The sequence below is a fragment of the Podarcis melisellensis genome, assembly GCF_964234715.1.
Source record: "Podarcis melisellensis genome assembly, chromosome: 14".
Classification (NCBI taxonomy): domain Eukaryota; kingdom Metazoa; phylum Chordata; class Lepidosauria; order Squamata; family Lacertidae; genus Podarcis; species Podarcis melisellensis.
This window is the reverse complement of record NC_138546.1, coordinates 10,791,245-10,863,333: the sequence shown is the minus strand read 5'-3', so window position 1 is coordinate 10,863,333 and position 72,089 is coordinate 10,791,245. Positions and strand designations below refer to the sequence as shown.

At 44.6% G+C, this 72,089-nt stretch overlaps 1 protein-coding gene and 1 long non-coding RNA gene across 2 annotated transcripts; one reads left to right on the top strand and one right to left on the bottom strand.

Moving 5' to 3' along the window:
* Positions 1-32,671: 32,671 nt before the first annotated feature.
* NPTX2 (neuronal pentraxin 2) lies at positions 32,672-55,742 on the bottom strand. The gene is made up of 5 exons (XM_081889268.1): positions 55,026-55,742; positions 50,411-50,627; positions 42,024-42,268; positions 37,780-37,959; positions 32,672-34,492 (listed from the first exon to the last, which is right to left on the bottom strand). Exons 1-5 carry the CDS (start codon positions 55,458-55,460, stop codon positions 34,265-34,267), a joined length of 1,305 nt encoding a protein of 434 aa, XP_081745394.1. The 5' UTR covers positions 55,461-55,742; the 3' UTR covers positions 32,672-34,264.
* A 205-nt stretch (positions 55,743-55,947) lies between these two features.
* On the top strand, positions 55,948-64,367 carry LOC309357297. The gene is made up of 3 exons (XR_014163061.1): positions 55,948-56,214; positions 60,986-61,092; positions 63,345-64,367. It is a non-coding gene; the product is annotated as an uncharacterized lncRNA (long non-coding RNA).
* The last annotated feature ends 7,722 nt before the right edge of the window (positions 64,368-72,089 follow it).

Genomic DNA, 72,089 nt, shown 5'->3' with positions numbered 1-72,089 from the left:
TCCACTGGGAAGCTGCCTCCTGCAGTTCACTTCTATCCAAAGCCCTAACTAGATATTACTCTGATCTAGCAATGATAATTCTTACAATTCTTTTCTATTCTTAGTGAATCTAATAATCAATGTTACATGTGTACATAAATTAATTAAGTGGTGGCTAACTGTCTACAGCACCTGCTGAGAATTAGATGTTAAATTTGGTAGAAAATCACACACTATTATGTTGAAATGTTGAGCGCTACTCATAAAATTGAGCATTTAATGGAAGTGACAGGCTGAATTCCCAGTGATGTCTGATTTTTGTAGATCAGCTGCTTTTGACGAACACATACAAAAGATGTGATAGAATGACTAAGGCAAAGGAGGCCTGCTTTTATGAGGGAAGCAGAACAATCTTATTTCAGTCATTCATCACAAATCCTGTCTGAATCATTAGAGGAAAGAGGAATGTTAAAAATGTGTACATAGGATTTGGGCAGAAGCCAATGAGAATTCTCTCACCAGTCTTCTAAAAGCTCTGTAGATCCAGCTAAGCTCAAAGTCTGTGAACAAGGAATGCCTTCATCAGTATGCTATTAAAATCCAATAACATACTGTGCTGGCCCATTAAACAAGTCATGATCCCAATAAACTGAGCTGAATTACTTGCCTTGCTTTGTGATGTAAACACTTCAGGCTACCAGAATATGGAAACTCCACTGTAATGCTTTTCTGAATCACTGAAGATGGGACTTACCGTATTTTTCGCCCTATAGGACGCACTTTCCCCCTCCAAAAATGAAGGGGAAATGTGTGTGCGTCCTATGGGGCGAATGCAGGCTTTCGCTGAAGCCTGGGGAGCGAGAGGGGTCGGTGCGCACCAACCCCTCTCGCTCTCCAGGATTCAGGAAGCTATCCCCCCAGCCCGGCAAGCTCCGGGAGCGATGGCGAGGTTGCGTGCAACCTCGCCATCGCTCTCGGACCCGTTCTGGGGGCTGGGGTCATGGGAAGCTCGGGCTTCAAATAGTAAGCAGTGCTTATTTGGAAATAGCAGCACCTCACACCTACAATGCTCAGGAATTCTAAGGAACCTCAGAACCAGCAGAGTTTGGAAAAGTTTGGTCTGCTGAGTTTTTTTCAAAATGGCATCCAGTTGTATCCCAACACAGACAAATATAATAATCTGCTTCTTCATCTCAGGAACCATCATAAGTTTGGTTGAAATGAATGGAGTTTTGAAAGGTTCAGCCCATCATCTTGATTCAAAATAGTGCCAATTTCCCCCCAAACACAGATGAAACTGACTCCTTCATCTCAGGAATTATCACGCAAAATGTGATTGCAAATCCCTTAAGCAGTCTCCAAATGCCTAGTGAAAAAGCAACTTTTGAAAACATAGTCGATAGGCCAGCCATTGTGGAGTATTCAAAAATATGGTCTTCCATGGGAGCAGCTGGTGTGGCAGGGCAGAGCTGTGTAGCCACCTTCCTTGCATCACTGATATTTACCTGGTTCTGGGAGTGGCAGGACAGGAAGCATCATAGTCAAGGCTGTGCAGATGTGCCAGCAGAGTCATTCCAATGCTCCTGACAGTGTGCTTTTGCAGCCCCAACCTCTCTGCTCCCCTGCTCCCCATTATTCTTCAGAGTGAAGTTCTCTTCCTTACACTGAAGTAAGAACCATTTTCATTGTGCTTTAGGACACTGTGCTAGTTGTCTATATATTTGAAACACTGTTTAAGTAGTTCAAGATATCTTCTCCCACGTCCCGAAGGTCGGTCTTCTAGACCAGAGGTAGGGAACTTTTTTCAGTCCAAAGGCCATTTCCCCTTCTGCTAGCAAGAGGCATTATTGGCGCTCAAGGACAAATTCTAGTCAGGCAAACACACTCAAGAAAATGCAAAGCAGGGCTGGTGAAGAGTGCAGGCTGAGAAGAGGTGTGGTTGGGGAGAGTTCTGAGGGCCTGATGGAGATGCCCGAGAGGCCAATTTTGGCCCCTGAGCTTATGTTATTTACCCCTATTCTTGACTCTGTTCCAAGTGACTTTTGTAGAAATGGAATTAGGCATGATAAGATATATTTTGTTATTATCTTTCCTTGCTCACGTGAAATCAGCTGAGTACTATCCTTTGTGGCTCAAACTTGTAAGCAAAGACAAAGTTGATTTAACCTTTTAGAAACAATAATCCAGGGTGCTTTAAGGCAGGCTGTATTTTCCCTGGTATTTCACCTCCTCCCCCCACCCTAAAAATACAATCACATAAACATTGTTTTGTGAAGAAGTAAAAGTAGTGTTTACTTACATAATTAGGACTTGAAGCAGCAGTTACAGTAGCAAAATGAAGGCAGGTTTATAACTACTATCTAAGTTCAGTATGGTGTCTGAGCTGCAGAGTTCAGACATGCATGTGTGGTAAGCTTGGAGGAATGATGAAGAAAGAGAAAGATCCCTGGGCAGGAAGGAAGTATGTAATGTTACAGCTTCCTGCTGAGGTAGATAAAGGAATCTCAACAGAGTTCTTGCTAGCAAATTTTACAGGAAAGCTCTGTGAGCCTCAGCCTCTTCACGTGCCTATCTGGCAAAACATGAATTGTTGGTTTGACTGCAGTAATGTCCCCCAACTTTGTCTCAGCATAATTAAGGCAGACAGGAGTCCCTTTCTCAAATTCATCTAAGGCAACTTCAGACAGAACAAGACATTCATGGGAGTCTAAGCACAGCACACATACTTCTAATTTATAACTGGTGTGCTTATCATTCTAGAGGCACCACCAGGATGTAAGGAACAACAAGCAAAAGTGTGTGTGCTCACCGCTCTCTTATCTACTGAACGGGCCATACGCATCTGAAGGAAACTTAGAATTCTGTATGGAATAAGACTTCCAGAGTAAATAATACATAGCCTTCCAAATGCATCATAAAATTTAATTCAGTCTTCTTCCAGTGAGTCTTTTGATCTCGGCAAGGTTCTAAATAAATTGGGCCAGATCCACTCCAGACACAAGTAAGTGAAGCCTCAATCTGATGTAGGATTGCATACATGACATTTGGTTTCTGTGTGTATGCAGGGAAAGGGTGTTACACCACATTATGGTTTACACACCTCGGTGCACTTCAGTGGGCTTTCCACATGTGCACCCTGCTGTGAAAGGCCACCAACATTATGGCTTCTTGTTCCATGTACATGCATTGGAACAGAAACCATCCATGTGGATAGTAGACACATTGGATTCACAATTGATAGCTAGGATCAATGTTGTGTACTTAGGAACATAGGAAGCTGCTGTATACCGAGTCAAACCATTGGTCTACCTACCTCAGTATTGTCCATGCTGATTGGGAATGGCTCTCCCAGGCCCACAACTCCCATTATGCATGACCATTGACCATGTTGGCTGAACTGATGGAAGCTGGAGTCCAAACAACATCTAGAAGGCACCATGTGGACTTTCTCTGCTCTACACAAACATCTTTTAAGATGTAACTGCCTTCTCACATTCATACTTCTACCATGCATGGAAAAAAATCTGCTTTTCAACCTCTACACAGACCCAACAGCTTCTGTCATCCGGTCTACTTATTCTACTTATTTTCCTGGCAGATGGATTCCATTGTGTGGCCTTCTCAAAACAATCATCTTTATAATTCATTGCAAAAGAGAAACATAAGGTTGTGTCCAATGTCAGTCCTACGCAGAGCAGAACCATTCAATTGAATGGACAGGACTAATTTAGGCCCATTAATTTTGATGTGCCTTCTCTAAGCAAAACCTACTTGGAATCAAACCATGATCCTTTAGTAAATTTTGAAAAATCTCACGCTTCTTGAAGAATTCTTTGGGATTTGAACACCTCTGTGCCATGTCATTATGCAAGTCTTTTTCTCCAGTGTCCAAGTGTAAGGCGAATAACATAAGAAGAGGCTTGCTGGATCAGACCCAAGTTTCATCTAGTCCAACATCCTGTTCCCATAGTGGCCAACTGTGCAGCCAGGCACACAGAAGAACCAGGCACATTATTATTATTATTATTATTATTATTATTATTATTATTATTAATTATTTTCTTTCCTTCCTCCCAAAGGAGTCCAGGGCAGTAAACACATCAGTTAAGAAAAGGCATTCTAGAAAAATTTAAAACGCAGTCTCTCAAGCAGTGATCTCAGGAACAGTGCCTTCCAGCCATCAAATGCCTGGACAAACCTTTTTAAATTCCATTGAAAGTCAATAAAGAGGGACTCTATCACCAGGGAGAGCATTCCACAAATGGGGAGGTGCCTCTGAGAAGGCCATATCATGAGTCAGTGCCAAAAGGGCAGATTTCAGAGGGGACACCACCAAGAAGGCCTCACCTGCCAATCGTAGGATCCTCAACGGTTGAAACTGGAGAAGGCACCCTTTTAGGTCCCAGGGTCCCAAGCAATTTAGTGCTAACTCCTTGAATTGGGCTTGTGCAATGCTTTTGAGACATGCCAAAACCCAGCCCTGCTGGACTGCTCCACTTACCAGCCTAGCAGTCATGTTGTTCTCTAGCTGCGGCCACTGAACCATTCTGCAATAAGTTCTCATGTTTCTCCAGCATTCTTCCTTCTCTTCTCTTGCCTTTTCCTAAAGGACTACCGTTTTCTTCAAAAGCAGGAGCATCCCTTCTAGCCAAAATGATCAAAAGGTGGGTCATTGGCTCATTACATTAGATACTCCCTGCCGCCGCCGCCCTCAATTAGCTTGCATGGGTCTCTCCTTGGCTCGCCTTCGTAAGTTAAATTTGTTAATTTGATTCTCCCAGAGTTGTCAGAACACACGATAATTAATCACCCCCTCGCAGTTCCAGTGCCATTGCTCTCAACAGATGTATTTCTCTAATAAATTCTTCATTAATTCCCCAGAAAAGCTCCTTCATCTTTCCATCAAAAGAATCCCAGTTTCTCCTGAACAGATGATGTCTCTTTGGTCTGGCAGAGGCCTGGGGCTGCTACACAACAATCTCATCCCACATACTTGAATAGGAAGAGAAGGGCGAAGAAACACGATCAAATCAAACATTCTCCTCTGCCAACACTCACGTTAACACTTATGCTCTCGTTGCCCTCTGTTGACAAGAAAGCACCCTTAATTTATGGGAAATGTCTCTGTTAAATCGCTGGAGAAATCCGAAGGGTGCCGAAGAAACAAGGTTTAATTGGCCTGACGTTTTTCAAATGAAGATTCTTCCTCAAAAGAATGGCAACTCAGAACAATGAACATTACATTAGTGCTGTTGAAACAATTACACAGTGAAGTGAGGAAACAATACAAGACAGTACGGTGTAGTGGTTAGTGCTAGGTTTTCTTAATATTAATGTGGTCAATGGTGCTACTCAGAGAGGTGTGTGTGTTTGTAATCTTAGCCTGCATGGCAGCACGCCTGTGAGCTATCGACATTTCAGCACACCTGTGGTATGTTAGCAATTTGCCTAAGTAGCAGGGGGAGTTTACCTGAATGCAGCGATGTGATAGGATAATTGATTATTTTGAATACTGTATTTAAGTTGACCAATTGCTCTGTATCATATCTTGCTATCTTACTCTCTTGTTTTGTACTCTCTGTTTGACTTACTAATTGACTAATGTAGTGTTAAAGAATTTGGTTAATGACTGGGGGAGTGTGTAGTGGTGAGAAGGGATGTTTTGCAGCTGTTTGATTATTACTTAAAATAAAGCTAAGCAAAGATATTGCGGGCAAGTTTTTATTCCATCGTCCCAGCCATTGCACAAACTTGGTTGGCAAAGAAAAGTCCAACAGTTAGGGTGTCGGACTAGGACCTGGGGACAAGCGTTCAAATCCCCGCGCAGCCTACTGGGTGACCTTGAGCCAGTCACTGTCTCCCAGACTAACCTACCTCACAGGGTGGTTGAGCGGATCAAATGAGGAGGGAGAGAACCGCAGGTGCCACCTTGAGGCCCTCAGAGAGAAAGCTGGGGCCCAAATGCAACAATTAATTAACAGTAAGAAATAGGACTTTAAATATCTTACAACCCCTTTGTTCACATTTATCTGGATCAGATCAATGTCCCATCTGAGGTCCAGTGCCGAGGGCCTTCTGGCGGTTCCCTCACTGCGAGAAGCCAAGTTACAGGGAACCAGGCAGAGGGCCTTCTCAGTAGTGGCACCCGCCCTGTGGAACGCCCTCCCACCAGATGACAAAGAAATAAACAACTATTGGATTTTTGGAAGACATCTGAAGGCAGCCCTGTTTAGGGAAGCTTTTAATGTTTAATAGGTTATTTTATTCTAATATTCTGTTGGAAGCCGCCCAGAGTGGCCGGGGAAACCCAGCCAGATGGGTGGGGAATAAATAATAAATTATTATTATTATTATTATTAATTATGTCCAGCTTCCTGTTCTCACAGCAGCCAACCAGATGATTGTGGGGGGGCCACAAGCAGGACCTGAACACAAGAGCACTCTCTGGAAGTTCCCCACAATATCTGCTTTATATACATTATTTACACAATGGGCCCCACGTGATTGGCTAATTCTGGGATTCTCCTGTAGGCCAATCAGGTTGCGGGTTCACTTCCACTTGGAGTTGGATTGGGTGGCTCCTGCGGACCAATCAGACTGCTGCATTCTGGATCCTATTGTTCTAGGACCAATCAGACAGCTGCATTTTGGATCCTATTCAACTCAGTACATAACAAGAAGTATAGTGTCCAGATCTAGGGAAGTAATAGTACCTCTCTATTCTGCCTCGGTCAGACCACACCTGGAGTACTGTGTCCAGTTCTGGGCACCACAGTTTAAGAAGGATGTTGACAAACTGGAACATGTGCATAGGAGGGCAGCCAAGATGATCAAGAGTCTATGATTCTAAAGCCAATTGTCCTTTTCCCATACTCTACCTTAAGAATGATATCAATGCAAATTTTATTGCTTTAATACCAATACATCTTTTTTTCCCCTCCCGCAGCCTGTGCTTAAATTGCAGCCTGATGAAGTGTGCTGGAGAATTCGAATGCATCCTATAGCATAACATTTTGGCTGGCCTTCTAAAGGCCTTGTCCCACTAGAGATTCAGACCCAGCAGGTTGTATCCAAAGTAGCACTAAGTGAAAGTCATTTAGCGGCATACTTGTTCCGCTGGCAAAACACTTCATGCAAGGCAATGCATAAACAGCTATGGCAATTGGCTCTATATGAGAAGTTAACACACAGCTGCCAGAAAACAAAGGGAGAAATATGCAAAGACCAGGTCTCTGAGACGCAGTTTCAATTTAGTATGTATGTTAATAACAAAGATGAGACACACTGACATCCCTTTCGGTTTGACTCAATAGTTTCATCCAGACTGGCAATTTCATAATGCTAACATTTTATTTTATTTTTTGGTACGATATCCATCATTAGCTGTATTCACATAGCAATTTGTTCCTTTTCCGTGCTGTTTTCCTATAACCCTCTAGTTATAAATGTCCACATTGTATTTGAGTTTTCACACTATACAGTGGTACCTCGGGTTAAGAACTTCGTTCCGGAAGTCCGTTCTTAACCTGAAACTGTTCTTAACCTGAAGCACCACTTTAGCTAATGGGGCCTCCTGCTGCCGCTGCGCCACCGGAGCATGATTTCTGTTCTTATCCTGAAGCAAAGTTCTTAACCTGAAGCACTATTTCTGGGTTAGTGGAGTCTGTAACCTGAAGCGTATGTAACCCGAGGTACCACTGTATTCCAGAACTATACTGAAATATAGTTTATCTTTAGCATTCACTTCCATAATATTTGCAAACAATTTTTTCCTGGAGCCAAATAACAAGGAAACAAGCGCTGAGCTTGCATTATATGCCACCATCATCCCAGAAGTGGCTTTTAATGTGTGTGAACGCTAAAATATCATGCAGAAGAGTAAGGGGAAAATCATGAAAACAGAATAAACTGGCATGGGAATGCAGGCATTGCCTTCCCCATATTTCTCATGCTTTGTCTCTCTATGATTATTTTCTACTCCTTAGTGTACTTGTGAAAAAAAGTTCAATTAAAAAATGGAATGCTGGTTGCTCTACAGATCGTGAAATCTGCTGCACAATGAGTTTCCGCAAGCCCTTGCTTTTACCCAATAACTACAGGGATAGTGGAAGATCATTTACAGGATCACAGAGAATGAGGCAACATTGGTAACCTGCTGCCAACGCCTCGCCTCCCCGCCTCCCCCATTCTGCCTTTCATTATTTCTGAAAATAGAAAGTAGGAACAGATGTTTAGGAGCAGCAACAACAGACATCTGTTCACATTAGGAAGTTCAAATCCCCCATTTTCTGGCCTGGTCTCAATCCACGTTTTTGCTCCAGTGTCACAGGAAGGAAATCTTAAAATGACGTGAAAGAGCACACGGTTTAGAATTTGATATCCAAGGGGGATCTGCTGGGGGTGGGTGGGTGGAAGGCTTTCCCCAAGCAAGTGCTTACAGAAAAAGAGGTTTATGTGGGGCAGAGATTTACTCAGGGAGAGATGTGAATGCCTGATTATAGCATACTACATATATAAATAGTTGGTACACTTTTTCTAGAAAAAGAGGTGCCAGAATTCACCATGAACACCTCCCTCATTCTCTTAGAATGGCAATGGCCCACCCGAGAGGTGTCTGAACTGACTTCCAGCAAGTTCCAGCTGGGGGAAAAACCCTGTAAATAATTCTGGGGATTTGAAGTTATAAGTGTGCAGAAAATAAGTCGATGGCTGCAATCCGAAGTCTGGCCAGGGAACAATGGGGCTTAACAGAGCAGGGACATCATTTCCCCATCCACAGCTCTGCCACTCACTTCCTCAGCGGTTCTGCCCAAATAAGACGAGTCAAAGAAACTGGTGGGTTTAACAGGGAGCAAGGATGAGAGTGTAGGGCCATAAGAAACACCCCCTCAAAGGCCTTTCTAAGAAAGGAGAGGTCTGTCAGGAGAACAAGGCTGGCATTGATGGAACAGGCTCAAATGTTTAGTATTCAAGGTTGTAAAGAGATAAGCAAACTCAGGAATGCACATGGCCGTGGTGATGTGGGAGATGGCAGGGAGGATGGAGATTGTAGGAAGGAGGGAAACCAAGGCCTTACATGGTAATAGGAACTTACTATAACTTTCGATTTCCCAGAAATCAGGTGGTTTACAAGAAACCAGGTGGTATTGTATTCTGCAAATGCATAAAAAGCTGGCTCACTCAGAATTCGGGGGGCAGACATCGGGCAGACGCTCGTCTGTACCATTTTTGTCATGACAAAATAAACGATTCTGTTACTGCTGTCATTTTGAATCTTTGAAGCAACTCCCTGATCGCTCCGAGGATCCCAGGAAAAACAAAGCAAAACAAAACAAAACAAAACAAAGGAAGGGTCCTTCAAGAGAAACAGGCCTGGTCAATTTTTAAAATGTTATTTTAAACCTTCTCAAAAGAGAGTCCATTGCACAAAAATATTGCCCAGGAAAGTTTTCACCAGTTGCTGAAAAACAGTATGAGGCCTGGAGGGTAAGGGATCTTAGAGGATAAAACAGAGATGAAGAATTTCAAGCCAGGATCAGTATGTGCCCCCCCCCCCAAGGCTCTCTATCTGGCCCACAGAATTTTCCCTAGACCATGCCCATCGCCAGCCCTGCTCTCCACTCTCCCTGAGTGTTTCAGCCTGGCTAGATTGTGCCGCTGAATTCAGAGATTACCTCTTGCTAATCTGAATGGAGGTTGGAGAGAGGTGTGCATGTATGTGCAGAAATTAGCCTACTGTGCAAAAGTAAAATTTACAGGAACTGTTGCTCTCTCTTTTGCCTCTGGCCCCACCCACTATTGAGGTGTGGCCCTCAGAACCTTGCCCAGAAGGCAATATGGCCCTCAGGTTCCTTGCACAGAGGATAAACTATTCTACAGTCTATCCAGCTCCACATTAAAAGTCTCTCTCTCTCTCTCTCTCTCTCTCTCTCTCTCTCTCTCTCTCTCTCTCCTCATCCACAGATCACAGGGAACTGGCCTGCTTGGACAGGAGATACATCCTTCACTGAGCTCACATTAGACCAGAACACATAGGTGCCCACAAAACTATGCAGAATGCAGCACGCAAAGCGTCAGAGAATGAATGGATCATGAGACCGCCAGGAGGAAAACCCTGGTGCTTCTGCCTTAATTGAAAGCCGGCTTGCGATCTGTGTTCTCCACTGACAGCTCTGCCATCTTGAATAAAACATGAATGGTAATTTATTTAGCGGGGAAGTCTCGGGGGGAGGGGGGAAACACTTTTTCACAGCTTTCATTAACGTATGTTACACACAATTAACCTTGCTTTCTGTTTGGCATGTCATGCGCTGGTGTTTTGAAGTGAAGTGCCAAGTGAGGAGCCGTGTGTGTGTGTGCGCGCACGCATATACAGTATACATATACATACACTTACACATAAAAAGTCTCTCTTTTAATTAGATATTAGATATTATATTATTTATTAGATATTAGACACATATATATTAGAGATAGTTATAGATGGATATAGATGATGATGATAGATGATAGATAGATTAGATGGATAGATAGATAGATAGATAGATAGATAGATAGATAGATAGATGATACAGATACATACACACACACACACACACACTGCAGTACATTTCTGCTCCTGTGTTCCCTGCTTCTGGTAAGCTCTAAAGAGTTTCTCGGATGTATGTTCTAATCAATGATTTATTCTGCAATCCATTTATATCTTGTCTCTCATCTTCCATCCTGTTTGCGCTTGTCGTTTCGTAGGTAGCAAAGTGCTTGATACTATGTTAGGCAATGGAGGGGGCAGTCAAAATATGAAGGAGCTTATCCTTCCTTGACATCAGGGGTGGGGAACAGCAGCCAGCCCAGGGTCCCTTTCTGCTTGGCCCTGTGGACTCTCTCTAAGCCACACGACTCGCTGGACCTGCTCCACACTGTCCTGGGTGCACTCCATTGTCTCTCGAGACAAGTGGATGCCAACAACAACAAGGAGTGTGGGATGTGTTACCATACAATACAAATACCTTTATTGGCATTACAAGTTAAGACATTTTGAATCACTGGGATAAATTTAAAAGGGACAGGAGTGAGGCTGTTGAGGGTCACAAGGGACTTGATTGTTCTGCTTCACCCTGTCTATTCCCTAGAGAGATGATTCATTAAGAACCCTTTCGGGTAAGATGGAGATAAAAAGGAAGCCACTGTGGCAGTAACGCCCTTGTCCCTGTCCACTAGGAAGAACCTCATTTGGCTTTCTCTTGGAGCAGTGGGTCGCAGGTACAACATCTTCCTCTGCATCTGTTTGCGGAGTCTGCTGTGCAAAGGGCTGTCCAAAAGAATGTGGTCCAGTGAGTCTGGTACTCCCTGATTGCAGCTGCCATAAAACTTAGGGAACAAGCTGTACTACCAAAATGATTAAAGTTTTAAATAATTTTAGGCTATATTTTAGCGATCAAGATTTAATATATTTTTTTAACTGCCGCTATATCTGAATTGCCTCTGTTATAGCCAATTGCTATTCAATGTATTCCTGTTGTGTTTTATGATTTTCCTGATATTGTAAGTGAGGCAGAACTGGTCTGTGACTGTAATAATAAAATTCTGTTCCCTGATTGCAGGCACACAGGCGGGCTTGATAAGGAATTTCCAAGTATCTACCTGTGGTCACTGCGGAGGGGAAAGCATTTAGACTTGCCAGCATAAAAGCTCTTCATTGGGAAAGAAGCAGTAGGTCTTTTAGGTAATTAGCACAAAATGTTACATGTGTATGGGGTGCCCCCCACCAAGGCATGGAGCCCATGGATGGTTAGCCATGAGGAAATGCAGTCCTTGGGTTACCGTATTTTTTGCTCTATAAGACTCACTTTTTCCCTCCTAAAAAGTAAGGGGAAATGTGTGTGCGTCTTATGGAGCGAATGCAGGCTGCGCAGCTATCCCAGAAGCCGGAACAGCAAGAGGGATTGCTGCTTTCACTGTGCAGTGATCCCTCTTGCTCTTCTGGCTTCTGAGATTCAGAATATTTTTTTTCTTGTTTTCCTCCTCCAAAAACTAGGTGCGTCTTGTGGTCTGGTGCGTCTTATAGAGCAAAAAATACTGTAATTTCCTCCTCCCCCCTGCCCCAACACTGGGGTACTCTCTCTTACCACCGCCATTACTGTAACAACTTTGAGGACTTTCAAATGATTTAACAGCACTCTGCCTGCAGCCCTAATCCTGCAATATTTGTGCCCACATGTGAACTTGATAAATCAATTGTGAGGAGGGGGGATACAACTCTCTCCCTGCCAAGTTAGCCAGATCACAGCTGATTGTCTGTCAACCCCTGGAGTGCAATCACACTTCCAAATCGGTCGTTCATCTCCCCTGACGCAAAGCATGCATGAACAGAGCTTATCCTCTCACAGTTCAATTGGGGTTACAGCATCGTTTTGCCACAGTTTCTACTGCACTGTATTTACAAGTCACGCAGCCAAATCTCCTCTCACCCGCGCAGTAAAAACATGACCTCGTTCCAAATAACTGTGATCCACTCTTCTCCAAATAACAACCTCTGCATTTCTAGCTTTGTCCAAATGTTACAACTCAAACGCGAACAACACCTGACATTGTATTCTTCCCTGTGTTGACTATTCTTTCCTCCTTTTATATACAGTGGTACCTAGGGATAAGTACTTAATTTGTTCCAGAGATCCGTTCTTAATCTGAAACTGTTCTCAACCTGAAGCACCACTTTAGCTAATGGGGCCTCCTGCCGCCGCCACGCCGCCGGAGCACGATTTCTGTTCTCATCCTGAAGAAAAATTCTTAACCTGAGGTAATATTTCTGGGTTAGCAGATTCTGTAACCTGAAGCGTATGTAACCTGAAGTGTATGTAACCCAAGGTACCACTGTATCTTTAAACAAACAAGTCCCCATTTTATTTGATAATCCCTGAGGGCTAAGAGTGGGTGGCAACACTCATATAGGAATTGGTTGCAAAGTGAGGGGTGATTCAGACACAGGAATTATTACATTCGATTTCCTGGTTATAATGATAGCATTTCTATCCTGGATTCTAACACTCTAACCATGACATTGCTGTGTTATGGAACTGAAGCTTTTGAATCGATATACCATCTAATCGAATTAAAGAAAATATTTAAAAATACTTTTGTTAAAAAACCAGAAGCCTTTTTATTGGGTATTGTGGGTGAAGAGATACCAAGGGAAGATAAAAGACTGTTTATGTATGCAACAAGTGCGGCAAGAATTCTTTTAGCCCAAAAATGGAAACAACAAGAAGCACCAATGAAAGAAGAGTGGCAGATGAAGATGATGGACTTTGCAGAATTGGCGAAGCTGACAGGAAAAATCTGAAACCAGCATGATCAAGTATTCCAAAAAGACTGGAGTAAATTTATACGATATCTGAAAGAATATTGTAAGAAATTAACACCACTGGCAGGGTTATCTGAAGACTTGTAATGAGAAGTTTTCTACCTTTCTATATTTATCTAATTTTTGAGTTATTTTGTAATGAGCGTAATTGGAATTGGGAAATGTACAAAATGCAATGATATAAAGGTTAATTTTGAAAGCCATGAGGTGGGAGAGAAGGAAGTTGATAGGCTCTAAAAAGTGGATAATAATGATGTGAATGTATATTATTAAATGGAAAAGAAAATGTGGGGGGGGGGGTAACCTGGGGTTTCTCTGAGCATGTTGATACCCCACTCCTGTTTCCAAGTTTTGGCTTTGTTTCGAATGACACTCAACACTGACATTCACTGTTAAAGAGAATTATGTTGTCTGCTTTTTATAAAAGGAAAATGATGGGCATTCCAAATGAGTATATGACGACTCTGCAGCCATCAAATAGCAATTAAAAGCTTCCTTCCCCTCATAAACCAAGTGGGTGTACATTTAAAAATACACAGGCATAACACTCATCCTCAGACGTTTTAAGGTGTGCAAGCAGACACGAGGCAGAGCTGGGTAACTTCTGCATCAAATAATTTCAAATCAGATAGCAAGGTGACCTAAATATTTTGGCTAGAATCCATGCATCATAACAAAACTCTATGCAAGTTAATGAGCATATGCAAATAGGCCCCTATTTGCATTAATCTACCTGCAGAAATTGTGTTATAGTGTCATGAAATATCTAACTTCTGGCAGAGATTGTGACAGAGATAAAGAGAGTGGAAGACAAATTGCAAATTTAAGAGAAGCTACTACTACCGGAATTCTACATAACACTTAAAGGTGCTGGAACCCCCATTACATCGCTGCCCCTACAGACCATTGGTCCGCCTAGCTCAGCATTCTCTTCACCATGGGTAGTCAACATGGCGCCCTCCAGATGTTGATGGAATTCAATACCCATCATCCTTGACCACAGGTCACATGGTCTGGGGCTGATGGGACTTGCAGTCCAACATCTGGAGGGCATCGCATTGGTCTCCTGGGGAGCAACAGCATGTGATCAAGACTGATCACTCCCAGAGTGGAAACTAACTTTGTTTCCAACACGTGCGAATGAAGGAACCTTGCATGCTAGATAGCCACTGGAAGATGGTTGTGGAATTAATTTATAAAAATAAGCAAGAGAAGGACAATAATAATAATAAGGACAAGAGGTAGTCCTCAGGCTACTGAGCGTGAGTGAGATCCATGAGCTAAGTGGAGGATCCACTAGTGTATGGATTCCTGAGTGGCTGCCCAAGCCCAAGCCTCACATAGGTTGGGGTGGTGCAGATCAGGCAATTCCAAACCAGGTGCTGCTTTCATCAAAACCTTTCCTCACTTCATGTGACCTCTAAGCCCAACATGACCCTCATTAGAACATAGGAAGATGCCTTATGCAGAGTCAGCCTAATGGTCCATCTGGTTCAGTATTGTCTCCACCTGGTGTGGACAACCTTTGGCCCTCCAGGTGTTGCTGAACTACAACTCCCATCATCCCTGCCCATTGACTATGCTTGCTTTTTTTTAAAAAATTATTAACAATTTCAACATAACAGTATATCAAAACATATCATATTCATTATTCCCCCCTTTTCCCCATTCCCTATCAAACCCTCCCTCCCCCCCAGACGTCCCTCAGCTCCTCTCTGATTTCTCAGCACATGTTATTCTCTGCATATAAAATTATTTCAATTCTTATATTATCTATCTACCATGTTATCAATCACTAAATTTGTGTATGTTTATTCAAAACCTGCCAAGGAGTCCAATTCATTTTGTTGTTTTTTTTAAATACTTTGTAAAAAGTTCCCATTTTTCCTTGAAGTCACAGTTGTCCTTGTCTCGCAGTTTGTATGTCAGTTTAGCCAGTTCTGCATAGTTCATCAATTTCTCTTGCCACTGTTCTTTTGTCGGGATTCATTGACTATGCTTGCTAAGGCCGATAGCTGTTGTGGTTCAACATCTGGAGGGCAAAAGGTTCCCCACATCGGGTCTGTCCTTACTGCCAGTGGTTCTCCATGGGTTTCGGACAGTAGTTTCTCCCAACCCGACTTGGAGGTGCTGCGGATTGAACCCAAGACCTTCTGCATGCAAAGCAGATGCTCCAAGAGCTCCTGCACTTCCCCTCACATGTCCCTGGGTCCTGCCAGATGTGCCCAGCCAGATCCTATTTCTGTAGCCCCAGCCAAGCGCTAGCATCACAAGTTTTACAAAGAGACTAGCAGCCTGCTCTTTGGTAAAGTGTAAAGAAGCAGGCAATCCGAATCCCAGCTCTGCATCATCTCATCTAGTTAGGCCTTGAGAATTAAGCCACCTGACAGACGGAAGGCAGCAAAGGAAATTTGAAAAAGAAATATTGAATAGGTATTCAACAGAGGGGCCTAAGCTGCCTGCCAAAGTCTCCTTGGAACATCAATATGGAAAACTGCCACAGCAGAGAGAAAGGAGCATTGCTTTGAAACTTGGTTCCCGAAACTGGCATTCAACGTATTGTGGGGTAAAACAATAAAATGAGGCAAAATAATTTATAAAACTGTCATGTGTGTTCTTTGCACGGCTTTCAAACTGACGGTTGTTTGCAAAATTCATTTATTTGCCACTGCACATATCTCCTGAGAAAGGGGGAGTTGTGACAGAGTCTATAAACTAAACCTAGCCACTCAGTAGCAACTGGTGCCTAGTGGGAATGGTGGAGCAGAATGAAAGGTCTTCCAGAGTCTTCTACAGCGGAGTCAGAGGGCAGAAGTACCACATCCTTGGGCTAAGGGCAGGGGGTGGCCTCATGGGTTCATCTGGCAGCAGCACCTCTGCACATCCTTTGTTGAGGTCTGATCCTATGCCAGAACCCACAGGAGAAGGACCACAGACAGCTCCAAGTGAGCACCTTGCTCCAACAAAGGTTGGGAACAGACTGAGACCTCCAGACGGCCTCCTCCAGGCTCCACCCCCTTGACAGAACTTCAGGGGCTTAAAGATGTGCACTCACCCTTCATTTCATAATCTTCCTTGTAGCGTGCTTGCAGTGCTGCTAAGCAGGAGTGAGAGGCATCTGGCTATTCAGGCTCAGGCTCTGTCCCTATAGGCTCTGGTGAACTGGGAGGTTCCTCTGGGAGTTCTTGCCCAGCCACCTCAGCAGTTCTTGCCCAGCCACCTGTAGCCAGCTCTGAGCCCTGACTGCCAGGGACTGGCTGAATAATGAGGAACGGTGGAAAGGCACCAGCTGGGGAAACCGCAGAGGAGGGAAGCTCAGAGTCAGGAGATTGGTAGTAGGACACCAAGGAGAGGTGAGATGAAGAAGAGTAGGGGAGTTAGTGGATGCTGAAGAGGCAACAGGATTTAGTGAGCAAGGAGAGCCTGTGACAGGGAGCAGTTCAGACTCAGAGACTGAAGCTGAGTGTCACGGTCCAGTTCACGGGTGGTTGAAGTCCCGGCTGGGGACGTCAGGACCGGGGGGCAAGATGGCAGGGTGGGAGCAGGAAAGGGAGTCCAGAAGCCAGGAGTCAGGAAGCCAAGAGTCCAAGGGTCAGAGAACTGGGAGTCAAGAAGCCAAGGGTCCGAGGGTCAGGAAGCAAGGAGTCATGAAGTCAAGGGACCGAGGATCAAGAAGCAAGGAGTCAAGGAGCCAGACGCAGCAAGGCAGGGAATGTGTTGCTGTGGCAAAGAGCCGAAGGGAAATGCTGACCTTATATCCCTTCCTGGCTCTTGCCACCAGGTGCTGTGAGTTACCAATCGGCCTCACCTGTGCAGCCACGCCTTGACTCTTCAGAACAAACTTAGGAAGGCCCCAGTCCTGCAAAGTCCTACTGGTCACAGAGCCTGGCTCCAGCACACACTCCTGACACAGAGGAGGGGGTGGGCAAGAAGCTGCAGAAGAATCCCAGGAGTTTGCCTCTCCTACTGTGACAAGCTCCCCTCCCCCCCTGGCTCCAAGGACACACAAAGTGATGCATAGAGCGGAACAGAGAGCACAGGTGCCCAAACGCAGTTCAAAGCTGCTTGGGAGACACCTGGCCTGGAAGGAGCCTTAGTGGAGGTAGAAGGTAGGGGACGGTCAGTCCTGGAAACTGCTCTATAGGGACAAGACCTGCCAGGAAGTGTTGCTGAATTGTATGCCATTTTATTGAATGAAGAATTAGCTGCACTGAGAGACTCTGCATCTGAACCCAGCCTTGACACTGACCCACACTGAGTTTGTCTCAGTTGCAGCACTGGAATATCTTGGAATGATAATCCGCTCACAATGCAAGTAAAGAATTCATATTTTGCAACAGATGCAATATTCAGAGAACAGGAGGCAACCTGGTCTTCTTGGGAAAGCCACATGCTATTATGAGTTCATTTGGCAGAAGCCAAAAGAAAACACTAAAATACTTTCCCCTCCTCCCTTTCCCACTCATAACAGGGGGGTGAGATATGATGAATTTCTCCTGGTGGAAGCAGGCAATCGGGTTCCTGTCTCATAATCAGCTTAAAAGAGCTGCCATGGGTCCAGAGGGTCACACCAAAATAACTTGACCTACCTTGGTCCTGTAATCTTTAAATACTACTCAACATCTGCCGTTCCGCATTCGGTCATAATTAATGTGTCTTTTGAAAGTTTGAGAGCGGCAGCCTTCCAGGTTCAAATTAATTAGCACAACTTCACAGACGAGGAAAACCTGGGCAAAAAAAAAAAAAAGGCTCATTCAGCTGGGGCAGATCTGGAGAAACCAATCCACTTGTGACTGCAAATCCACTGGAGCCAATTCAGATGTTAGAATCCCATGCAGCAAGATGAAAGTCAAGTTCTGGTTGCTAAAGCTTTGTCTATGCTGATTTATGGGCAGAGATGCAATTTTAGAAATAATGGCTGTAATTTAAACAGAGGAGGGGACCTCAGGATCGAGGTGCCAGTTGCATCCCCCAGGCTTCTCTGTCTGGCCCTCAGAAATCTCCTACACCAGTCTTTCTGGCCCTCACTCACCCTGCATCATGCCGCAAGTGCTTTGCCTACCAGACCAAGTTTTATTGCGGCAAAAGCCAGTGACATTAAACACCACAAGATCAAACAAAAAGAAATCAACAACAACATCAAGAAGAAGAAGAAAAAGATTACACAAGGGAACTTCGCAGTGTGCCATTCAACAGAAGAAATTTACGCTTCCTGATTGCTAAAGTGCAAAATTTGGCCACCTCATATGATATTGAGCTTGAGGAATCTTCCAGAAGGTATTTTCATAGAATTTCGGGGGAGGATCCCAAATAATGTTGTAGGGGTATAAATTTTGATAAAAGCGGCAAAATAAGTTGAACTCGTTCTTCACTATAAAATTCGCAGAATAGAAGGATGTGTGTGACAGATTCTACCTTATTAGACATACAGGGGCAGAGATGCGCATGCATTGGTACCCGCGTGAATTTGCCGTACAGCACTGCTGAGGGCATTGCCTCAAAGTGGGCTCTAGAGAAAGCCCATCTATAAGCTTCGTTAGTGATGTTTGTTAAGCAAGGGGCAGCTGCAAAGTTAGGCCAAGCTTTTAAACATCTATACGTCTCCGGGAGTAGGGCGTCTTCTTGTTGTAATTCGACATCGTAAAGTCTAAGGGACTGTTACCTAAGGGACTGTCCTAAGGGACTGTTACCTTGCTTCCTGGCCGCAGTTCCCTATCCTCCTTGGCTTATGCAAATAACTAACAAGATCAAACAAATTGGCCTAAACCCTGAAAATCTTTTTCTTGGAACTTTGCCTACCTGTAATGTGAATTTGAACTCTTCCTTGCCTAGATGGAGAGGAGCCTGAGTGCAGAAACTGACCTACTGTACAAAGGTACTGTGTGCTGGTCCCGTGGGTTACCCGAGAGGCGAGGTCCAAGTCCAGTCCATGGTCAAAGGTGCAACATGGAGGCAGTCCGTAATAGCTGAAGCTGGGTGCAGGGCAGGGAGTCGGGTGAAGTCAGGGACAGGCATGCAAGCAGGGAGCCAGGGCGGGTCAGGAGCTCAGGCAGGAAAGCAGGACAGGGTTCAGGCAGGAACTAGCAACCAACAATGTTGCTCCCGCAACTTGGGACTGGGGCTGGCAGGCTTTTATCTGCCCCAAGGCATAGGGTGGCCCCGATCCTCAGGTGACTCACCATTCCTGGCCTGGAGGCAAGCACTCCTCCTGTGGGAACTTAGTTCCCTCTGCCTCTCTGCCCTGAGCCTCCGCAGCTCAGGAGAGGCTGGAGGGTTACCGGACCCAGAGGCAACCTCAGCTTCCCCTGATGGGGCTGAGAGTGGAGCACCTGCAGGCAATAGGTCCTCCATCACCTCAGGAGCCAGAGCAGACTCAGCTGGTGCCTGCACCTGAGGATCCAGCGCAGGTGAGGACCCTTCAGGCTCAAGCCCCAGCCCCGGCTCAACTGGTTCTGGAGGCAAGGACTCCTGTGCAGGCTGGGATTCCTCAGGTTCAGCATCCGAGTCCAAATCCCAGGCCATCACATAATGTTTATATTAATTTGCTCTGCCCACTTTTGCCTCTGGCTCCGCCCACCGCTGGCATGTGGCCCTCAGAAGGTAGCCCAGAAGCGAATGTGGCCCTCAGTCTGCAAAAGGTCCCCCACCCCTGCTGTTATATATTTCAAAATCCACTGGTGCTCCAAACTGCACCAGGTAGCTGGCTCAACCCTTCTTTTGAATTTCCCACAATGACCTGGGGCAGTATTACACCAGGAGAATTGTGGGAAATTTTAAATAGTGGCTAGAACTGGCCACACAGCCCAGCCTGGAAAACCACGGGTGTTTTCTACCAAATAAGCCTGCTAGGGCCTGCGGCTGACCGAGTGTGGGGTGAAATCAGTGGGCACTGGTGGTGGGAGGGGGGAGAGGGCATGGGCTCCTGGTGAGATTGAATGTGGCAGCCTCAACCAACCCAGCAGAGTCCTCACAGAGCATTGTGCCCAGACTTATTTTAGCTTCTTCCCTCCTGGGACATCTTCCCTAGTCAAAAATTCACTCAGGCGCTCCAAGCATTTAAGGGAAAGGCTTTCCACACACCCCGCCCCCCCTCCTCTGTGTAGAAATAGCTGCAGAGATGAACAGAGTGGGAACAGACTTTGCGTCTTGATGTAAACCAACCCTCCTACCCAAAAAAAAGATGTGCAAGCAGTTTCTTTCCCCTCCCTCCCATAAAAACCCCAAAGCAGACATCCATTTGTTTTGACTTTGTTTTCCACTTCATGGTTTTTGTGAGACTACGGGGGTCATTTTGACATCTGGGAAAGTAGGTGGATTATGTTCTCAGTAATTATGAAGTTCTTCTGTTCCTTGATCTCGCCAGTGGGGGTGGGAGGGGAGTCGATAATGAAAACGAATGTGTCTAGTGCAGGCAGCACCTGCAATGCTCCTTTGCAAAATGCAAACTTGACCTTCAGGCAAAGAGGGTGGAAGACGGTTCTGTCTGCAGTCCCCGAGGTTCAGATGATGCAGATCCGTCCTGAAAGGCCGCTCAGACTGACATTGTTTCTGACATCTGGTGTCGATGGAAAGAAACAAGGTTTCCCCCCACTCCCCCCAGACTGCCCTCATCACAGTTTTAATATTTTGTCACAGTGGACAATTCCCTCAACAAACAGTTCCTTCTTCCTGCTCTGACAGACGATGTTGTTTTATTCAAGGGATGAGATGATTTGAGCTGGGCCATTTTCGGATCCCAAGAGCCGAGGGAGGCACTGCATAAAGAAACAGCAAAAGGTAGGTTTTCTGAAAAGTTTGGCTAATAATAATAATGATAATAATTTATTATTTATACCCCACCCATCTGGCTGGGTTCCCCCAGCCACTCTGGAGGCTTCCAACAGAATATTAAAATACAATAATCTATTAAACATTAAAAGCTTCCCTAAACAGGGCTGTCTTCAGATGTCTTCTAAAAGTCTGGTAGCTGTTGTTCTCTTTGACATCTGGTGGGAGGGCGTTCCACAGGGCGGGTGCCACTACTGAGAAGTCCCTATGCTTGGTTCCCGGTAACTTGGCTTCTTGCAGTGAGGCAACCACCAGAAGACCCTCAGCGCTGGACCTCAGTATCCAGGTAGAATGATGGGATATATATATATATATATATATATATATATATATATATATATATATGCAGGTTTTGGTGTCCTCGGGTGTCTTCCCGTGTAAAAGTTGGGGTGTCTAGGCGACGTTTCGACGAGGTCTCACTCGTCATCTTCAGGCTGGTGCTTTCGGCTTCTTGTTAAGAAGCCGAAAGCCGAAAGCACCAGCCTGAAGATGACGAGTGAGACCTCGTCGAAACGTCGCCTAGACACCCCAACTTTTACACGGGAAGACACCCGAGGACACCAAAACCTGCATTCCTGTACCCGTGAAAATCTACGAAAGCATATATATATATATATATATATATATATATATATATATATATATATATATAAAGGTAAAAGGTAAAGGACCCCTGGACAGTTAAGCCTAGTCAAAGGCGACAATGGGGTTGCAGCTTTCATCTCACTTTCAGGCCGAGGGAGCCGGTGTTTGTCCACAGACAGCTTTTCGGGTCATGTGGCCAGCATGACTAAACCGCTTCTGGCACAATGAAACACCGTGACGGAAGCCAGAGTGCACAGAAACACCGTTTACCTTCCCGCCACAATGATACCTATTCATCTACTTTCACTGGTATGCTTTCGAACTGCTGGGTTGGCAGGAGCAACAGGAGCTCACCCCGTCATGCGTATTCAAACCGCCAACCTTCTGATTTTGTGAATATACTTTCATTACAGGGGCAACATCATGGTTTGGCATCTGCCAAGACCCACATCCCAGCAGACGCCCGTGGTTTTAGGACGAGTGCTAAGGGGAGGCTTGGGGCCAGAACATACTCAGGCGCTGGTCAGAGGAGAACAGAGCTCTGATATTGCTTCAGCAGCCATTCAGAGCCAGCCCATCCATGAGGCAAGTTGAGGAGACTGCCTCGGGTGGAAGCATCCTCAGGGGCAGCAGATCCAGGCTCCAAGGAATACATCACCCACTGCTGCTACTGCAGTAACAGTGATAGTCACAGTATGCCACCTCTGCGGTGACCTCTTGGCAAACAGAATCTGCAGCTCTTCTTCTCCCACCCCTAGAGAAGAAATGGTGAGAGCTGCCCCCTGGGATATCACTGCAATTCAGAGCAGCCCCCTTCCCTTCTCCCATGACAGCCTTTGATTTTCACTTCAAACGTCAAGTAAGGTTGATTTGTCTCTCTCCCCCCACCCTACTCCTGATGTAGATCTGCACTCACCCCTTCCAGGGGGAGGGCACCTTGTGGTTCACCTCAGGTGCCAAAGTGTCTTGGGCCGGCCCTGATCCCAAGTGAGCATGAGCTCTACATTTTTCCCTCTTGGGAGCCAAGACATAGAAAATGACCCTCTTCTCAGAACCTTAAAAATCCTTTTTTTCCCCTTAGCAGAAACTAATACTGCAGTAGCAATTAGGGTGTCGTTTCATTCCTTGTTTTCAGTATCCAGGCGTTAGGCATTCCTTATTTGCTCCCCCATTGCTTTATTCGGTATATATATTTTTTCCTCCTGATGCATCACTGCAATAATTATTGCATTCAAATAAACGTCCACCTCCCCTCCTGCAAAATAATGTAGCCCCCTGTTCTTTAGAGAAAGATAGCAGCTGCAGCATCTCCCCTGCCTTCCAAGTGACAAAAGGTTTGGGATCTAGTGAGTCAGACCCAAATAAAGATGCTGTATTTCAGGGTCTCATTCTAGCCTCTTTTTTTACTATCCCCTAGTTGCAAAGAGGCATCATTCCCTACATTACAGACTCTTATTAGATTATCCCCTCAACATTCTAGGCATGAGGCAGAGTGAGCCAGGCGACAAAATCTGAGAGGTGGGCAGTGGACCCATGGGCTGTATCCTGCAACCCATAATCTAGCCTGCTGTGCTCAGTGGCAATGGAGGACACTATCCCATTGCCAGCCAGAGGAGGCCAGTCCATTCAGTAGAATGGGGTGCTGTCCTCCCAACCTCAGCCTGCCCCCATGTCTTGGCTTCCACTCACAGATTTGGTACCCAAACTCTCATCTCGGATGTTAGGATTTAAAGCTTTCTTCCAAAATTCATGGTCGTGCCCCAAGGTAAACTGGGTTGTTGTTGTTGTTTAGTCGTGTCCGACTCTTCATGACCCCATGGACCAGAGCATGCCAGGCACTCCTGTCTTCCACTGCCTCCCGCCGTTTGGTCAAACTCATGCTGGTAGCCTCAAGAACACTGTCCAACCATCTCATCCTCTGTTGTCCTCTTCTCCTTGTGCCCTCCATCTTTCCCAACATCAGGGTATTTTCCAGGGAGTCTTCTCTTCTCATGAGGTGGCCAAAGTATTGGAGCCTCAGCTTCACGATCTGTCCTTCCAGTGAGCACTCAGGGCTGATTTCCTTAAGAATGAATAGGTTTGATCTTCTTGCAGTCCATGGGACTCTCAAGAGTCTCCTCCAGCACCATAATTCAAAAGCATCAATTCTTTGGCGATCAGCCTTCTTTATGGTCCAGATCTCACTTCCATACATTACTACTGGGAAAACCATAGCTTTAACTATACATATTTTTGTTGGCAAGGTGATGTCTCTGCTTTTTAAGATGCTGTCTAGGTTTTTCATTGCTTTTCTCCCAAGAAGCAGGCGTCTTTTAATTTTGTGACCACTGTGACCATCAGCAGTGATCATGGAACCCAAGACTGGGTTACAGGCTGCAAAGTCAAGAAGTGTGGTGGAGCTCTAGAACATATGGCTAGGCAGACAATAAGACACAGATGCAACATTTTACTTATCCTCGTGCTCTGTTTCTGAAGAGTGGGGTGGGCACCTGCATTTGCATAGTTGACGTCCCGAGGCTCAGGACTGGGCAGGCAAGCAAGAGCTTCAGCAAGCAGGCTGAGAGTGCAAAATCTGTTTGCACCAGCACAAAGAGTCCCATGGAAATGTCTTGGTTCAGGGTGGTCGGACCTGGAGAAGGAGGAGAAGCTCAGGGAGTTAGACCTGGAAGACCTTAGGGAGTTCCCAGTAAGGTGAGGCTTTGTAGATCAGGCTTCCTCAACCTTGGCCCTCCAGATGTTTTTGGCCTACAACTGCCATGATCCCTAGCTAGTAGGACCAGTGGTCAGGGAATTGTAGTCTCAAAACATCTGGAAGGCCAAGTTTGAGGAAGCCTGTTGTAGATTCTGAACCCCAAGAGATGTCTGATTCCAGGGAAGGTCCCAGCAGATGACAACCCACCCTCCCATGGTGGCCAATGGTCAAGGATGACGGGATTTGTAGTCTTAGCAACATCAGAGTACCGTAGGCTTCCCATCCTTGACTTTCACACAGTTTATTCAGTTTCTCTAACGTTAATTTCCACATTATATTTGAGCTTTCAGGTGATGTAAAAGCCACTTCCGGAAACCTTGCAGAACGTACTAGAAGAATAGCACTCATTTCTGTGTTAATTGTTTCCAGAAAAGAATCCATTCGCAGCCACCTTAACCCGCAAAATTATTAGAGTAGAGTGAGTAAATTTGGAGCTGTATCCTGGCATACAGCCTGTTCCTGCCGTTCATAGATGAATCACGGGGTGAAAGAAGCACACATGTGGGAAAGCTTGGGGAGTAGTGGCATTGTCCCTGGACATTGATTTTTGAGTCACACCACTGCTAAGGGTGTGAATGAAATTGAGCATGACATGCTGGTATATTGGCCAAAAAGCCACAGTTCCATAATGCAACAGGGACTGCAGTGTGAAAGAAATTAGAAGCACTAGAATTGCAATCAGGAAAACGAATGCAATATCCCCCATGTCCGAATGCAGCTTAAGAGAGGTCTTAAATGACGCTGCCTTCTAGGGGTAAGTTGTAAGTGCAGGCTTTGTGTATGTTTTAACAGCACTTCCAAAACTGATTTCCATTTTCTCACCTGATAATTATCCCTGTAAGAGACATACCGCTCCATCTTAAAAAATATTCCACTTCTCATACTTTTTGAACAGTTGCCTATTAATCTTTGCAAACACCTTAAGAGTAGCCAGAGGGATGAACTTGTGTGGTCTGAACTCCAGGTAAGCAAACGTTTTCCTACTGAAAAATATAAGTTCAGGTTCAGCAATGCCAGCCATGCCCCTTCATACTTCATGGCAAGTATTAATATTTTATTCTTTTTATCAGGCAGATGATTTTCTAATGACAGAAGAGCTTGGAAGTGATCCCCTGCTGTGATTGACTGACAACATCATCTGTGTGTACTTATCTATCATCAAGCAGCCATTCTCCGGTTCTGCAGAAATTGGCTGGCAGCTGTCCTGCACCCCAGAGGCAGTCGCAATTCAGTAAATAACTCTTAGCTAAGGAATTTATCATAAAGCCTCTTCAGTTTAAAGGCATTGTATTAACACAGCGGAGTACACAGGTTGTTGTCTTCCAATCAAACTAGTCTCTCGCATTTTTGCCGTCAAACTGGCTGTCATCTTCCACCTCAGAGATGTCTGCATTTCAAGAAACAAAGCTCAGCTATGGCTTGGCACTATGCAAGTAAAGTTGTTGTTGCTGCTGCTGTTTTCAAAACAACAAGTTTAAAAGTACTCTATAAACCAAAGCAGATGCCTAAATTTTGGGGAAAGGCATGGCAATACAGAGAACTGATCAAAGGGGCTCTTCTCAGCCACCACCTAGAATCTCAGATCTGTAGAGCTGGAAGGTGCCATGGGGTCATCTAGTCCAACCTGCTGCAATGCAGGAATCTTCCACCCAACATTGGACTCAAACCCATGACCATGAGATTAAGAGTCTCATGCTCTACCAATTGAGCTATCCTTCAGGGATATGCTGCAATTCATCTGACTGTACTCAGACCCAACCCTCTCAAAGGAGCACCCATTTGCTTGTCCACATGAAAAAGATGACTCTTGCTTGCTGTGCTAAAGCTGTGCCCATCCTGCTCCTTAAAAGCTGTTGTTCCTTGAATCTGCATCTTAGCTAGCTCAGCCCTGCAGTCCTCCTGCTGTGCATTGTAACCCTTGCCTTGTCTATGTATCGTACTGATCTGAGTTCAGGTTCTTCATCCAGCAAGAGTCAGGTCGGAATCCAAGGTCTGTCCTTAATAGTAGATTGTGAGAGTCTAATTGCTGCTCTCAGAAATTGGCAGGAATGGGTGGGCAGGAAATTGGGGCAGGAGGTGCTACCAGAGAAGTAAGAAGAAGAAGAGGAGGAGGAGTTTGGATTTGATATCCCACCTTTCACTCCCCTTCAGGAGTCTCAAAGAGGCTAATATTCTCCTTTCCCTTCCTCCCCCACAACAAACACTCTGTGAGGTGAAGTCTCTGAGAGACTTCAGAGAAGTGTGACTAGCCCAAGGTCACCCAGCAGCTGCATGTGGAGGAGCGGGGAAGCGAACCCGGTTCCCCAGATTACGAGTCCACCACTCTTAACCACTACACCACACTGGCTCTCCAGAAGACAGCGATTTCCATTCCAGCCTGTACATGCAATAATCAGCACTGTTTCTATTCCTCTGCAGTTCAGTTTCCATCAAATGCTATGTTATATGTCCCACTGTCCACTGGTTAACGTAAGTTACATGACTTATGTAACTAATTTTGACGACAGATGTAACTTACATAACTTACATTCATTTCAATGTAAAGGAAATGTCACAACTGTTACATATTCAGAGGTCTGTGTTTGCCTGAGCTTGAGTCTGGACTAAGAATTCTGAGCTCCTGTGTTCTGATTTGATACATGGTGTCCAATCACAGAACATTTCAGGATTTGGGCCTCTGCCATTGGCCCTTGAACTCTGAGTCGTGATTCGCAGCTTGGAAGTTTAGACAGCCAATCACGTTGGGAGTGGGAGTGGCCCAGGCTTTCAGGAATGTGTATAAGCTTTGCCCGTTTCCCAGTTGTGCAGTTCAATAAAGGTTCCTGCTGTTATCACTGTGTCTTGCCTTGTGGGAACCCACCTATACTTCCACAACAGGTTTTTAAAAAGCCATTAATTGTGTGTGGACTTAAAATGCCAACAACACTGTCACAGAATGAATGGCGCTTGCTTGATTTATTTCCCTTCCTGACCACAACTTCTGCTTCCTTTTCAGTTTCATCAGAATTCTCTTTTTTTATATAAATAATTTTTATTATTTTCCAACACAAATATACAATTCTGTCAAGTTTTCACAAATTTTCGCAAATTTGACTCTTTTTAGACTTCCTTCGACTTCTCTGACAATCATCCATAATTACTTCTCAGTTTACGCATTCCTCTGTTTATATTGCCATTAAACTTCCCTCCCACTCCTATTTCTTTTTAACAATATATCTCTGCTTTCACAGTGCTTCTTGAAATCCCACCAGTGTTGTTTGCACATCACATGTTCTTTTCAGATATTCAACAAATTTCCCCCAGTTTCATCAGGATTCTCCATCGCCTTTCAGTGCCACTACTATGAACTGCCTCAAAGTTCTTAAATAAACGGGCAGAGTCTCCAGCCATACACATGGCCCTCTAAAATTTTGAATTTGTGCACATTCTTAAAAGGATGCATCGCACATTGGACCAAGACCCAGGTTCTTTTCAGCTGAGGAGCATTGGGGAGGTTTTGAGCAGGTCATTGTCATGAGCACTATCATTTTGCACAGGCAATAAAGGATGGGAAAATAGCTTCACAATACAGAAAGGTCTTTGTGTTGCCAATGCAAGGTCAGCCTAACATCTTAAAGGATGGGTAGCCAGCTTAGAACCCTCCAGATATTATGGACCCCCAACTCCCACCAGCTTCAGCCAGTGTGGTCAGTTGTCAAGGATCATGGGATTTGTATTCCGAAACACCTAGGAATGCATTGGGTTGGCTACCTTGCTTAAGGCATAATCCTGTCAAAGTCGTGCACCTTCCAGCTGCATTTATTTGGGGGAGATTAAGAAACACATGCATAAAACAGAGTTTAAGGATTTTGAAAGAAGGAGGGCTTAGATGCATTTATGTGACTAGCTCATGTTCTCAATCTTCTCCATTTGCAAAGATAAGATTGGAGACGAGTGAAAAACCAACACGCGAACCTCGTGGCAGTGGACTCAGCTTTTCACAAAAGCACCAAGACATTTTAAATTTACAGTGCAAGTTTTTAATTTCCTCTTTTTTTAAAAAAAAAAAAGAACATTGTACTACGTATTAATGGAAATATGTAACTTTCTCCTACAAATAATACAGTCACTACACGAGAGCTCCGTACAATCCAAACATTTGAAAAATAATGTATGATTTTTAAAATATATAAATTCCCTTCCTTCCCCTCCCTTTAAAATCCCCCTTTAAAATCAGAAAAGGTTATCAGCTTTCTTCCCCCCCCCCCGCCCCTGCCCCAATATGTCATGTAAGTACTCTTAGTGATGCAAGCCAAGCAGTCACAAAATGCAAAAAAAGGGGGAGGGGAGCCACATCTAGAAGGTATTGGGAAAAGAACACATTTGCTTTTTTTAAAAAAAAAACACATTTAAAGACAGTTCAGTGCTCACAGATATCATGATAGCGAACAAGAACTAAAAAGCAACACAGCTGATTTTTATTTTTTTGTAAAGCGCAAAGGACCATCACAGGAGATATTTCTTTTTTTAAAAAAAAAAATAACAGACAGTTGTTTTTTAATTGGGAGAGATGAAGAAAATAATAAACATTGTCCAAGAGGGATATGGAACCTGTGGCCCTTCGGGTTTTTGTTGAACTACAGCTCCCATAATCCCTTGGCCACGTTGGCTGGGGCTGATGGGAACTGGGAGTCCAACAGGATATAGAGGACAGCAGGCTCCCCATCCCTGCAGACAGGAAGTCCTCCTGCACAACTCCCATTGGAATGAATGGGCGGCATCTACTGAAGCACTACTGTGCCCATTCATTTCAATGGGACTTGCAGGTGAAGCGCCCAGTGAAGAGCCAATGTTTCTTTGCAAGTGCGGGGGGGACGGGACGACTAAAACAACATCCTTAACTTTGGCACATGCTTATGAAAGGCAAAGCAAAAGTACGATCCCCTTTGGAAATTCTCTTGGGTAGATATTTTAAAAGGAAATAAACAAATAAAAAATACCCAGAAGGTTAAGTATGGCTAAGAGTCAGTACCTAATAAAGATCAAGGGTCCTTACTCAGGTGTAGGGTATCGCCAAAAAAAGAGAGGACAATTAGGACACATATTTGCATAAGTTAATTCCAGTGTTCAGACAGAATTTAGAAATAATTAACTATAATCTGAATAAAAATATAATACATCTCAACATGGTGGGGTTAAGACATCTGTTCCCTCTGTGCTAACTGAGGATAGCCAACTTCAAAATCCCTCCTGTTCTTCTCTCTTGGGCTTTTTATCTTTGGACCAGACAGCCCTTCAAATAGAAGATGCCTTCAAACAAAGGACCACCCTCTGTACATGGTTTCCCAATAGCCAGAGGCCTCCCCTATCAATTGAATCATAGTGCCTTGGAGCTAATAAATGGGCAAGTAGCATCTCTGGGAACTTAGCCTTGGGAATAAGGTTGCCAACTGTTCGGGACACAGGAAGAGCTCTGCTGACTTGGAACAAGGGTCCAAGTAATCCAGCACACCCTGCTTCCCCAAGTGTCCAGCTGGATGCCTTTGGGAAGCCCCAAAGCAGAGAATTAAGGGAGCAATGTGTATGAGAGATGGGATTTCCCCCATGTCACCCAGTGGGAATTCCAACTCACATGCATTTGGTCAAAAAAACCCCGACAGGGTTTCCAGACAAGCTCTCTCTAGAGGCACCTCCAACGGCAGTTTGACGTGCAGGCCTTAATAGAGAGGATCACACACTCATAGAATTATAGAGTTTGGTGGGACCTGAGGGTCATCTAGTCTGACCCCCTGCAATGCAGGAATCCTGCTCACAACCATCCCTGGGTGGGCTCAAACCACCAACCTTCTGATTAACAGCCAGACCCATGCTTTGAAAAGCTCCCCCTTATGCAGTGCAAACTGCTGTGCAAGGCACAAGAGCAGCCCAGATCGCTTTCTTCCGGTCAGTTGGCAACCCTGTTCAGAATCCCTGTGCATGCTACTCTGTGATGCGAGCGTGACAGATCGGGAACAAAGGAAGGCCTGGGTTCACTTCCATGTAAATACCCAGCAAATGACTTCCAGTACATTCATCAGCCAATGAAGGATGTGAATACAATCAGAAAACCTTAGCCCCAGCAACAATTGGACTGCCCTGGAGAAAAGGAAGAGAGGATTACATCTACCGGTAAGTAAGCGACCCATTAAAATTAATGAGTCTGGGTTTGTCATGTCCATCAATTTCAACAGGTCTATTCCGTGTAGGGCTGCATACACACATTTATCTCCTCAAAGAATTCTGGGCAGTGTAGTTTATCCTTCAGAGTGTTACGATTCCCAGCAAACCTTAACAAACTACAGTGCCCAGAATTCTTTGCGGTGGTGGGAAATGTGCTTTGAATGAGCTTTAAAGGTACTGTATAGTATGTACACAGCCTAGGACTAGTAGTGGATACAAGAAGAGAGAGAGAGAGAGAGAGAGAGAGAGAGAGAGAGAGAGAGAGAGAGAGAGAGAGAGAGAGAGAGAGACACAGACCTTGGTCAGATCCCTTGCTGGCTAAACTGAACGCCATCAAAATTGCCAAAGTGGCAACTTTTATGTTTTGTTTTTCGTAAAGTCCTATTTACAATCAAGCAGTATATAAATTTGGTCAGATAAAATGAACAAATAAAAACACATGGCACGATCCATTTGAACAGCTCTCCTGCACAAGCCTCCACTGAAATGAATGAGCGGAAGGGCACCACCAAGTTCTTGGCACAACTCCCATTCACAAAATCAGAGATTCGGGGGGGGAGGGACCCTCAAAAATAATCTTATCCAACCCCCTGTCCGATGCACAAAAATCCTCTGCTGCAGCATCCTTGAAGATGGCCATCCAGCCTCTGCTTAAAAACCTCCAAGGAAGGAGAGTCCACCACCTTCCAAGGTTCATTTCAGAGGGGCTTACTCAGGAGTAGATCCAGGGTAGATGGTGCTGCTAACACTTTCCTGCGAGGCTGGAGTGAAATGGCATGCCGCAAAACTGACTCCTATACATTGTACCACATCACAAACACACACAAGAACCAAACCAAGAAAGGTGTTGCCCGTTTCTCAGCTGTACAGCAACACTTTTTGCAATGTAAATAGTGCATATCTTTTGCTTTTTAAGGGCCTGAATGATGCAATATTAAGACAAAGTTACCATAGCGTTTAAAAAGTGCTTTTTTTATTTAAAGGAAGGGCTAACAAAACACAGGGGCTGGAGTCTGAGGAAAGGGGAGGTCAGGATCCTATTAGCAAAGGTTTGGGCTCTCTCTGTGACTGGGTTTACTTAGAGATCCTAACTATTGCCTAAGGACTTTAGAACAACTGCAAATGATATACTCTGAAGAGGAAGCGTGAAAGGAGGGCTGCAACATGCCTCAAGATTCACAACCTGTCATAGCTATATTTGGATTTACTTCTAACCAGGGATGGTGGAGAAATCCAATTCAGTTTTCATCTGAAGCCAAACCTGTTAAATTCGCACTTCCCAAACAAGATAACTGAAACACAGCCATCCCATGAAATTTGCAGCTATTCGAATGTTGCAATAGGGTTCTCTAACCAACATTTACAAAAATGCATCTATTAGGGGAAAGTGTGCACAAAAACAAATGCATTTTATTAGGAGGAATTGCTTGCAAAAAATGTGCACATTAATCAAAACTGCATACAAAAATGTGATTATTGGGAGAATTTTGCACTAAAATGCTGATGAATTTTCATGAGCATTTTAAAAAACACACAGTTTCATGAACTGCTGCAGAATTCTGGTTCTCTCACAGCCTCTCACTTCCGATCTTAAAGTAAGTTATCCACATTTTCAACAGCACTTTGCATTTTTTTTAAAGTCCTCATGAAAATCCACCATATTACTCTTAATATACATGTTTGTATACAACTAAGTGCAACAGACATGTTTTTGCAAAACAACCCCCCCTAATATAATGCATTTAAATATTGTTTTCAGTGACATGAATATTTTTATGCATTCTTTACCCTAGCAGATGCATTTTTGTACACATTACTTGGCTGGAGAATTTCACTGCAAAATTCAGAGAAGAGTGGATTTCAAAGGACGGCTGCGTTTCAATTTGTAGATCGTTTCTGAAAGTGTGAATTAGCTTGGCTCCCCTTTAAGTGCAAATGGAATCAAATCTCTCCCCCCCATTCCTAGTCGCAAAGATAGGATGAGCTCACAGGTCTGCTTCTTCCATTGGAAAAGAACAGGGAAACCTGGCGACAGGGCAGCTTATGCATCAAAGTCCCAGACCCATTGAACCAGGGCAATAGACACATTTAATTTTACCCCTTCCTTGAGATGATTCAGAAGTGCAGAAACAGAATATCATATTGCCCTTTGTGCTACAGACCACTTCAGGCTGCAGGCTGCATATGCCAGATGTTTGAATACTGCTAGTGTTTAAAAAACAACAACAACAATTTGCATGTGGAAATCTAAAGTAAAAGGAAGATCAACAAAAACCCATAACCCTGATAAGCTGGATTTCTATTAGCCTGCCAGATCAGACCACTGGTCCTTCTAGTCCAGCATCCTCTTCCCACGGTGGCAAACCAGATTACAAGAAGCCTCAAAATGGGACCCAAGTGCAACCTCTCTCTCCCCCATTTGGGGTCCCCCAACGACCGACATTCGAAGTCATCCTGCATCTATGACAGTGGTGGACAATACAACCACTGCGGCTAGTAGCCATCGATAGCCTTTTTCTCCATGACACAGTTTCATTCTCACATGACGGGATCCTCCAGAAATTTGGGGCTCTGCCTACAGCCTGAAGTGGGCACGAAAAAGGAAATACAGGGCCTTGTGCTATTTCCTTAGGGCCATTTAGAGAAACCCAGAGGGCCACAGGAAGTAATTCACCCCTGCTTTAAGGAACCTCCCCTTTCCCATTCTTCACTTCAGCCCCACAAGCGCTCCCAGTTCCTCCATTTGGCTGTAAACACAGGGCTGGGCATTACAGTTTCAGTGGGAAACAGCATGAATCTATTGCAATGACCAAATTGCATGTAAGTCCTTACACTTAACCCCTACGACGTTTGTGCTTTATTTGACACCATGTGCTGTTAGGAGGGGACGCATTCTGTCACTAAGCAGGGACAAAGTATTTGCACGGGACATCGGGTTTCTGCCAGAGGGATAGACGTAAGCTTTGGACGTGGATCCATGGCACTATCTACTGCTCAAGTCTGAGAGCTTGATGGTTTTGGAAATTCGAGCCAGGAACCCATGCAGGTAACAAACAGAATTGGCCATGAACCTCTTCTGCGGGAGCTCTGCTGAGCAGAATCAAAGATGGACAGGTTGAGGGCATAACAGTGTACAGGTGCTTCCCAAACTTTCCCCTCTCCCAATGGACCATCTGAAAATCGCTGAGGGTCCTGGTGAACCACTTAAGGATTTTTCTGCCTGCTCTAGCAATTGCAGTGCACTGAGCTAGATGCTGTGTGATTGTTAATGGTGTTATTGCAGACATGTCATGGACCACCTGAATGAAGCTCATGGACCACTGGTGGCCTACAGACCAGTTTGGGACCCCTTGTGTTGTATGCCACCTCCTGTTTAATTAAGGGAGGCTGATGCAAGCACTTGTGGAGAACTGTGCCTCTCATTGGTACCCTGGCAGTGAGTTTACTAAGGGGTAATTGAAATTAGCACTAATGAAAGGAAGCGGATAGGGGCATCAGAGCGTCAGACCTCACGAGAGATTGTCTTAAGAAAAACGGGGCACTTCAATGGGTTATGGTCATGGCTATAAATCGAGCAAACGCTCTTCGCACGTCTCTACGGGCCATTTCGCTGCACCTCCAAACACATCCACGTTGTTGTCAACCCAGGGGATGATGTTGCCCGGCATGTTGGTGGAGCAGTTAGCAATATTCATGATGTCTTCAGGCTTCAAGACTCTGTCCCATATATTGAACTGGCTCATCTCCCCAACGAAAGCTTGAGTGGCATCAAACCTTCCTCCAACAGTGTCCTTAAAGTGAATGAAAACCAAAGCTTGGATTAGTTCAAGACCGTCCTTAAAAGAGATGGCCAAATCAGTATCTTTACGTTTGCAAAAATGAGGGGGGGAAGAAACCAGTGCAGCTTACTTCTGTGTAGGCGTTTTCTCGATTAGGAAGCCGTTCCGTGTCACGTCAAGCCACTGGTGCATCTAGATCAGTATTGACTATTTGACTGGTGGTGGAAGAATTGCAGGAGCCTTTCTCAGACTTACCTGGAGATGCTAGGAATTGAATCTAGGGCCATCTGCATGCAAAACCTAAATACCAAGAGTGGGGGGAACCTGTAGCCTTCCATGTATTGTTGGACTCCAACTCCCATCAGCCCCAGCTAGTATGGTCAAGGATGATGGGAGTTGTAGAAAGGTTGTTTTCTGCTGCTCCAGAGAAGCGGACACGGAGCAATGGATCCAAACTACAAGAAAAAAGATTCCACCTAAACATTAGGAAGAACTTCCTGACAGTAAGAGCTGTTTGACAGTGGAATTTGCTGCCAAGGAGTGTGGTGGAATCTCCTCCTTTGGAGGTCTTTAAGCAGAGGCTTGACAACCATATGTCAGGAGTGCTCTGATGGTGTTTCCTGCTTGGCAGGGGATTGGACTTGATGACCCGTGTGGTCTCTTCCAACTCTATGATTCTATGAACATCTTGAGGGACTCTGGTTTCTTACTTCTAATATCTCCTCTAGTTGATCCTTAGGTCACACATAGAATCATAGAATTGTAGAGTTGGAAGGGACCCTAAGAATGCAACACATCCTTTTGGAGGGGGACTGCACCCCAATAAACATAAATTGTTTATTGCAGATTTTCCTATGTAGAGGTGCCCCTCTATTGAGTTGAATGGGGAGTCCCATAGTGATGCAATGAGCTTCATTAGTACAATGGAATCAGCACCCTTGCAAGGGATGGCGAGCTCAGGAATGTGCAGGATGGTTTATTCACTGTGTTCAGTTACAACCACAAATCTTTTGTGTACAGCATGTCTGTTGCCATTTGCAACATACTGAGACTGATGTACTCATATGTGAGGCCCTCGATAGCTTAGTCAGAAGAACATAAGACTCTTAATATCAGGGTCGTGGGTTCAAACCCCACGTTGGGTAAAATATTGCTTTGTAACCATGACACTTTCCTGGTGGAAAGGTAAAATACACACGTAATAAAGAAATACAGTATGGCCGACAATATGTCAGAGATGTGTTAGGTTTTTTATGTTACAATACATTAGCAGGAGGAGGGGAAGCGGTAGAGGAGGAGAATTAACCCCAGAAACATGGGAAGCTGCCTTATACTGAGCCCATATTGCCTACATTGACTGGCAGCTGTTCCCTGGGATTTCAGACAGGGGTCTCTTCCTGGTGACACTAGGGATTTGAACCGGCAACTTTCTGTATACAGTGCAGATGCTCTACCCATGAGCTATGGATGTTCCCTGTAGAGAATGAAGAAGAGGGCCTTTCCTGTGGTGGCCCTGCATTCCTAGAATACCATCCCCAGGTTTGGTCCCTCCTCATTGGCCTTTAGGCAAACACCTAGTTGAATGAACCATGGTGCAGTGGTTTAATAACTTTTCTCTACTGCCGCTATTTTAAAGCTCGGGAGATGCTTTTGAATTTCAAATTTTAATGTGGTGTTTTATTGATTTGTTGTAAGCTGCCCCAGGGTATGGGCTTCAAAAAGCAGGCCAGAAATAACAAGACGGATCATGTTCCTTCGTGTTCAGAGGCAGCAAGCAACTGAGTTGCAGTTGTTGGGCAGCAACATCACTGTTGTGCACGGCTTATGGGATTCCCAGAAACATTTGCCTGACAAGTGTGGGAAGCAAGATGCTGGGCTATAGAAAGATAACCGGCAGGAAAAGAGGAAGGAGAGTCTCAAAGCATCTACCTTTGCATGCAGGAAGTCCCTGTTTCAATCATTGACAACTCTAGGTCAGGCTGGGAATGCAGAGAGCTGTTGCCAGTCCGTGTAGACAATACTGAGCTAGATGGGCCAATGATCTGACACAGTATGGGACAGCTCCCTATGTGTTCTTCCTCCCACTCTTCCCCAAATACCCTCTGCCTTTCTGCAGATGAAAATCACACCCTTTGGGGATGTTTCTTTCCCCTCCTACAGTGGTCTCTCCCATGGTTGGGTTTGCAAGATTGTGGGCAGAACCTGTATTTTAAAACACTTTTTGTGCATAGCACTTAGTTGAACTACTGTGGTTTTTTTAAGACAGGTGCATTCTTCTGCAACATGTCATTGAAGCAATAGCAGTGCATTACTGCCTGGATAGCTCAGCTGGTTAGAGCTTGGTGCTGATAATGGCAAGGTTGCAGGTTCGATCCTCATATAGGACAGCTGCATATTCCTGCATTGCAGGGGGTTGGATTAGATCAGTGTTTCCCAACCTCCAGCTGTTTTTGAACTACAATTCCCATCATCCCTGACCACTGGTCTTGCTAGCTAGGGATGATGGGAGTTGTAGTCCAAAAACATCTGGAGGCCCAAGGTTGGGAAACACTGGACTAGATGATCCTCAGGGTCCCTTCCAGCTCTACAGTTCTGCGATTTGTACTGGTCACACCATTCTGCTTTATTCGTTATCATGCAATGCTTTTGCATTATTGCCACACAGAAGGGCGCTCTTGCACTACAGAGCAACAAAAGGAGAACCAAAACACACCCCGGGGCATTTGTGGTATAAAAAGTTACTGGATTCCAACAGGGAGTTGCAGGACACACACTGATGGCTGATGAAGCAGTGTGTCTGCCCCAAAGGTGCAAACGGTATTGAAAGTGAGATTGTGTATAACCACCCCGATACCATCATAGGTTGCACACAATGATACTTTACTCAGAGTAAACCCATTGAAAACCAATAGGTCTAAATTAGCCGTGCTCATTGGTTTCAATTAATCTACACTGAGCAAGACTAATATTGGATACAACTCCATGAATGCACAATAACAAAGGATATCTGCAGGTACCGCTCAGGCCACATTCAAACCATATGATACCACTTTAAACAATCATGGCTTCTCCCAAAGGATTCTGGGAGCTGTAGTTTCTTAAAGGCGATGAGAGTTGTTATGAGGCCTTCTGTTCCTCTCACAGAGCTAAAACTCTCAAATATCCTTTTTAAGACTGATTGATTGTTGGAATACTCTGGGAACTATAGCTCTGGGAGAGGAATGGAGATGACAATTTCCTGTTGTTTTAATTTCTTGGAAGGAGGAAAAGTGGAGAAATAAGCACCTTGCACGACTCACCTGCTCCTGACCAAGGATCAGAACCCCTCCTGGCTTAATGGGGTGCCAAGGAGCTAAATTATCCCCTGTCCCAAGCTTCTCCCCATCCTGGAAAGCTTCCCACATTCCGTCCCTCGTGGTCCACGTCACACAGATGTGGTGCCATTTCCCATCGCTAATGAAGAGAGGGAGCTGGGCAACCTGTTGAAGATAATAAAGGTTATTGTGGATGCCCAGAGTGTTACACCCAAAGGGTGAAGGCCTGTCCAGTAAAGGCTGGTCTGTGTGGGTGAATGACATGTTGCATCACCAACCTCAGCATGTCTTCAGCCAACCCTTGCTTGCCTGCCTTCTCACCTGACCCAATCCAAGCGGAGGCCCTGCCTGCCAGCTCCCCCCCTCTTTAGTCTCAGTGTTGCCCCTTGTAGAAGCGAGGAGGAGGAGGATGGGGATAAAACTAGAATGAATTGGTTCTGCCAGTCACTGACTCTACCCACCATTGGCCTCTTTGCCTTCCTCCCTGGGAGGACCAATGGGCACCAGCCGCCATTGGCACAGACCACACTGATCCTGAGCCAGTCAGTGGCTGAAGCACTCTACAAAGAACAGACGGTAAGGTTGGCTAGGGCAGGAACATGGCTTGCAATCTCTGGACTTTCCCATTTTACAGCCAACAGGATTTTGCTGCCGATTATACTGGAATCTCGGTTCGTATTTTATGGCGAAGCTTGGCAAATCCTACATGTGTCCAATCAGCGAGGAGAGACAGATGCTAAGCGGCAGGATCAAGCTGAACTGTAGAATTCAGCAGGGAGGAAGATGGGGACGAAACTAGAATGAGTCACTGACTCTGTCACCTCCTTTTGCTGGCTTCCCTGCCTTCTGCCCTGCTTATCCCAAAGTGTAACAGCATCCATTGGAACCGTTTGCTGAGCGGCAAGAGCCTAGTCCTCAGGAAACCCAAATCCTAAAGGAAAAGAGTTGTGAAGATTGTACACTAACACACTGCAGAGTTCTCAATGGGGGGGGGCTGGGGGGACGGAAGGAGGTGTATCCTTCCCAACAATCCTGCCGTCAGTTTGCATTTCTTAGTGCAGAAAGTATTGATCCGACATGTAGAGATCTTTACTGTTCTAATTAATTCAAGAGGGTTCTGCAAGCTTCTCTGTGGGAAATAAACAAGCAGACAGTTCATAATGTTTGCGTTATTCCTTCAGAGAAGCTGAGTACTGTACAGCTGGTTTAAACTGGTCTTTTTATCTCTTTCTGTCAAGGTCATGCTGACTATAAAAGTAAGGCCAGAAGGAGACTGGGTTTCACTTTCTCTTTCTATCTCTTTTCCTTCTGGGGTGATGTTCTGTACATAATACAGTGGTACATTCTGGTTGTGAACGGGATCCGTTCCGGAAGCCCGTTCGCAGCATGAAAAGAGCGCAACCCGCAGCGGCACATCTGTGCATGCACGGGTTGCAATTTGCCGCTTCTGCGCATGCGCGTGACATCATTTTGCGCTTCTGTGCATGCTCAAGCGGCGAAACCCGGAAGTAACCCTTTCCGGTACTTCCGGGTCGCCGCGGGACGTAACCTGAAAGAACGTAACATGAAGTGGACATAACATGAGGTATGACTGTATGCTTAGTGTTCAGGTTTAGACTTATTGTAAGTAAGTTTAAGTTAAGTTTGCTGCAACTGGATTTCTTACGGACAGTGCCACTCCTGAATGTATGGGATTTGTGACCATTAAACTCCTTTGCCTTCAGTAGCAGTAAAGCTCTGCTGGATCCTGCAACGTGTTTTAAGTTTTTACTCTGCTAACTATACACTGGAGCTCTGCTCTGGATCAATACTGATCGGGGTCATTCCATAAAGCTGAGTGTTGGAAGATTCGGGGCAGGGGAAACAAAGTGCTTCTTCACACAGCACATAGCCCAACTATGGAATTCTCCGACAAAAGCTGCAGCCAAGGGTCACCAACAAGGAAAGCTTTAAAGGGGAATTAGCCACATTCATAGAAAAGCCTGCCATAGCTACTAGTCATGATGGCTATGCGCTACTTGCAGTATCAGAAGCAGAAAAGCCACAGCTCAGTGGCAGAGCATCGCAGAAGGTCCCAGGTTCAATCCATAATGGCATCTCTGGATAGGTCTGGGGGAATTGCCCCACCTGAAACCCTGGAGAGCTGCTGCCAGTCTGTGTAGGCAATACGGAGCTAGATAGGCCAATGCAGTGTAACGCAGATTCATAGGCCACTGAATGCTGGGGATCATGAGTGGATGGGAGTGCTGTTGCGGTCAATCATGCTTGTAGGTTTCCCATAGGCATCTACTGGCCGCAGTGGGAACAGGATGCTAGACTAGATGAGCTGTTGGTCTGATGAAGAAATACAGTGGTACCTCAGGTTAAGAACTTAATTCATTCTGGAGGGCCATTCTTAACCTGAAACTGTTCTTAACCTGAGGTACCACTTTAGCTAATGGGGCCTCCCGCTGCCGCCACCACCACACAATTTCTGTTCTCATCCTGAAGCAAAGTTCTTAACCTGAGGTACTATTTCTGGGTTAGCGGAGTCTGTAACCTGAAGCGTATGTAACCTGAAGTGTCTGTGATCTTCTCAGCTATTTTGTGTTGTCACAAAAACTCTTGTCCTTAGTTCCATAAATACAGTGGTACCTCGGGTTACAGACGCTTCATGTTACAGACTTCACTAACCCAGAAATAGTACCTCATGTTAAGAACTTTGCTTCGGGATGAGAACAGAAATCGTCGTGTGGCAGCAGCAGGAGGCCCCATTAGCTAAAATGGTACCTCAGGTTAAGAACAATTTCAGGTTAAGAACGGACCTCCAGAACGAATTAAGTTCTTAACCTGAGGTACCACTGTATTTAGCTGGAGATTCCAACCAAACACCAGGAAGAACTTTCTGGCAGTAAGGGCTGTTTGATAGTGGAATGGACTTCCCTGGGAGATCGTGGACTCTCCTTCCTTGGAGATTTTTAAGCAGAGGTTGAATGGCCATTGGTCATGGATGCTTTAGCTGAGATTCCTGCATTGCAGGGGTGGACTAGATGACGCTTGGGGTCCCTTCCAACGATTCTACAATTCCTTCTCTCTATCTGGAATCATTGTAGCTCCCCAGTGGTAACAGCAATATCCTCTGAACAGGCTTAAATACATTTTCCTTTAGAATTGCCTAGTAGAATTGATTTTTGTTCCTGGATGCTGATGAAGCCCTGTGTGCATATATTATGAACTGTGGCAAATTCCGAATGATGCACATGTCTCTTAGCAACCTCTTATAACGCTCCCAGGGCTTCGATGTTTATGAGACTACCACAATGCATCTGCACAGAACAACAGGCCTTTTCTCCTCCCCTCCCCAGCTACACACAAACACATTTCTCCTTCTGACAGAGCCTTATTTTGACCACATTTGTAATAGGTCAGTTGCTGACTTGATTAATTGTTACGTGACTTACAGCCTAATTTTAAAGTGGCCAAGCCAACGAGCCGCACTCTGGTGAAAGGAGCTTCTACCGGCAAAGTAATTCAAGAACTGCAGCTTTACAACCTGATCAATCAACTGGGCGAACTTGCAGCAGTGCAAGTCTGGGAGCCTCATCCTTCCCTTTGCAAGCAAGTAAACGTCATGCGGCCTCCCAAATCTTCACTTTGCAAAACAATACACAGAATGAAACACAGCCATCTTTCAAAATTCACCTTTCTTTGCAGTGGAGTTCTGCAGACAAGTAATGGGTACCCAACGAATATTGGTGAAAATAACGTGCAAAAATGTGCTATATTAGCAGAATTTGCTTTGCATAAATGTGTGCATTAGACTGAATGAAGAATTGCCCTACTATTTTAGCAGGGCAAGATTAAACTCTGCTACATCTTACAGTGCAGTTGAGCTTAATCCTTGAACATTTCACTGTTGTGCAGCAGGAGTTCCTTTTTTTTTTCCTGCCTTGGCTGATGGAAAGAAATTGGATTCTCAAAAGGAAGAAGAAGAAGAGTTTGGATTTCATATTCCGCTTTATCACTACCCTAAGGAGTCTCAAAGCAGATTTCTTTCCCTTTCTCCCTCACAACAAACACTTTGTGAGGTGAGTGAGGCTGAGAGACTTCACAGAAGTGTGACTGGCCCAAGGTCACCCAGCAGCTGCATATGGAGGAGTGGGGAATCGAACTCGGTTCACCAGATTACGAGTCCACCGCTCTCAACCACTACACCACACTGGCTCACTGGAAGGTAAATCTTTCCTCACCTTGTCATTAATGAGCAGCTCAATGGGGTTGTTGCCCCACTCGATCAGCACCACTTCATTAGCTTGCCCAGGGACAGCGTAGGAGAAGGGTGTCCCTATTCCCGGAGAGGCACTCGACTTCAGCCACAAGCACACAGTGAAGGCATACAGCTCAGGCAACGTCTTCTTGATCTTCCCATACAAGTAGTTGGTGCGGAGAGGGAGGGAGACTTTAAATTCATCCGGCGATTTGAAGGCGCTGGTACCTATAGCCATATCCCAAAGGACACAAGGTTACCCATGTAAATTGCAGGGTGGTCACTCAAATAAAGAAGCTGGTTCACTGCACAGATTTTACCTAGTTTATCAATCAATCAATCAATCAATCACATTTGCATAAAAGTAACGCAAGAGCTCTGAAAGCAAACTAAGAAGCGTGCTTTCTTCATCCCTGCACAGAAAGTTTTCCCCCTGAAATATTAAGTGTCTAAAATTAATACATAAAATATATCTATTTTATGGATCTTCTTGACGTATGCGACAGGAGAAAGTGCCTTTTCAGTGGTGCCCCCTGTATTTTAAAGTTTGAATGGGATCATTTTATTGTGTATTTTGATTGTGGATGTTTATACTTTAATGCTTGTGGAATTGCTTTTTGTACTTGAACACTGTTTAAGAAGCCTTTTTCTGGCAATAAGATTTATATAAATTAATGACAGGATTAACAACAACAAGAAGTGCTGGATTTTAAAGGGACTCTGAAAACCCACTTATTCCAGTTTGGTTAAGAAACTGTGCCGAACCTATCAAGCTGTGAGGGCTGTTGCTTATGAAGCCAAAACAGCAACACCCACGCACAAGAGGGAGGTATCAGCAGGCTTGGGAGAACCCCATGATTTGCTGAAGTACAACAAATTTGTAGGTGGGGAAGCCAACCCATACAACAAAATAGTACCTCGGGTTAAGAACTTTGCTTCAGGATGAGAACAGAAATCGTGCTCTGGCGGCGCGGCAGCAACAGGAGGCCCCATTAGCTAAAGTGGTGCTTCAGGTTAAGAACAGTTTCAGGTTAAGAACGGACCTCCGGAATGAATTAAGTACGTAACCAGAGGTACCACTGTACCGTAAAGGAGGGGTCAGCAAACTTTTCCAGCAGGGGTCCAGCTCACTGTCCCTCATACCTTGTGGGGGGCCGGATTATATTTGGGGGAGAGGAATGAACAAATTCCTTTGCCCCACAAATAACCCAGAGATGCATTTTAAATAAAAGGACACATTCTACTCATATAAAAACACGCTGATTCCCAGACCATCTGCAGGCCGGATTTAGAAGGTGATTGGGCCAGATCTGGGCCCCGGGCCTTAATTTGCCTACCCATGCTGTAAAGTGTCATATTTTCTTGTGAGTTCCACATGTCTATCTGAAAATAGATAGCAGGTATCACAGAATAGCCTTGTTGAGTGGGGCAGGGGCACCATGCTAGCTCCCCAGAAGAGGGGTGGGTGAGTCAGCGGGGAGGTTGATGCAGTGCAAACACAACAGCAGAGCCAATCTAGCACTCCTGCAAGTGTGTTTGCACTGTAGCAACCTCTCCACTGCCTTGCCTCCGTCCCTCCTGGGTAAGCAACAGCAACCCACCTGCCAGGAAGCCAACACAATGGCTCAGTCTCACCCAGAGAGCAGCTTCTGGTGGACAGCAGCATTTAATGCAATCTCCTCTGGAGATTATTGGGCGTCATGCCACAGGTGCTGAAAAGATATCCCTTGCCTGAGTCTCTAAAGCAAACTTCACAGACTGTAGGCTGTCTGGGTCAGGATTGGATATATAGGAAGCTGCCTTGTACCAGTTCTGACAATTTTATCCATCTAACTGGGTGTTACATACTCTGACTGGCAGTGGCCCCTTTGGTCTCAGGCAGCTTGCTCCTTTTAATTAGAAATACTGGGGATTGAACACAAGACCCTCTGCAGAGTATGTGTATGGTATCTTCATTTAATTAGACGTTCTGATTCTGTGCTTAACAATGAATGGCTGCCTTCTTTTTAATTAAAAAAACATCACTATGCGTTTTATTCCTTCCTTCCTCTGCGTGGCATATATATATATATATATATATATATATATATATATATATATATTGCTTTCGTAGATTTTCACGGGTACAGGAATGCAGGTTTTGGTGTCCTCGGGTGTCTTCCCGTGTAAAAGTTGGGGTGTCTGGGCGACGAAGTGGTACTCAGGATATCACTCAAGAAATCACTCAAGATATCCCTCAAGTAATTAAGGAACAAAAGAAGAAAAGGCACACTAGCCTGGGAACTTCCTCTCTGCCCAGAACATTGGAGGCTATACACCACACCCCCTCAACAGTATTTATAGGAACTCAAACACTGAGATCCTGCTCTGTTCCAGTAACAAGAAGCCGAAAGCACCAGCCTGAAGATGACGAGTGAGACCTCGTCGAAACGTCGCCCAGACACCCCAACTTTTACACGGGAAGACACCCGAGGACACCAAAACCTGCATATATATATATATATATATATATATATTGGCAAGCACATTCATTTGCAATGAAACAGAACACAAAGCCTTTGATTTCTATGGAGCAGACTTCGCCGTAAATGTGTTTTTTAGACTGAGGATATAGGTAACTTACATCAAGACTGCATGTGGCAATTTCTGGCAGATCTCGACACTACCTGTCCCAGATGGTTTGCTTTTAAAGAAATCTAGCAGGTCAGCTTTTTTCAAATAGCTTTTGACTGCTTTTAAAGACCTGGGGCTTTGATTTGCAGCCGTTATCCTGAAGCTTTCTCAGACTTATTTTCCCTTTAAGTGTATTTGGCTGCAAGTTCTGCAGCAGCCTGCTTGCCTCTGGAATCTCTTTGTATGAATGCATCGCCACCCTATTAAGAGGTTAAAACCCAGCTGTGAACAGCACGTGTCCCTGGGGAGAAGATGAACATTTTCATTCCATGCTGCCTTTCACCTTGGATGAAAGGTTCTGTTAATTTTTTATCAACGTGTCCATCTTTCAGCCTGATTCCAGACATGTTTACTCAGGTTCAAGCTGGATGCAGGTTTACTCAGGTTCAACGCTGGTCCTGCACCCATATAAAGGGTCAGTGCGATTTAGGGGTTTAAGAAGGCATGGGAAATCCATGATTCTCCAGATGGTGCTGGACTCCGGTTCCCATGAGTCCCTGTCACCATGGCCAATGGTCATAGATGATGGGAGCTGTAGTCACACAGGAGGACCTCCTGTGTACAGAGATAGAGAGCCTGCAGAACTCCAGATGTGGCTGGACTCCAGTTCCCATCAGCCTCAGCCACCATGACCAATGGTCCAGCTACCATCTTCCAGGCTAGCCTACCTAACAAGATTGTTGTGTGGATAAATGGGGCAAGTGGGAAAGAACCATGTATAATGACTTGAGCTTTGGGGAGCAAAGGTGGAGTATTTAAATAGAATGCAATGTAAATATTAACCATTGCAATTATATGCAATATATAATTATCATTTATTGCATTTATTCGTTGCTCATACAAAAGAAAAAGTCTAAAAGCTATTTGACGAAACACAGCACCTAAAAATGTTTTAAAACCAGAAAAAAAATTAAAACAATGAGCACTACAAAATACACAAAGCACTCGCCCAGTAACATTTTAATAAGGACAAGTCCACTAAAATATGACCACTACCATAGGACACAACTTAATTACCAAAGGCCTAAGCAAAATAAGTCTTGGTGCCTAAAGATGGACAATGATGGTGCCAGGTACATCTTCCTGATGAAAGCATTCCAAAAATGGGATGGAGACCACTTAAAAAGCCATTTTTTGTGTGGCCACTATCTGTACCTCCCTCAGGGGCACATGGAAAAGGGGCTCTGCTGAAGGCTAGAGAGTCTGGGCTGGTTCATATGGGGGCAAAAGGTTCCCCTCACTTGTTTTATATCAGGCATCCCCAAACTTGGCCCTCCAGATGTTTTGGGACTACAATTCCCATCATCCCTGACCACTAGTCCTGTTAGCTAAGGATGATGGGAGTTGTGGTCCTAAAACATCTGGAGGGCTGAGTTTGGGGGTGCCTGCTTTATACAACCTGGGGACACAATCCAAATCTCTGGCCTACCTTAGATATTGTCCCGTTTGCTCTTACAATGGAACCTTGCACACACAAAGAAACACACTGTATTAGAATCCAAGCCAACACACATTTGGTTCCCAAGTGATCACCCGTCAGACCAGACCTGCTTAGCTTCAGCAAGGTTGTGAGACTGACAGGTCATCAGACCGTACCTTGGGACCAAATCTGAGACAGAACCAGGCTGAACCACATTAGTCCGCCGCCGCCACATCTAATTTCAGTCTTAGGAGTTGAGCCTTTTTTCATTCCACAGACACTCATTTCCAACAGTGTGTGTTTGGGACTTCATCCTGAGAAGATGTCTCCCATTCCCTAAGACCATAAGAGGAGCTGAGCTGAGTCTCACAAAAGGCCCATCCATCTATTCCACCATTCTATTCCCTCAGTGGCCAACCAAATTTATTTGTTTTATTTCTTTGATTTACATTTCTTTCAGTGGGAGGACACAGCATGAATGAAAACAAATACAATGAGTGTATTAAAACACACAACAAGTGTCAATACTTCTTTTTTAAAAAATCTAGTAAGTAACCATACAGTGGTACCTTGGTTTGCGAACAGCCTAGTTTACGACCATTTTGGATTATGACCAATTCAAACCCGGAAGCGCACATCCCGGTTTGTGATTTATTTATTTTTTGGATTACGACCCAGTTTTTTTGGAGGCTCCACTGGTGAAAGTGCGCCTTGGGTTACGACCTTTTTTGGTTTACGAACGGACCTCCGGAACAGATTATGGTCGTAAACCATATTAAAAAAGAGCACTGCAAACTCTTAAAAACATTGAAAAGCACACACACCCAAAGTAGAATATCAAGCCATAGAAGACCCTGCCAAAACAGTCAGTTAGTGGCCAAAGACCTGTCTGAATAAATAAATCTTTTGTCTACCAGTGAAAGGGAAGCACAGAGGGGGCCAGCCTAGCCTCTTGTGGAAGGGAGTTCCACAATCTGGGAGCAGCCACCAAGAAGGCCCTGTCTCATGTCCTCGCCAAACATGCCTGCGAAGGTGGTGGGACCAAGAGAATGGCCTTTAGGGAAGCAATGAATTGCATTTGGGAAGGTTGCAAAGCAGAACAGGAGCACAGCAGCCTTCTCTCTTCCTATCACTAGACTTCCTATATCTCCAAAACATCCCTGTAACTAGCGCATCATGGCAAAAAAACTAAGCAACGCACAATGAAGATTCTCCTGCTTTTGCTCAACAACAATAACGAACAACAAAAAGAGAAACCAGAGGTGCTTATGTGGTCTGGAGATTTATTTTAAGGAACTTTTGCACCCTTTCCCCATAAGAGTAATGGCATGCCCAGATATGTGCAACCTGGCTCCTGCAAAGGCTGGGGCTTAGCCTTCACAAAATGCATCCGTTGGCACAATTCGGAGGTGCAATCATTAATTTGCCTGAACAAGCCTTGATCCAGACTTGCTTAACACTATAAATATCATTTAAAGAGAATCTATATTTAAACAATTCACACACTCTTGCTCTGTAAAAACAGGGGGGGAAAGGAAAGGGAAAATGATTATGCAGACAGTTTCATGCTATTCCTCCCTTGCCATGTGTGCTTGAAATTTAAATACACAAACTCTAGCCAAGCATGCTGTTTCCCAGTAATTAAATCTAAGGATCTGATTAAATGATTAGGATTAAGAGTGTCCCCCAGTGGCTCCAGGAGTAATCCACAGTAAAGGTTGCGCATTTGAGACGGGACATGCTTGCCCCAAGGTCTGTGGAGTGAACAGAAGTGACATTCAGCAATTAATTAAAAGCAAAAGAGAAAAGGGAAGTTTGTCTCATTTCACAGCTTGCTCAAAGGCAAAGAAGACATCTTTAAAGGTAGGGTAAGTGCCTCTCTCTTACTCTGTCTACCAATTAAACTAACTGATAGGAGGTTCAGGACAAACAAAATGCAGTACTCCTTCACACAACACTTAAAGTTAGACTGCAGTGCTGCAAACAATAAGCCCTGCTGGATCCAATGGGACTTGCTTCTGTGCATTACCGTACATGGACTTGTGCTATAGCTTATGGAACTCATTGCTACAGGATTGCCACCCGCTGAGATGGCTCTGAAAGGGAATTAGACAAATTCATGGAGGAGGAGAGGTCTACCAGTGGCTATTAGTCATGACATTTATATGCATTCTCCAGGTTCAGAGACTGTAAACCACTGGATACCACCCGCTGGGGAGCCAAAATGGCAGAGAGCTATTGTCCTCATGCCCTGATTTTGGGTTTCCTTGGAGGTATCTGGTTGGCTACTATGGGAAACAGACTCAAACAGTGGAAGCTGGTCCACTACGGTGAATGGGACAATGCCCTGTCTATCTCAGCCTGACCTCAGCCAGCCACCACCTGCCTTCTTGCATCCAACCAGTCAGTGGGTGGCTTTGCCTGTCATTGGCTCTGGATGCGCCTGCTATTGGTCTCCTTGCCATCCGCCCTAGCAGTCCCACTCAGCACCAGCCACCACCATTATGCCAGGCATTTCTCAAACTTGGGTCCCCAGCTGTTGTTGGACTACAACTCCCATAATCCCTAGCTAGCAGGGCCAGTGGTCAGGGATAGTGGGAGTTGTAGTCCAACAACAGCTGGGGATCCAGGTTTGAGAAACGCTGGACTAGATGGACTGCTAGCATGATCCACAAGCCCTCTTCTTGCTTTGTGTGCTGGGTGGACTGAAGGAATTCTATTGCCAGAAATGGACCGTGCAGGATTGAAGCCACTTCTTCCTTGCTCGACATCATCCCTTTGAGATTATGAGAATGGATTCCATGTAGTGATGGAGACATGGCAGTAGCCTCCAAATAGCCACAGGACCGTCATGCAAAGATGGAACAGACTTCTTATCTATTGCTTTGGAGAGCAGGGCTAGAACCAAGTGGCAGTTGTCAATTGGAGGGAAGGAAGCAAGTTTAACCCAAACATCAGGAGATGCTTCCTAATAGCCAGAGCTTTTTGACAGCAGGAGGTGGTGGGCTCCCCTTCACTGGGTGTGTATTAAGGAGGGGCTGTACAACCATCCATCAGGAATACATCAGCTGCATCCTGCATTGCAGATTCTGCACTGAACAAGAGGGGGTGCTACATAAACGTAGGAATCCAGTGGTACCTCGTGTTAAGTACTTAATTCGTTCCGGAGGTCCGATCTTAACCTAAAACTGTTCTTAACCTGAAGCACCACTTTAGCTAATGGGGCCTTCAAATGCTGCCGCGCCGCAGGAGCACGATTTCTGTTCTCATCCTGAAGCAAAGTTCTTAACCTGAAGCACTATTTCTGGGTTAGCAGAAACCTGAAGCATATGTAACCTGAAGCGTATGTAACCCGAGGTACCACTGTATAAGAAAAGCCCTATCTGATCAGGCCATTGGCCAGCTAGCCCAGCATCTGGTTCTAACCAGTACTGGATTTACGTATAAGCTAAACAAGCTATAGCTTAGGGCCCCACTCGCTTGCAGGGCCCCCCAAAAAATTAAAACTGGATGTACATTTCCAAAATATAAGACAAAAAACAAATAAAATAAAACCTACATGCAGCAAGTGTTTTGTGTTGTGTAGGCTCCTCTGATGCAAGTAATGGACCCTGCCTGCTAGCCTGCTTCCCTAAAATATCACTGGTTTGCTCATTTCTATATATAGGGTGCCTACATTCTGCATGGATTGGTTGCATGGCAACATGGGCAAAGGCTTTAGATGCCTATTAGGTCCATAAATTACCATACAGCATATATTCAACACAAAAAGTAGCAACAATTTGTTGCTGACAAAGTACAGCTGAACATATAAAGGGCCCCATTACCTTCAGTAGCTTAGAGCCTCATCAAACCTAAATCTGGCCCTGGTTCTAACAGTGGCCAACTAGATGCCCCACTGGGAAGACCATAATAAGATCCTGAGCATGACAACAGTCTATCTTCCTGTGGTTTCCGGAAGCCAGTATTCAGAGACATGTTGCCTCCTACAGTGGAGGTACTGCACATCCATCGTCCAAATGTGTGTATAAGTCTACACTCAGGGTGCCCTTATTCTATTATTTATTCATTCGCCTTAGATTCAGACCAACGCTGTAACGGCTTTCCCCATCCACTCCCAGCAATACAAGTTGCTCCAGGCATCACTGCACCCTAAATCAGTACACAGGACTGGAGTGTTGCAGGACATCTGAGCTCCTGCTGAGTCAACAAGTCAAACAAAAATAAACCCACGCCGGAATATACGAAGGAGGATGTAATTTAGGCATCATCATTACCTCTTTCTAGTTCAGAAACCCTTTCAAGAAGTGCGTTCAGTGCTGCCTCTGTCCTTTGCCGATGGGTGGAAGTCTCATTATGAAGCAGGGATTTCTCGTTCTCCAGGTCTGCCACTTTGCTTAAAAGCTGGCGCTCCAAATCTCCCAGCCTCCTCTGAAGCATCTCTCGGAGATCGTGAGGCAGGGCTGTATAGGACACGTTCGCTCGGAGCTGATGCTATAAAGGAGAGGGGACAAGGGGGAAACAAAACAAAACGCCACAATTCTCATTTATTAAACTTAATGAGGCACTAATACCATATTATCTTCTCAGATGTCCCAGGGCAGCCGGAAGTCAAGCATATGCAGCAAAAATTGAGCTTCTGAGTTCATATATCTCACTGTATGGGAAACCATGTGTGCAGATGGGAGACGTGTGTACATTTCTCCTCTGTGATCTAACAGCCGGGGATGTATATGCAGAACCCAGTAAACCTCTCTTTAAAAAGCTGGATTTCCACAGATCAGCCTTTCAGGGCAAGAAGGAAGAGAGCAGCAGGATTCAATTCATCTAATAGCTGATTAACAGTATCCCAAGGGAGTCATTCCCATTAATTTCAAGGAGTCTACTATGAGTAGGAATAGCATTGGATACAACACTGTTAATATTCAAATGAGCATGATTAGGAACACAGCCTTATTTTAAATTCCAATTTATAAAGCAGTAATAGTCCATGTTTGAAAAATACATGTCCTTTAAAAAAAAACTAGCAGTGAGGACGGGGAGATGATATGTCATAAATAAAACAGGCTTTGCAAAACAATGAATTAAAGCAGTCCACAACAGCCAGACCTTACAGATCTCATTCTAACAACTGTAGAGGGTTGCTGGAATAAATAAAGTTTTGGACTTCTTTTAGGAAAGCAGAAATGGAGGGTCTTGGCAAATGAACAATACCCTGCAAAGATGGAGCAATACTAGAAATGGCCTGGCTTCATGCTCTAAAAGAGCAATTCAGCAATCAGTATGGAGATCAGCTGTGGGGAATGGACTTCTGGAAGTGTAGAGGTCTCCATGCTGGCTGCAGCTGCTGGAAGCCGAAAACATCTGGACGCAGTGTTAAAAACTCAGATATATAAGGTAGGAGCCAATTGGCTCCTTAAACCTGGGTTACAGTCACTGAAACAGAATGCCTCGTTGCCATTTTGGGGCCAGATGGCTCGAAAGTCATATTTTTCAAAACAACTTTTTGGTTCCTAAAATTCATTCTGATTTTGCAGATAAAATATAATGGATTGACTTCTACAGGCTGTGTTGCTAGTGTGTGCAAACAGGCGAGATCCAAGGATCCCCAGGCATGCACCTCCAGAGAGTAGAGACATCAGGTGCCGTCCTGGTGCCCCAAGCATCTTCACGTGGTCGCAAGTGGCCGATAGCCAGGTACAAAGTGCGCCCAGCGCCTGGCTAATTTCGAATGCTATCTGGAGGGCATCCTATTGGCTACCACTGAGTCAAACCAACACTTTCAGTTATGCTTAGAAGTCAACTTTTTTTACTTACAAATGGATGGTTGATAACTCTTAAGCCGCTCCATTCTACAGAAAGTGACATAACTTCTATGCAGGTATGTTGGGGGGGGAATGTGTGACTTTGGTGGCATGCAATAGCTCTCACAGGGGCATTAGCTGCCAGATTTAACATTTCTTTGCATGAACAATTGTTAAATGCTTATGACACATGCGAAAGAGATCTCACGCCAGTCTAGACATGTGATTTTGGGGAATGCAGATAAATTTGTGTAAATTGTCAATGAATGGCTAACTCTTTGAATCCTTTTACTGTAGCATTCATGAGGGTGCCTTTGAACTGTGCAATAAAAGCATTGCTGCTAGCCATTTTATTTACATTTTTATAGGCCTGGTGTTACTGAGTTCATCCCTCCTTATGTTTATTCAGTCATAGTCAAAAAGAAGAAGAAATGAAATGAAACAGGGGGGTACCTGTGACCTCTGGGCCACAGGTTGCCTCACTGTGTCCCACAGGTAATCAAACAAAGCATCTAGCATTTCCAAAGGTGCTGCACCTTACTGATAATGTTCCTTTCCACAGAGGAAGGGGGAAAACTTGTCCTTAAGAGTTATATCCTTGATATTTGATTACTATGAGACTTCCTCATTATACATTGACAGCACTTCAAGCAAATGTAAGAGCTGCTTCAAACACTGAATTCTGCATTGATTACAAAAAGCTTTCAACCATGTCCTTCAAAATGACAGCTGGATTGGGAGAAGAGATATACTCTGCATTAATATTTAAGCATCAGCGACCACTGGGCTGAAAAATAATAATATCTAAAATAATCATATCTAATAATAAAAAATAATAATATCTAAAATACTGTCTCATTCATTCCAACTGTCTTTGTAGCAGGTTGTATAGTTAAACTGTTGAGAAGATGGACCAGCACTTAACACTTAAAACAAAATAAAAACCCTCATGTTCTTACATGGCACCATATGCCAAGGACACATTATCTAGGATGTCAATGTTACACTGCAACCTCTTAAGCAACTATGTTCTTAGCCGAGGCTGAGATTAAGAAAAAGAAATGAAAAGCACCAGGGCAGGGAAATAAAACCCACAAATCTCCTCTCAATCCATTTTATTGGTAAACACACACAGAACATCTATACCTTCTTGTGCTTCCATTGGGGGAAATGGCACCTCATAAACACCAGTTCTGTAGTTTGTACTTGTTGCAATCAATTTTCACAAAATCTGCACCAGGGCTCAGAACAAGCATCGCCTTGCCAGGAGCTGGTGAATATTTTATTTCTTTGGATTTCTAATAAATTGACCAATTCCAGATCTCACTTCCCCTTCATATTCTCCCTCTTACGCCTGGATTAAAGTATAGCTTCTTTGCTTAATGTGCTAATAAAGTTCCCCTTTTATAAAAGAGAAGTTCAGGAAAGTGATTTACATAAAACCTGAGCAGCCTTTCTTTTTAAAAAGAATCCCATTAAAGATGAGACGATGACTAAGAGTTTCTGGGAAATGAAGCCTGTTTATTGCAGTGTCCCAGAAGGTTGAAACTTCACTAATTGCTCCCCTGATAATCTACGACGTATATATTTAGCGGGTGACAACAATCCCCTAAGGAGAGACGCACCTTCAGCTGCCTAGAAGATGAAGCTATAGGTTACAAATGTTGAATGGCTAAGAAAATGGCAAAAAAGGAGACAGGCGGGTACAAATATGGAGTTCTTCCCCAAAAAATGACCTGGTATTTGAACTTGGAACAGCACCATACTATAGAATGGACCAGACACATAGACTATGAATGAAGATGTTTCACACAATTCTTTAGATATGGACAGCAATAGACTATTTTTAAGAAAATGAAGGTTGCAAATCTGCTATAATGGGATCTGAGCACTTCTTGATGGGGGATAATATCAAATCCTGTTCCTTGACACTACAACTACTCAGAAGAATGTGTAGGTTATTTATGCAGCAGTATAAGAATAGCACTGCTGGATCAAGCTCAACATTTTGCACTGGCCAACCAGCCGCCTCTGGCAAGCCTGCAAACAGGGCAAAAGGGCTGTTGCCGTGCTCAGCTGTTGCCTCCTTCAGCAACTGGTATTAAGAGGTACAGTCCCCCTACACATGGAGGCTCCATTTAGCCATCATGCTAGTATAGTATAGTATAGTATAGTATAGTATAGTATAGTATAGTATAGTGGTTAGAGTCTGGGGTATAGATTGAGGAGATTTGGGTTCAAATCTCAGCTTTGTGGATGACCTTGGAAACCAGTCAATGTATTTCAGCCTATGACTGTCACACAGGGATAAAGAAAGCGGGAGGCATGAAGACGAGCAGAAACAAAGTGAAAGAGCATCTGTTTGCATGCACAATTTCCAGCATCTTCAGACAGGTCTGAGAGAGACTCCCTCCATCTGAAACCCTGGAAAGCCACTGCCAGTCAGTGCAGACAGTACTGAACTAGCTGGAATAATGGTCTGTCTCAGAATAAGGCAGCTTCCCGTGTTCCTATATACATAATGCCTTCAACGCTGTGGAGGAAGGGTTAGAGTTGAAATCAATGATACTTACAATGCAATGCCTACTTTGAAAAAGTAAATTCCAGTGTGCCCTGAAGTGCTTGCTCCCTAGTAAGGCTAGCTTTTAGGATTGCAGCATATGTCTAGCTTGCCTCCTTTCCACACCAGTAGCCAATTTTCAGCATCCTGGACACACAAAAGGTGGTTTTATCCCTATTAGGACTCCAGAAGAGTGAAGTTTCAAAGTGATTTTCTCACCTTCAAACCAAACACTAGCTACCTGGCATCAGTCACCCACAAGGATGCCGCTCTCTTTTCCAGAAAGAGATGAAAGCACCACAAACAGCTCCCACCCCGCACCTAGCTACCACCTGTCAATCACCCCCAACGGGGTGCACTCGCTTCCCGGGACCAGAGGCCAAATTGCAGCACCACAGACAGCTCCCGCTCGGCACAGAGCCCTCCCCGCTATCCATTACCGCCAACTGGCTGCCGTCCCTGCTTGGCGAAGTCGGCGGCTAACTTTCAGCACCGCGGACAGCTCCGCCCGCGTTCCCCCGTCCTCACCTCCAGATTCTCCAGGCGATCCTTGAGCGTCTGCATGGTGCGGCTGAGCTGGTCGATGATCTTGGCGGGGTCGCGGGGCAAGTCGCCCATGGTGTCCTTGCCTTTGCCGAACTCCTTCCTCCACGTGCCCGCTTTGCCGTCGGGGGTCTCGCAGCGGCCGAGCTTGGCGGTCAGCTCGCGGATGGCCTCCCTCTGGTTCCCGATGGTCTCCTTCTGCTGCAGGATCGTCTCCCGCAGCTGCAGCACGGTGGCCTTCAGCTCCTCCTCGGGGGGCAGCCCGCCCCCTTGCATGGGGATGGGGGGCAGCGGGCAGCCCGGGTTGGCAGCGTCCAGAGGCAGCGAGGTGCACACGAAGCGGCTCCCCGGGGGGCTCTCCTGGGCGCCCGCTGCCCCCCACGCGGAGAAAGCCAGCCCCGCTAAGACAGGCAGCAGCATGCCGGCCGGTGGGGTGGGGGGCGCTAACTTACTGCGGGACGGACCGGCTCAGCATGGGGTTGCGGGGAAGAGGCTGCCAGACCCGGGAAAGCCCCTGGTGTGATGTTTCCAAACGGCTTGCCGTCGGGAAGCGCCCCAGCGAGCGTCTCTCCGCGTGGGGAAGCACTTTTCTTCGCAGGAGAAGAAAGTGCGGAGCGGGAAAAAGCTTGCAACGCCCAGCAACAACTCGTTGCAAGAGGCAGCAAAACTAGGATTGCGCCGGCGAAGCGGCTCGCGCGCTCTTAAAAGGCTGAGCCGGGTAAGCTGCGAGGAGGGAGGGGGCGTGGGAGAGCCGGGCAAAGGGAGCGCGCGCCGTGGCGGCCTCTCGCTCTGATTGGTCAGGCGGTTCGGAAGCCCGCGTGACGCCTTTTCGGCTCTTGGGCGGCGGGGGGGGCGAAGAGTGGAGAGAGAGAGAGAGAGAGAGAGAGAGAGAGAGAGAGAGAGAGAGAGAGAGAGAGAGAGAGAGAAGGCGGGAAGCTTCCTCATTCGTTTCCCGCTTGGGAGAGAAAGAGGGAAGCGCGCGAGGAGGATGGGGGAAAGCGCGTGCTCGTTGGGGGGGCGGGGGCGCGCGTGGTTTTGGCGCGAAGCAAAGCGCGGGAGAAAAGGCGCGAAAGCTTATTTCGCTTTTATTCCCTGAGGAGAAGCTTTCGCTCATTCCTCTAACCTGAAGGAGAGGTGTCTGGGCTCAAAGCCCGTCGCAGCTCTTCTCTCGCATGTGGGTTGAAACAGTGAAATAATAATAATAATAATAATAATAATAATAATAATAATAATGATGATGATGATGATGATGATGTGTGGTGGGCAGAATCGTGTAGTGGCTACAGTGCTAGACTAGGACCGAGAGACCAGGGTTCAAATCCCCTCACTCGACCATGCAGCTCACCAGCCTCTAGGCTTAGCCTACCTCACAAGGTTGTTGTGAGGATGAAATGGAGAGGAGCAGAGCCATATGTGCCACCTCAAGCTCTTTGGAGGCTGTAATGTAATACTGTAAATAAAACTGGGAAAACCTGGGCGCAAGTCACTCCTCAGCACCACAGCACTTGTACATTATCTTCTGCTAGTCTAACTCATCTTAACCTACCTCACAAGGCTGTTGTGAGAATAAAAGTGGGAGAATGTGTGCTTTTTTAATAATAAAAAAGGAAGGGTAGGATTGAAATGTAATAACAAGCACTTTGCACATTGCTCAGAGGCACTTTCTTTGTTATAATGCAATACTATTTGAGACTGAGCAGTGGTAAGTCTGGGCACATTTAAAGCACCCTTCAGGGACAATGAGCCAAGAGATGTGCCGTGCAGTGATGTGTGAGAAGAAACTACACCTTTTGTATTTCATATTTATTACTTTACAGTGGCACCTCGGGTTACATAGGTTCGGGTTACATACACTTCAAGTTACATACTCCACTAACCGAGAAATGGTGCTTCAGGTTAAGAACTTTGCTTCATGATGAGAACAGAAATCGTGCTCCTGCGGCACGGCAGCAACAGGAGGCCCCATTAGCTAAAGTGGTGCTTCAGGTTAAGAACAGTTTCAGGTTAAGAATGGACCTCCAGAACGAATTAAGTACTTAACCTGAGGTACCACCGTATACAACATGACTTTCTTCTGTGGTGCTCAAGATAGCATAAATAGATTCCCACCAATACTTCACCCCAACGCTGTAAAGCAGACTGGGCTGAGAAGAAGTGACTCTCCATGGTCCTGCAGTTTTTGCAAGTGATTGTTATTCATTTGATTTATTTATTTAAAACCTTCATGTATCTCTGAACTGTAGTCGTCTCGAAACAGTTTACAAAGATACAGTGCCCCAAAAGTAAACATCAGTTATAACGACAAAAACAAACATAAAATGGCTGCTGGCAAGAGTGTCAGCTTGGCCCTGCAATCATGGGTGCCTAGGGCCATAGGTGCCATGCAGCGTGCATGGCCCTGGCACCGAAATTTGTGGGTGCCCTGCCCCTTCATGGGGAATTTTGTGGGTGCTTGGGCACCCAGGGCCCCAGGAAGTTGGCAGCTATGCCCACTGGATAAAAAGGTCTTCAACAGGTGCCATAAGGGAGGAAGGCCTATCAGACATCAACTGGAAAGGAGTTCCATAAAATTGGGCGCATAATGTAGCTGGAGCCTCCAGACCAGGCTCAAGGGTAGCTATACATAGAGCACATTGCAATAATCAAGTTGTGTTGCCATGTTGCTCTGCACTGTGAGAAGAATGGCGATGTAGCAATTAAATAATAATAATTTTTCATTTGCATTTTTTTAAATTCCGCAAATGCTTTGTACAAACTTTTACTATAGCTTCAAATGCAATGATGATAAGAAATCTCCACCCTCCTACTCCCAAATTAATGCCCTGCCTTTGTTTTCGTTTTGTTTTTCAAATTCGAAGCCATTATATTGCTAACCAGATACATTATTAACCACCCAGTGCCAAAGCCTTATTCATATCAACACCTCCTTTATAACATTCCCAATATTCTTCAAGGCTGAATCCTTATTATTCCAATATGTTATAAAAATTGACTGCTTTTTATCTCTGCCTTCCTTATCGAAACATAATAATGCTTGTTAATCATTTTTTAATATTGCTTTTTAAAAATGTATTTAATCAAAACCATACAATTCAAAACCATGTAAGAAATGAGGTAGGGGTTCTCACCCTCCCATTTCCATCCCCACAGATCACTTTACAATTGCTCTCAGTGGACCACTTAATGATTTTTCTGCTTGTTGTATCAATGGTAAAGCACTTCAGTAGATGCTGCATGATTTTTAATGGTATTTTCACCAACACTCAATGAACCACCTGAATGAAGCTCATAAACCAACTGGTGGTCTATGAGTCACACGGCATGGGAATCCCTGAAACAAGGAAATAGAGAAAGAAGGAAGGAAATGCAGAGAATAAAAATGAAAATTAAACTTCTCCCACAACAAAAAAGAGAGGTACAGATTTGGGTCATAATTCCTAGGAAGAATAATAGCATGTTGGTTAATTGTTCCCTCTTTTTCCAATGTCCAGGCTGTGAGTGTCATTACTTGCACAGCCAGATTGGCAACATCTGTCCATTAGAGGGAGGCAGCAGTAGAAGTACTAGAAGTTTGCAGAAGTATAAAAAAAAAGTTTAATCCTATAGAACGAATCCTCAAAATAGCCCAGTGTAAATTCTGACTGGCTGACTGGTGGAAAATCAGGGGTGGGGCCATCCTGCCTAGCCCTGAGCTGAGCCCTGAGTCCTTGGTGGACAAACCAGACGCTCCACAGGTCAAGAACCTTGCGCAACAGGCAGGGCCTCCTTGCACCAGTGCTGAGAATCTTCCTGTGGAGCTGTCTAGGTTGAGACCTGCTGAAGAACTTTGTCAGAGGAGGAGGAAGAGCCACCCCTCAGTCTCCGAGAAGATTGGTGCCAAAAGGCCCAGAGTCCAATCCAAAGAGCCATGACACAATGTATGTCTACAGACTTTGAGTCATCATGTGGCTCATGAGTAAGGGGTCTACTTGTGAATGAGCAGTCCCTAGAACTTATTTACTACCAAGCAGCTGCAGCTAGAACAGGCATCCCCAAACTCGGCCCTCCAGATGTTTTGGGACTACAGTGGTACCTCGGGTTAGGTACTTAATTCATTCTGGAGGTCCACTTTAGCTAATGGGGCCTCCTGCTGCCGCCACGCCGCCAGAGCACAATTTCTGTTCTCATCCTGAAGCAAAGTTCTTAACCCGAGGTACTATTTCTGGGTTAGTGGAGTCTGTAACCTGAAGCATATGTAACCTGAAGCATATGTAACCCGAGGTACCACTGTACAACTCCCTTCATCCCTAGCTAACAGGACCAGTGGTCAGGGATGATGGGAGTTGTAGCCCCAAAACATCTGGAGGGCTGAGTTTGGGGATGCCTGAGCTAGAATGTGGTTTAGGAGGCCACAGAATATCAGGTGATTGGGCTTGCCTTAACTGAGACTATGCTGTACCTTGGACTGTACTTTCTTGGGCAAGTGTTTTGGTAAAAGGCTTTTACCTCATTCGACTGAGACCCCAGGCTTTGAGAGCATCTTCTGGAGCACAACAGGGAAGGGAACAGCTGGAATTTTGGGCAGCAGTGCTCCACAATGCAACATTTTGTTGCAAGCCCCACTTGTATACTCAGTTCAAGGCAGGGGAGAGATCTGAATGAGGGACTACCTGATTAATTGCTCATTTTCATTTTTTTAAATCCATATCCTACTTCTCCCTCCGCAAAGAAACTCCTTGCAGCAGCCAACAAATATATGTGCGAAAATGATCCAACCATTAAAACCCAAATTACCAAACTGGAAACAGCAGCACATAAAGAGCAGAACTAACAATATATACATTAAGCTGCAACAGAATTAAAAAGCTTGTTTAAAAATGAGTGTCTTCAGTTGCTGGTGGAACACGAATGAAGAGAAAGGTTGTTTTTATTCTTTTGTTATAATTTCTTAACAGGATTTATATGCAGCTTAATGATCAAATCCAAACAGCTTACATAAAATATAAAATATACAATAAAATTACCAATAAAGTCAGCAGTTTAAAAAATATGCGTTGTAAAATAATATGTACATATTAAAATACAAGTCAAATGTAAGTGTCTGGGTAGGCTCACTTAAACAAATAAATCTTTAGCAGCTCCCCCCAAAAAGTACTGCACTTGATATCAAAGGGCAGAAGTTCCAAAGTTTAAGTGCTGATCTTTGGTATTGATCCTGGGGCTGAGACTCATCTAAGGCTAACTCTGCCTGCCCTCTAGTGGCTAACGGTAACAAGCCCACACCCATTCATAGTCGAGTCTTTTTGTTTCCAGTTCCATCTGCACCATACATTTAAAGCACTCCTATGTCACTTTAGCAGTCATGGAGAATTCTGGGAACTGCAGTTTGCCCAAGGTGCTGAACTTGCAAAGCTACGATTCTCAGCACCCTTAAGAAACTGCAGTTCTCAGGAATCTCCACGACTACTAAAGTAGTATAATACTACTTTAAATGTAAGGTATGAATGTTTCCTGTTTTGTACTGAAGTTCTCACTCTGGGCCAGCAGGGGGATACTGTAGATAGTTCAGGTCCACATATGCAAATAAGGGATCGAAAGTGACGTTCAGTGATTGGATAGTTACAGAAAATGGTTACTGTTGCATTCTAGTGGAACTATATGTAAGCAGGCTGGCTGAACCCTTCAGTTCAGTTCTGTTCTGGCCTGTGAATAAACAAGAGCTGTTTGAAGAATCGCTGTGTCGTCTGATATGTTCACCCACAACTTAACACTTCCTTTGTTAGGAGAGCTTCACACAGCTCTTCCTATAAGGAATTTTTTTAAAGCAAATCTATGTTGGCAAGATCCAAACATGAGTTGAACCACATTTTGTTAGGGCAGAACCTGATTCTGACACTCACCAAAAACATTGTGGACTATCTGCAAGCCTCAAAGTGAATTCCTCCCTTTGGTGTGACTTTTTGCAGGCCTCAGGTACTAAGGCTGAAATAATGGCACCATTGGCGCAGACTACACTGATCCGAAGCCAATCTCTGTCCGTGGCTGAAGCACCCTGCAAGGACTGGATGATAAGGTTAGCTTGTGCAGAAACATTGCTTGCAACCCCTGGACTTTCACATTTACAGCCAACGGGGATTTTGCTGCTGATTACACCAAGATTGTGGCTTATAGTTTATGGCCGAGCTTTGAAGTTTTGACATGTGTCAGCCAGCCAGTGAGGAGAGTTAAGTGCTAAACAGCAGGATCGAGTTCAACTTTCCTGGCTATTGAGCACTAGTGTGCAGTACGTGCAACAGAGCTTTGTTATGAGAACGAAGTGTTGTTCGGTATTAAAGCCATATGTCTTTTGCTTTGACAGGCAAGGTCAATACAATTGCGGAGAAGTCTAACATGGGCAATATGAGATATGGCACCTTCTTTTTGCTTGGTGAGGCCAAGCGCATGGCGGAGATGGACGGATTGTCTAATATTAGCACCATCAGCCTTCGCTGTTGCCCACATTTTGCTTTGTCATCTTAGTGCTAAGCAAAGATAAAACTTCAATTTAATACGTATTAAACACACTGCTTGAAAAATACAGCTGATGTTTATATGTTTATGAGCATATAACTCTTAATTTTGTGCAAACAGCATGCATCAGTTGTTTATTGGATTGAGGGAGGAAAAATCCTTTAAAAAAACACCGCACACACCAGCCTGCTGCTTTTGATGCCCATCAATAATTAGGCAGTAAAGGAACCAGATTTTTTTCCACAGGTTTCATTATTACTCATCCAAGCTGTTTTCACATAGATGCTGCCAAAGAAAACGATACCCATGCAACATATTCATGCAAGTCAGCTATATATTTCGTGACGCGGTAAATATATTACGAAAGAGAGCTTTATAGCTGTAGTGGAAATAATTTTTTTTTTTAACGTCATCGCCCTAAGGGCTGTCTGGCAGACTCACCATCTCTCTTCAGCCCACGGATTGGATTTTTAATTTTTAATTTAGCATTGACAATTTCAGCTGCCTTCAAAAGAGCTTTGTTCTTTTTGGAAAAGGCCTTTGTGTTCTAGTTTGTGTCATTTGCCGCGTTTGAGACACTGTTTTGAAATGTCTAACCCTGAAATTTAGGAAGAAAGATTTAGGGCACAGATGGGCTAATAAAGCTGGATTTTTGCTCAGATGCCTGCTGAAGGCTTCAGCCTGCTACTAGCAAATACTAGGGAACCCCAAGCAAAATTTTTATTTACCTCCTAGCATAGAGCCGAGAAATCTCCAGTATGTGGAGACCAATCATGGCCTGCTAGGGACTCCAATTTGGCCCTCCAAGCCATTTCCCCCCTAAAACCACACCCACCTGACATCACTGATGACGTTGACTGATAGGTAGGGCAGGGTATAATCCTCCAATGGCTGTGCTGAGGGAACAGGACCACACAGCTTAGGCAGCAAGGTTTAATCTTCATTCATCAGCTGATGAGGACACTCAACTCTCCCCCTCCCCTCCTCACACTCCCAGTTTTCCTTTTTCCTTTTCCTACTGACCCTTAGGGCACACCAGTACCAAGGGCACACAGTTTCCTCCAAGGGATCCTGGAAACTGTTGCAATGTTTTAAAGGTGCTGGGAATTGCAGCTCTGTGATGGCAAGCTATGCTTCTCAGGATTTTGGGGGGAAACCATGTGCTTTAAATGTATGGTGTGTGTGTGACCCCAGTGTCCCATGGTTTCTGAACAAGGGCAATTCTCACTGGGCTGGTTTGGTGAAAGGGCTGCCACCTGGGGAGTGGGGGTGATTTTTATTTTTATTTTTAAGCTGAGGCCCTCTAGTTTTTCAAAAGAATTTGAAAGCCTTGCTATCACCTCATCATTGCTCCTGCTCTGAAAAAAGTCCTGGAACTACGCTCCCCTGCATTCCCTTCAAGGCAGACCCATCCATGAGGCCAAGGTGAGGTGGCCACCTCAGGTGGCAGGGTCCACAGGGACAGCAGTTGATCTTTCTTCCCCCACCTCCTTTGTTCCTGATACAGATCTTCCCTCATCTCTTCTTCCCTGGCAGGAAACAAGCACCATTTTGGGGTCCACCTCAGGTGGCAAAATGTCATGGTTTTCTCTTCACTATGATTCCTCTACCCTGATTCCTCTTCACTATGCCAGGGATTTCATCATGAATTCATTGTGTCCATGCTATACTTTTCATATGCTATTCCTATTAATTCTTCTTCTATATATTTTGTTATCTTGGATTGAGTATGGATTTTTTTTTCCAAAATGAAAGCCTGTTTCCTTTTATTAGTAAACGTTTTAGAGGATACTTCATTTCTGTTTTTGCCAATAGCTGGTTTGAAGAATACTTATGAAGAACATGGGCATTAAGGCAGCTGATGGACTTATTCTGTAGGAGTGTTCGCTGGCGCTGTGTGTACCCTGAATTGCAATGTGATTTGGGCTGATTCATGGAAGGTTCTCCACCCCCTCCCCTCCCCAACGCTATCAGCTTGGTCTCATTTTCTGGAAAAACGTTCCCGAAGACTCTCTGCCTGGGAAAGAAAATCACATCCCCATGGCTCCATTTTAGAAAAATCTACAGCCCTACTTGGGAACCTCTGGCCCTCCAGATATTTTTGGAATCCCATCATCCCTGAGCTCTGACAACACTGGCTGGGGTTGATGGGTATTAGAGTTCAAGAACTTAAATTTTAAAAATGCCCAAAATGTGCAATATAGCCTTGAATTCTGCCTCCAGCCTTACATCCCACTTTCCTTCTATCTTTCTTCCTGTACTGCTTTTGTTAGTGATGGATGATGAGAGAATTATTTTTTCACCCCCGTTACATTCACAATGCCAGAACGTCAGGTGTTTGGCCATGATGTGTCGTCAGCTTCCTCTTGCATTCTAATGGGCATTACAAGGAAAATGAATGTTGGCAGCTCTTCAGGGATGCTTGATTAACTCAGAAAGCCATAGTTTCCGCACAGTGCAATCTCTATAAAGAGAATTATCTGCGTTTCTTTCATTCATACTTTGGTCTCTTAATCAAACTATGTGAACTAAAGAAACAAAAGGAGACGTTGATCCATTAACAGAATGCCAGCACTGCAGTCATTGCCATAATCTGATTCCAAACAGTTGCACTTTCCAAGGGCGCAAACACACATTTCTAATTACTACTAGGTGACTCTTTCCTGCATGAAGATTATCTCCAGTTAGGAAAACTTTTGCACAGCTTCACATACAATCAAGCTGGCACCCAGGAATTTTGGACAGAGAGGGCTTATGTGAAGGACATGCAATATACAAATGTGACACTAGATGGCGACAGTGAGCCATGACAAATTCAATGTATTTTTCAAAACTTTTTTTTTTAAAAGCATTTTCACAGCATTTTTTATATGTGTGTAGATTCCACCCCTGCCAAGGACTGTATTTTCCCTTGGGGATAACCCATCAGGGACTGCAGGCCAATTGTGGACGGGGTTAAAGCCAACAGAGGGTGCGATTAGTAGGGGGGAGAAGGCCACTTGTTTCTCTCTCTTTTTCTGCCACCTCTTTTCCTCACCCCAATAAAGCCTGAGGCCACAGCCTTGCTAAAGCTTATCTGGTCATTGCCTAGAAGAGTGACTGACTGGGAACTACAGGTATGATGCTTTGGGTTTACAATGGAAGAAATGTGGAGTGTAAATGCCTAAGGGCTCCCCAGAATCTAGAGCTGGCCCCGGTAAACTGTAGTTTAGCCAATGGCTGTTGCAGAGAGGATTTTCTCAGTGGTTGTTCTTCCATTGGCTGCCTAGTTCCCCTCCTCCACTGAATTGCTATCTTGTTAATTGCTTCATAGATTTAATCTGTTTAGTATCAAATGTAAGACACACTTTGTGCCCTTTGCTGCTGCCGATTGTTCATTTAGGCTGTTTCCTTATCTTACAGGTGGCTTATTCTAGCAATTTTTTTTATGTATTGATTTGTTTAAATTGTTCCACATTGATTGTAAGCTGCCTCGGGCACATTTTATGGAAAGGAAGAATATTAAAAAGAAAACCTTAAATAAATGAAATTATAGTTAATGGAAGGAATTTCACAAGCAGTCTCCTTATTTGTATTCCATGTGGTCACACATGCATTTGCAAATTGTTCATAATTTTATTTAGAAAGGGCATGGGTTTGCCAGAGCTTCTGTGAAAGCAGCTCTTAGTTAAATCTAGGGAAGTGTGAAAATCAGTCAGATCAGATGTACATGTCTACAGTCAATCTCTCACTTGCCTTTAAGTTCTTTTTTCCGGTTCGTGTGGGCGCTGGCAGCTAATGCAGGTTTCAATCAAACGTCAACAAGCAAAATTCCTCCTGCCCTCCAGACAGCTACAAAAATGAATCAGCGATATATTCACACTACAAATTCATTTAGACCCCTGTCCAGGCTCGATGAGGACAGCAAGTTGAGGGCATCACGTTTTATGTTCGTGAGATTCTTTTGTTTTGGCCAAAAGGTATCTTTGAATGTGAAACAGCATGCTCTTAAAATTGGAAAACAACATCTAATGCGGGGGTGGGAATTCAATTTCTTCCCAAAGATGGAAAAAGTGTCTAATTTAGACATTACTTCCCAATTTGGTAATGAATTGCATCTAATTGCCTCTTAGGGAGAAAAATACATTATGGCGGCAGACCTGCGCCATGTCTGCTCTAAGATTTGCTATAAAGGGAATGGTGTGATTTAGAGTACATCCAGTAGGAGGGGTGCATATCCTCCCCCCTCCCCGGTTTTTCTACCTGAATTGTTTAAGGTAGCTATGTCAGGCCTTTTTGCAGCAGAAACAATGCTCTGGTGGTACCTTGTAGTCCAACCATGTTCTTGTTGCAGAATTTTGCTTTCATGGACAAGTGCTCTCTTTGTCAGATGTGTGAGAAGTGTTCTGCCCCCCAGTCAGTAGAAAAATGGGGCATGGCCATAGATGGAAAAGGGTGGTACTTCATGGGTATGTTTAAGAAGCACAGAATAACAGTACCAATAGGAAGAAGGCATTTTTTCCTTTCTGCTCTGTATCCATTGTATACAGCACTGATTCTGTTCCACGGCAGTTCACCTCCTGCCAAAAATTAATCTATTCAACCCACCGTATGCTATGCCAAAATTACTTCGTTTACACAATTATTAAATAAATTACATTGTGTGCTACCGACCAACAATAACAGACAAGACAGTGTATTGGGATCAAATAAGGCCACAACTTTTTTGATTGACAGGTGTCAGAGGTTTAGCATAGACAGTAGGTAACACCATGAACTTCCAGGCCCACTGGCTGGAAGTAAAACCTAGGTCAACCCGACAGCTGGAGGGGGAACCTATGACTTACATCAACTAGAAGCACCCCCTGTGGGATCGCCATTTTGAGGCCCCAGCTGTGGCCCCAGCCACTGCCTGGGCACATGGACAGAAGCAACTCCCAGATTCCTTTAACTGGATACCCATAATTTGGAGGGGCAGGCAGAGGCTACAACCTCCCCTCCAACCAATACTAAGGCTTTCACAATGCCAAAGTTGTGATGCTTGCTATGAGGTAGGCGAACCCACCAGGCGTAAGCCAATTTGCCTGCCCCTGATTGGCTGAATTTGAGTAGGTCTGAATACAAGGCCTGACTGGCAAGACAAGGCTAGGCTAGGCTGCCTTGCTGGCCAGGGAGCCATGCAACAAACAGGGGACATTGGGACCCAGCACATTGGGACCCAGCCACAATTTTGCTACACCAAAAGGTTTAGCGGACTTTTCATTATGTTCTTTCCTCTCATTTCAATGGAAAGGAAATTCAATGTGAATGGGTGGGGGGAGGCATTATCAATTACATGTCATGGCAGACTGAAAGCAGTAACAACAACAAATACCAGTTTTATTCACAGGTACAGTATTTGATTGATTTCTGTTCTGGACATGGAATGAATGAGCAAACGTCAGTAATTTCTACTTCCACTTGCATTTTTGTTGGGATTCTCTGACATCCCTCTACACCAGTACATACAACCTCCTTTTCCAGCTTAAGGAAACGGGCTAGTTTGCAGTTGGCAATTTTCGTCTTTGTATGTCAAAAACAAAGACACTGCAGCAATGGTTGATGGCAGCGTTGTTGTTTGCACTAGAAATGTATTGCTGGCGATGAATGCTTTAGTGAGGGCTTTCAGTACAAAAGAGGTGGGGGAGTAGCAAGGACAGCCCCAAATGCAGATTCAGCATGAGGCAGAAAACACAGGGATCATATAGGCTTTCAAAAGCTATTAATGAGGTCCATGGAACAGTCAGATCCTTTCTGCAGTCTCTGCTGACCCTTCCACGTCTTAGCATCATCTGCCCATTCAGAATGCTGCTCTGAGATTGCAGAGAGTGGTTCAAAAGAGTGTTTTGATCCATATTGCTCATTGTAAGTGAAAGACAACTTCACACATCCAGGAAAGGCTGGGAAGAATTTCCTGAGGTTTAATGAGCAGTAATAATTTGCTGGCAACAGGCTCAGCCTGCCTCAGTGCTTGCCAACTCTTCGTGGGGTTTCAAGTGGATTCTTTGCTTTCTCTATGGCATATCATATTGATGGAGCCTGGGAAAGGCCATCAAAGCCTGCCTTGTCTTTTGACTTTCAGATAGGGATGGCAACGAAATTCAATTCCATTTGTATTTAAAAGTGAACTCAACCTAATCTGCACTGCCCAAAACAATGTTGTTGTTGTTATGTACTGAAGTTCTCACCCTGGGCCAGCAGGGGGATACTGTAGATAGTTATGCAAAAAAGGGATTGAAAGTGACGTTCAGTGATTGGATAGTTTTAGAAAATTGTTACAGTTACGTTGTACTGGAGCTCTATATAAGCAGGCTGACTGAACCCTTCAGTTCAGTTCTGTTCTGGCCTGTGAATAAACAAGAGCTGTTTGAAGAATCACTGTGTTGTCTGATATGTTCACCCACAACTTAACAGTTGTTGTTGTTGTTTAGCCATTTAGTCGTGTCCAACTCTTTGTGACCCCATGGACCAGAGCACGCCAGGCACTCCTGTCTTCCACTGCCTCCCGCAGTTTGGTCAAACTCATGCTTCGAGAACACTGTCCAACCATCTCATCCTCTGTCGTCCCCTTCTCCTTGTGCCCTCCATCTTTCCCAACATCAGGGTCTTTTCTAGGGAGTCTTCTCTTCTCATGATGTGGCCAAAATATTGAAGCCTCAGCTTCAGGATCTGTCATTCCAGTGAGCACTCAGGGGTGATTTCCTTAAGAATGGATAGGTTTGAATCAAAACACAGCCATCCTTCAAAATTTTCTAAATTTTGTAACACAGTTCACCAGCCAAGTAATGTGTACAAAATGCATATACTAGGAGAAAGCATGCACACAAATGCATAAAATAACACAAAAGTGCATTTATATTAGGGGAAATTTATTTGCAAAGAAAATCTGTATGTTAGGCAAAATTGTATACACAAATGTGTTATAGTAGGGGGTGGAAATCACACCAAAATGCTGGTGAATATTCACTAGCACTTTCTGGAGTGGGGCAGGATCACAAACTGATAGGGAATGTAGAGAACTGAATTTAAGATTAGATTAATGAGAAATGGAGAGAGGCCAGAGCACTTAGCCTGTAATGCTTCTCTTAAAGCCACACAGGCTCATATGAGAACATGTCTAGTGTTAACCCTGCATTCCCTTTGCCTCTGGCTTCAAGATTCCTCATACTCTGAAGATAAGGAATCTGACTCCAGGATCATGACAGCTACCTGCTAGAAATAACAGAAATGAAGGGTGTTGAGCACACAAATAGATGAAAGTTGATGTACAAAGCTTTGACCTTCATGCTTACGATAATTGTTTGTGTCTGTGCACAGCTGCAGTATCAAGTGATGGTGTTAACAGTTGGGATGGGGCAGGACTTGTAAGCTATCTACTCCAGTCCCTGGGTCCATGCAAGAAAGCCAGAGTTGAACCTCCCCAGCAGAAATCTGGAACCTACAGATCTGCCTCAAATGCTGTAGGCAAATGTTTGGTTGTAACCAAAATTGCTTTGAATACTTCCAGCATTTGGTGGGGGGGGGGGGAGAGAAAGACAGCCTGCCTTTTCCAAACTCCACCAGCAACTTAGCCAAGTCACTCATCAGAAAATTTTATTATATATTCAGTCAGCGTAATATTTTCCCTCTGATCCAGTTCCCACGATCAGTTCCACATCAATCATAATAACAGTTCAGATGGCTGAAAACCCACACAGCCTTCTGTGCTGTGGTTCCTGTTTCATTTTGAACAGAGGGGGTTTTTTCCCCCCTACTTATCAGCCGAAACACTGGCATCTGTTGAATATCACATTTCGTTGCAGCAGGAGAGCTCTCTGTGTAAAGCGTTGCAAAAAGAAAAAGGTGCCCCTAACGAAGATCTTCAGTTCTTTCAGTGTCACTGCCACCACCATTTATCATATCAAAAACCAAGCTGTGAACTGGTGTTGGCTCAATGAATTGTTCCTCTAGCTTCCCAATTCAATAGCAGGGTGATCAACTTACAGTGCAATGCTCTGCATAGATACTCAGAAAGAAGTCCCATTGGGTTTAATGGGACCAATTTCCAAGCATGTACAGGATTTCAGCCTTACAGTCTGATCCTAGCTTTATTATTGCTTCAATTTATTATAAGCTACAAGTGTAGAATTCCGCTACTGTATATTTATGGTGCATCCTATGCTAAGAAAATTACTTTCCCTGGAATAATTACAGGGTAGTTTACAAAAACATGAGCAACACATGAGCAATCAGGGCCATCTTACCCATAGGCACCAGGGGTGCGGTGCACCCGGGCACCGGGCTCTCAGGGGCACCAGGTTGAGAGTCCGGGGCCCGAGAGTTGAATCTGGGGAAGAGCCCGTCCGCCAGTCAGGGCTTCGCAGCAGGCTCTGTGCCGTGAGTTTGGGGGGTGCCCGTGCCGTCCAGCCCTCCTGCACACCTGGGACTGGGCAACTGGGGGGAGCACAGGGCAGATCAATATGTCCAGCTGCTATAAATTCAGATAAACAAAAAGATATCCAGAGGTTCATTGAGAGCTGGAACTAAGAATTAATGACCTGGAACTGCCTGAGTAAATAGATGTATTTTTAACAAGCAGCAAAAGACTAATCCTATATTGTTGTCATACCTCACCCCTTAGTCAAAAAAAAAAGGCAGTCAGTGCGAAGGTGGCCCTTGCCCTCAGGCTCACAGTCTAAAAGGACATGGCACACGAGGAAAAAAGAGTGGGAGGGAAGAGAAAAAAGCAAGCTCCAGCACAAGGTCTTAAAGTTACAACCAATGTCATTGGTGGTTCTGCTACACCTCCGAAGGGACATGATTCCATCAATAGCTCTACTCTGCTCAATATTTATACAGTGATCACATTTTTGCTTTCATCAGTTGCTAAGAGTAGAGCAGGCCAGCTTGCTTTTGGGCATATGGAGCTAAGGAAAGGGATAGTATTGAGAAGGAGAGTGGGTAGGGCTTATAGCACCACTGATCTTTTTAAAAAGAAAAATCAGTAATCCGTATTTAAAAAAACCTGTTATGATTCATTCTCTGATACCATGCATATTAAGGCTTCGTGTGCACTATACATTTAAAGCAGTGTCATACCACTTTAAACTGCCATGGGTTCTTCTTCCAAAGAATGCTGGGAACTGTAGCTAGTTAAGGATGCTGAGAATTATTAGGCGACCCTTTCCCCCCCCCCCCCATTGAGTTACAATTCACAGACATTCTTGAGGAGAGGGATTGATTGTTAAAACCATTCTAGGAACTGTAACTCTGAGAGGGGGAATAGGGGTCTTCTGACAGTTCTCAGCACCCTTGACTACAATTCCCAGGATTCTTCAGGCTAAGCCATGGCTGTTTAATGTGAGATAGTTTATTCTGATATTGCTTTAGATGCATAGTGCAGATATGGACTAAGACGGCGGGTAGCAACCTTTACACATGTGTTTCTCTAAGTAGGTATGTCATGATTTGCTCCTGATAGACATTCTGTTGATATTCATCATCAGACATTATCAGACATTCCGTGAACAAAGTATCCAAAGAAAACTACAATTCCTCAGAAATGCAATTGGTCTTGAGACTGCCAAAAGCAACTGAAAGGATTTTCTCAGACAGGGTTTAAAGGTTCATTATTTGCTTTGTATTTATTTAGTTGTAAGGTTCGCACACAGAGAAGGAGAAATTGGGAAAAACTCAATGCTTTGCAGCGCCTAGAGTGAAATCAAGATGTTTTTACTTTTTACCATTGCACACTGAGTATTGCAATACCCTGCTGCAAATTAATTCATTGAATGCCAATAAGAATCCCTACCGGCAGCCTGAATGCCAGAGGAAAATCTTGTAAATACTGGTTTAGAGTCAAGATCTAGGATTGTGAAACTGACTATTTAAAAGCAAAGGCAAGCACTAAATATGTTCAGGTAACAGAAGCAATCAGGAAATTCATCTGTAGATCAGGCAGGAACCTGGACAATAGTCAAAGAAGAAAGAGTGAGGCAGTTGGAGAGAGAGAGAGAGCCAAGGGAAGTCTGACGTAGCAGCAGTCAGAATTTCCAGGACCGTGCGCTAATTTTGCACGCACCAGGATTTTATATATAGCTTTCCCTATGGAGCCCTCTAGCCTATCAGAGGACTAGGCTGAAAGTTAGCCAAGAACTGAAGAATGTAAACATCCATCAATTATGCCAGTTACATAGAATGAGAGAGTGTGCTGCAAACTTCATGGATTGACTATAGATGGAAAACGTCCAAACACAATCCTGGAAAACGCAGGGCATAACCTGGCTCTTTCCACCCAAATAACAGGAGGGTGGGGGTGCACTCTCTACATTAACTTACCATAACTGGGAATGAGAGATAATTTTGATTCAGTTCACATTTAAAGGAGAAGCTACCTAATGACCACTTTCTGAAACAAAACACAGCCATCTTTTGGAATTAGCACTTCTCTGAATTTTGCAATGCAGTTCTCCAGTCAAGTAGGGTAAAATGTAAAAAGTAGAGTAAATGCATACATTAGTGAAAATAACATCCAAAATATTTGAGGGACTTCCCCTCCCCCCA

Excerpts from the sequence above, each read along its gene's own strand:
- NPTX2 (XM_081889268.1), bottom strand. The coding sequence starts at position 55,460 with ATGCTGCTGCCTGTCTTAGCGGGGCTGGCTTTCTCCGCGTGGGGGGCA. Across the intron at positions 50,628-55,025 it reads ATCGCCTGGAGAATCTGGAG|CATCAGCTCCGAGCGAACGT; the intron begins GTGAGGACGGGG and ends TCTCCTTTATAG. Across the intron at positions 37,960-42,023 it reads AGCTGCTCATTAATGACAAG|GTTGCCCAGCTCCCTCTCTT; the intron begins GTGAGGAAAGAT and ends TATCTTCAACAG.